At 39.8% G+C, this 72089-nt stretch overlaps 2 protein-coding genes and 1 long non-coding RNA gene across 3 annotated transcripts; all 3 read right to left on the bottom strand.

Annotated features, from left to right (window-relative positions):
• Positions 1-39217: 39217 nt before the first annotated feature.
• LOC126381309 (uncharacterized) lies at positions 39218-51998 on the bottom strand. Its single transcript, XM_050030808.1, has 7 exons — positions 51616-51998; positions 51278-51338; positions 50625-50749; positions 42037-42115; positions 41369-41498; positions 40817-40873; positions 39218-39223 (listed from the first exon to the last, which is right to left on the bottom strand). Exons 2-7 carry the CDS (start codon positions 51322-51324, stop codon positions 39218-39220), a joined length of 444 nt encoding a protein of 147 aa, XP_049886765.1. The 5' UTR covers positions 51325-51338; positions 51616-51998.
• A 69-nt stretch (positions 51999-52067) lies between these two features.
• Positions 52068-55033, bottom strand: LOC126381316 (uncharacterized). Its single transcript, XR_007568767.1, has 3 exons — positions 54980-55033; positions 54812-54900; positions 52068-52247 (listed from the first exon to the last, which is right to left on the bottom strand). It is a non-coding gene; the product is annotated as an uncharacterized LOC126381316 (long non-coding RNA).
• A 7258-nt stretch (positions 55034-62291) lies between these two features.
• On the bottom strand, positions 62292-66549 carry LOC126381312 (uncharacterized). Its single transcript, XM_050030811.1, has 2 exons — positions 64250-66549; positions 62292-63084 (listed from the first exon to the last, which is right to left on the bottom strand). The coding sequence occupies exons 1-2, from the start codon at positions 65332-65334 to the stop codon at positions 62874-62876; spliced, it is 1296 nt and encodes a 431-aa protein (XP_049886768.1). The 5' UTR covers positions 65335-66549; the 3' UTR covers positions 62292-62873.
• Between the last annotated feature and the right edge of the window lie 5540 nt (positions 66550-72089).

Below are 72089 nucleotides of genomic sequence, written 5' to 3'. Positions count from 1 at the left end.
CTTTGATTTTCACATTTGCAAGTAGTCCTAATAGCCACCAATAACAAAAATACTTCTGTGACATGGATCCCTAATGTTCTCTCAGGTATGTAAGTACATTAAATATGAATGCAAATCTGTCTACCTATGAGTTATATATATAACAGCCTCTTTGGTCTAATGGTTAATTATGGTTGGTGGTTGATTATGATTATGATTATGGTTCTCTAACCATAGCTCACAATCTGGAGATCCGGGTCTGATACCCAATGGGGACATCGTCAAAATCACTTAGAGGCTGTCAAGGTCCTTTGTATGTATAGGAAACTGCAGACTTGATTCATCCAATTGTCTGAAGAAGTTAGATGATTCTGTGCTTCAGAAGGCACGTCAAGCAGTTATTCCCGGGCTATTTAGCCCAAACACGGTCACTAATCTGCAGTCGAGCAGAATATAGTATGCTTCATACCCCCTCCGGTTGATTGAAGGGATGCCTAAGCCCAGCAGTGGGACATAATAAATAGGCTATTTATGTTTGTTTCTTATTAGAATAATTATCTAAGCCTTATACTTGTTTTAGATGGTGATGAATAAAGAAAAAAGAACCCAGGAGTATAAAAAAATACTTACATAACATACCTACCATTGTGGTGCTGTACATACATACATAGTCACACCACCATACCAGGATGGACTGAGCCGTGCACTACCAAAAAGACCAACTGCAGCCTCTTGTGATGGACATAATGACCAGAGTGGTGACAGATAAGCAACCCATCACAAATATAAATATTTCTTTTTTCTGTGCAAGTTTTGATGTTATAAATAAAATACAATCAAAAAGTATTTGTAACAAGTATGTTTTATTACTAGTTTAGTAGGGAACAGAAATAAAATAAACTAATTTATTTTGTCTTTCTTCTACATCTGTGAGGTTTATTTGGGAACATTCCCAGTTTTTTCAGTTAAGGCCCTTGTTATCCTCCCATTGTTATGTAATCTGCTCGTTGTCACTCACAACTCCCAAATCTGAAGAGAAAACAAATATTATAAATGCTGTATATTCAATATTCAATATTCTTTATTTGCATACTATGATGGTGTACAAGTTTGTAAGTTACATGTATGAGTTTCACATCATAGACCCTTTCGGGCACAACAAAATAGAAGTTTAAAAGAGAGGAGGAAGCTTTTCAAGTAGTAACATCAGTATCATTAAGGTATTCACTAGTACTATAGTAACATTTATTAATGAGAAGTTCTTTTATTTTTTTAATAAAGATTTTGTCACTTTTTTCTTCTTTTAATATGTTAGGCAGTTTATTATAAATTTTGATGGACATCACATATGGGCTACAAGAATGCAGGACGAGTCTAGATATAGGTAAATTTAATCTTTTTCCATGGCGCAATGTGTACTTTACAGGGAGATCTTCGCGACGTTTAAAAAAATCTTGGTATTTACGAACAAATTTACAAATTTCTAAAATATATAAAGAAGGAAGCGTAAGTATTTTATGATTTCGGAAGTGTGGTCGACAGCTATCTGTTTGTTTTAAATTATTTAAGATCCTGATTATTTTTTTCTGTAGAATAAATAAAGTAGGTGCCTCGGTACTATTACCCCACAATATAATGCCATAAGTAAACCATGAAAATGCATACGCATAGTATAGGGTGAGAGCAGTAGAAAAGTCTGTAGTTTTTTTAATTTCTTTAAGGGCGTAATTGAATCGGGGTATTTTATTTGAAATTTTTTGTATGTGTTTTTTCCAATTTACATGTTTATCTATATCTAGTCCTAAGAGCGTTGATTCATTTACTAGTTCAATTTGGATCCCGTTGTAATTAAAATTAATGTCTAAAGATCGTTTTTGGGGAGGGTGAAGAATCATAAGTTTCGTTTTTAAATAATTGATTTGTAAATTGTGAGATTGCATCCATGTTGTAACTGTTTTTAGGATAGAGTTCAATTTTTCAATAAGATTTGTACTGTTTTCACTTTGAGTTAAAATTGATATGTCATCTGCAAATAAGACACAGTGTTCATTTAATATTTTAGGCAAATCATTGATATATATCAAAAATAAGAGACATCCGAGAACGCTACCTTGAGGAATTGACGAATTTATTATTTTTTTCTCTGATCTTACCATTAAAATTGAATTTTCACTTTCATTGTAATGTTCTAATTCTACATATTGCACTCTATTTTTTAAATATGATGCAAACCATTTAAATGTTATACCCCGGATCCCAATACCATAAAGTTTACTGAGCAATATATCGTATTGGACAGTGTCATAAGCTTTTGTCATGTCCAATAGTAACCCCACAGCGTATTTTTTATTATTCAAAGTATTTAAAACTTCTTGTACATATTTATATACAGCTAATGTAGTAGATTTATTTTTTCGGAAACCATTTTGGCTTTCATCAAAAATTTTATATTTTTCGCAAAAGTAATAGACTCTATCATACATGATCTTTTCAAATATTTTTGAAAACGTTGACAGTAGAGAAATGGGGCGATAGTTAGTGGGATCTGTTTTGTCGTCTTTTTTGTAAATCGGTTTTATAATAGACTAGCTTTTGCCCGCGACTTCGTCCGCGTGGCGTGTTATATAAGAGAGAGATCTTTGTGTGTGTGGGAGTGCATACTTATGCAGTTTAGATTTTTTCATACAATTTTTTTCCTAATAACTCCCATTTTTCAAAATATTACAGCCAAAAATAAACTTTATATTTACTAAGGTATGCATGCATGCTAGATTGAATTAATTGATTGAATTGTTTTTTTTTTTAATTGATTGTTCATTGAGTTTTAATTATAATACACACTTCCTCTCTTCCCTTCAACTATGCTGTGCCCTACAGGGTCCATGTTTTAGTTCCTATGCCTATGTAACACCCCATTGTACTACATGGAATGCAATAAATAATTTAATTGAATTGAAAACATCTATCTTACGCGGTTTCGATTTTTTCATACAAATGTTTTTTTCCCGTTAACTCCCGTTTCCGTGGGAATTTTGCAATAACCTGTTGCAACTAAGCTTTAAGTTAACTAAGGTACCTGCATGCCAAATTTCAAGCGTCTAACTTAAGCGGTTTAGATTTTTCATACAAAAGGATTTTCCCGCTAATTTCCGTTCCCGTGGGAATTCCGGGAATTCCTTTCTTAGTGTACCTCTACGGTACCTAAGCTATGTCCCTTCCAAATTTCAAATGCCTACGTTTAGCCGTTCAGGCTGTGCGTTGATATGTCAGTCACTGAGTCAGTCAGTTTCTCCTTTTATTTAGATTTGATTTTTTTCATACAAATGTTTTTTCCCGCTAACTACCGTTCCCGTGGGAATTTTGTAATATCCTGTTGCAACTAAGCTTTAAGTTTACTAAAGTACCTGCATGCCAAATTTCAAACGTCTAACTTGAGTGGTTTAGATTTTTCATACAAAAGGATTTTCCCGCTAATTCCCGTTCCCATGAGAATTTCGGGAATTCCTTTCTTAGTGCACCTCTACGGTATCTAAGGTACCTGCGAGCCAAATTTCAAACATGTAACTTGAATGGTTTAGATTTTTCATACAAAAGGATTTTCCCGTTAATTCCCGTTCCCGTGGGAATTTCGGGAATGCCTTTCTTAGTGCACCTCCACGGTACCTAAGGTACCTGCATGACAAATTTCAAACGTCTAACTTGAGTGGCTTAGATTTTTCATACAAAAGGATTTTCCCGCTAATTCCCGTTCTCGTGGGAATTTCGGGAATTCCTGTCTTAATGCACCTCCTCGGTACCTAAGGTACCTGCATGACAAATTTCAAACGTCTAACTTGAGTGGTTTACATTTTTCATACAAAAGTATTTTCCCGCTAATTCCCGTTCCCGTGGGAATTTCGGGAATTCCTTTCTTAGTGTACCTCTACGGTATCTAAGGTACCTGCATGCCAAATTTCAAACGTCTAACTTGAGTGGTTTAGATTTTTCATACAAAAGGATTTCCCTTCACTACTCTGCTCCTATTGATTGTAGCGTGATGAAAAGTATACTATAACCTGTCCAAGAGTGTGAAGAATAATTGTACCAAGTTTCATTAAAATCCGTCCAGTAGTTTTTGTTTCTATAAGGAACATACAGACAGACAGACAGACAGACAGACAGACAGACAGACAAAAATTTTACTGATTGCATTTTTGGCATCAGTATCGACCACTTATCATCCCCTGATAGTTATTTTGAAAAAATATTTAATGTACAGAATTGACCTCTCTACAGATTTATTATAAGTATAGATTATATAAAAGGAACGGTATAGCATGTGATTAAAAGAGAGTAAGTAGGTATATTTAAAAAAAATAAAAAATATCTGTTTACAGTCGTTATAAAGTACCTATGTATTCCATTGAGTGGCAGAAATTACCTAGGAATATTTATCGGTCCCTTATGTCCAAGACACTTACAGGGGTCAGCGTCACGTTGTGTGCAAAAATATTTTAAAATGACCTAATTTAAAACTTTTTTGTACACAACGTTTGCTATTTTGTTATTATTTGTTAAAATGTAGAAATTGTTTGGACTCGACACTCGCGAGCAGGCCACGTATACACCACGTGCGCTCCCCCACCACAAGACAGCGCCGTTGACTGCCGCCACACTTCGGCGAATGTGCGCGACGACGAACGACGACCGACGGCAGTGGTGGCGATGCAGAGTATTCGTTAAAAGGAACTTTATCTACAAAAGCCAAATTTTTTTAACTTGATACACCCAAAACTACTAAATATCATGTTCCTAGGTTCAGTGGTTAATATTTTGTATACAAAAAGTTTGGCTTCGTAGTTCCCGTTCCGAATCCGTTCCGTTCCGTTCGAATTTCGGAAAATCCGTTTGTTGAAAAACTCTGCACATCCTAAGAGACCTACGTACCAAGTTTCATGGTTTTATCTTCAAAAATGACGAATACCCATACAAACATTCAACCCGTATTTCACCCCCATACTGGTAAAAATTTCAAAATGCTTGAACAAACGATTTTTTGTTTGTTATTTAGTGCCTAAACACAAAATTTAATATTTTTATCTTGAAAAATGACGAACCTCATAAAAAATTTCAACACCTATTTCATCCCCTCAAAGATCGAATTTTCAAAAACGCTTTAACAAATTGTTTTTTTATTTCTTATCAAGTACCTAAATATAAAGTTTCGTGGTTTTATCCCCAAAAATGACGAACTCCCATACAAACTTTCAACCCTCATTTCACCCCCTCACTGGTCGAAATTTCAGCAACGCTAGAACAAATGTTTAATTATTTTTTATCAAGTGCTTAAATATAAAGTTTCATGGATTTATATTTTAAAATTAAAATATCCCATACAAACTTTCAACCCCTATTTCAATCTCTTCGTCCCTTCTTTTCGCAATAAAAGGTATCCTATGTCCTTTCTCAGGGTCTAAAGATTGTCTGTGCCAAATTTAATCAAAATCGGTTGAGAGGTTTAAGCGGGAAAGCGTAACAGACAGACAGACAGACAGAGTTACTTTCGCATTTATAATATTAGTAAGGATTATTTTCCCTCGTTAAATAGTAAACAAACTAAGTGTAGGTGTTATAATTTCGTTGACGAACTGATTACCTATCCGTTTCTTTGTCTAAAATGAGTATTACCTTATTACTATGATTGATTACTGGGCTTAAGGTTCGTATAAATGTCTATCGAATTACCTCCTCAAGTTTAAAGCGTAGCTAGTCATGTAGTACTATATTAATTATGTGGTGTAAGTAATTAGATTTTATCTGTATGTAATGTAACAGTCAGTTGAATAAAAAAACTTATACAAATCAGATCAATTAATTGGCGTAATGTGATTCTAGAAAGAGTTTTAATGTTAATAGATAGCTAGCTATAGCTATGTGTAGGTTCCTGTAGGAATGAGATATAACTGTTTAATAAAGACAGTTGCATCAAAATTTTATCATAAATTCCCAAAATTATGGCGCCTACCTACCCTCTAAGTTAGAAAAGTGATCAAATACTAACTTGAGGTCACTCAGTTTAAAAAAAAACATCGAAATCATTCCAGTAGCTATGGCGTCATGCGCTTCTTGACACGATCACGAAATCTAGATTTCCGCGGGAATGAGGTATTTTCCCGCCATAAAAAGTAGCCTGTGTCCGTGCCTAAGATCCTATCTTTAAATTAACCAAGTCTTATAAAATTCCGTTCAGACGTTAAGGCGTGAATGAGGCAAACTTTTAAAACAAACAATTAAAAATCACTAACCTAGTTTTCTGTCTACTGCCTACGCCTTAAGTACGATAGCATAAATATTAATAGGCCATATCCTTTTCTAGATTACTATCTATCAGCTAACTAAATTTCATCAAAATCCGTTGAGCCGTTTAGGCATGATAGACAAAACTCCCAGCAAAAACTATAAAAAAATCACTAACTCAATTCAGTTTTCTGCCTACTTCCTACCCCCTAAGTACGATGACGTGATCAATTTGCTCGTACAACCGTTTTTAGATAACCAACTATTACCTTACTAAATTTCATTAAAATCCGTTCAGCCGTTTAGACGTGAAAGAGCAAAAGTCCCAACAAAAACGACTACAAATCACTAAATCAATTTAGTTATCTGCCAACTGCCTACCCCCTAAGAACGATGGCGTGATTATTTATAGCCTATGACCATTTCTAGGTTATCATCTATCACCATACCAAATTTCATCAAAATCCGTTGAGCCGTTTAGGCGTGAAAGAGTAACAGACAGACAGACAGACAGACAGAGTTACTTTCGCATTTATAATATTAGTATGGATTTTTGATTTGAAAACCTAACTATACCTAATCTCAACACGTTTTTTTTTTTAAGTATGATCTTGACGCTGTGTTTTTTATGGTTTAGAATAATGCCAGATGTATGTTTTAAAATTCATAGAAAAATGTTTTATTGCATTTATTTATTGTATTTGCTGCTAAAACACACATAAATTATGATTTTGTATTCCTTCGTACGAAATTATAAGAAAAACATGTATTTTTTTTGATCAAATGACGATTTCATTCACTCACTTCCATTCATTCTTCTTTACCAATTCTTTACGAAAAAAACGACACCAGCTGGTTGACCATAGACCTCGTAGACGTTCTATTAAATTTAAGCGTGTCAAACATCCTGATAAAATATTTTAAATTTAGACGACCATAAAGCCAGAATTGCACTTTTTGCTAAACTAAATTAAAATTAGGTTTTCTAAGATAAATTTAGATTTAAGTTGGTGTTTGCAGGAATCGGCACCAATGTATGTCCGTAACTGGTGCTTTATTATCATTTTTGTATACATTTACTTTACCCTCTATGAATAGAGTACTCGCAGAAGGCAACACATACAAATCTTGTTGATTAATAGGGATACGGATTTCATCGTTCTTGTTGAAACTTGTTACATATGGTTTGTAGGAATGAAATTCGAAACTTTCGATGCTGTTATCAGACACTGGTGACTCTACCACATTTAAAATATTCATTTTAGTAAACCAATTAATTTAAGAAACTGTTTATTTTCTTTAGATATTTTTTTCAGTGGTTTTGTATGTGTTATTTTTCGTGAAGCGCTTTGTAAACTAACAGTGTTTTGAATTGTTGTCGTGGTTTTATTGTAAACTAACATTTTTTCCTGAGATGTAAATACAACTGTATTTCCTCACCGCGTAAATTAACTAAATTGTTTTTTGCGTCGAGCAGTCTTATATTTATTTGGCTAACGGAATTTTGATTAACAGGAAAATAAATTAAATTTTTAGGTATTTCTATAATCCGATAGCCTGGTGGTACATTAGGCACAAATTCATAAATTATATGACTGGGTACTCCGTTTACGAAGGAACCACTAACAATATCACACTCTATTCGTACAATGGTTGTAGCTATAACATTAACAGGAAAGTGTGACTCGTGTAAGATTTCCGCTTTTAATCTTTTTTTACTAAAACCAAGTAGATCACTAAACTAATTTTCTTTTTCAAAGTGAATATCTTTTGAACTATATAGTTTAGTTTTCAGTGTGTTATTATTAGATGATAATCTTAGTACACAATCATTTACGTTATTTTTTAAATAATCAGATATATCTTGGAGTTCATACGAACCCTCTGGTAGTTCAAGAATTTCATTTTCTCCGTAAAAAAATTTATTATTTTCTGAATCGATGTTAGGTATTGAATTAAATGTAGAAAAGTATAACAGTGCACACTCATATTCTCCTTTTAAATCCAAAGCCGGTGAATAAAATGTAGTCAACGTAGACTCGTATCCAGTTATAGACAGAGTGAAAGCCATTGTTGAAATGAATACTATCACGTGTTATGCATCATTTTATTTTATACTAGCTTTTGCCCGCGACTTCGTCCGCGTGGCGTGTTATATAAGAGAGAGATCTTTGTGTGTGTGGGAGTGCATACTTATGCAGTTTAGATTTTTTCATAAGTACAATTTTTTTCTCAATAACTCCCATTTTTAAAAATACAGCCAAAAATAAACTTTATATTTACTAAGGTATGCATGCATGCTAGAATGAATCAATTGATTGAATTGATTTTTTTTAATTGATTGTTCATTGAGTTTTCATTTTAATACACACTTCCTCTCTTCCCTTCAACGTTGCTGTGCCCTACAGGGTCCATGTTTTAGTTCCTATGCCTATGTAACACCCCATTGTACTACATGGAATGCAATAAATAATTTAATTGAATTGAATTGAAAACATCTATCTTACGCGGTTTCGATTTTTTCATACAAATGTTTTTTCCCGCTAACTACCGTTTCCGTGGGAATTTTGTAATATCCTGTTGCAACTAAGCTTTAAGTTTACTAAAGTACCTGCATGCCAAATTTCAAACGTCTAACTTGAGTGGTTTAGATTTTTCATACAAAAGGATTTTCCCGCTAATTCCCGTTCCCGTGAGAAATTTGGGAATTCCTTTCTTAGTGCACCTCTACGGTACCTATGGTACCTGCATGCCAAATTTCAAACGTCTAACTTGAGTGGTTTAGATTTTTCATACAAAAGGATTTTCCCGCTAATTCCCGTTCCCGTGAGAATTTTGGGAATTCCTTTCTTAGTGCACCTCTACGGTACCTATGGTACCTGCATGCCAAATTTCAAACGTCTAACTTGAGTGGTTTAGATTTTTCATACAAAAGGATTTTCCCGCTAATTCCCGTTCCCGTGAGAATTTCGGGAATTCCTTTCTTAGTACACCTCTACGGTATCTAAGGTACCTGCGTGCCAAATTTCAAACGTCTAGCTTGAGTGGTTTAGATTTTTCATACAAAAGGATTTTCCCGCTAATTCCCGTTCCCGTGGGAATTGAAATTCCTTTCTTAGTACACCTCTACGGAATCTAAGGTACCTGCATGACAAATTTCAAACATCTAACTTGAATGGTTTAGATTTTTCATACAAAAGGATTTTCCCGCTAATTCCCGTTCCCGTGAGAATTTTGGGAATTCCTTTCTTAGTGCACCTCTACGGTACCTATGGTACCTGCATGCCAAATTTCAAACGTCTAACTTGAGTGGTTTAGATTTTTCATACAAAAGGATTTTTCCGCTAATTCCCGTTCCCGTGAGAATTTCGGGAATTCCTTTCTTAGTACACCTCTACGGTATCTAAGGTACCTGCATGACAAATTTCAAACATCTAACTTGAATGGTTTAGATTTTTCATACAAAAGGATTTTCCCGCTAATTCCCGTTCCCGTGAGAATTTCGGGAATTCCTTTCTTAATGCACCTTTACGGTACCTAAGGTACCTGCATGACAAATTTCAAACGTCTAACTTGAGTGGTTTAGATTTTTCATACAAAAGGATTTTCCCGCTAATTCCCGTTCCCGTAGGAATTTCGGAAATTCCTTTCTTAGTGCACCTCTACGGTATCTAAGGTACCTGCATGCCAAATTTCAAAAGTCTAACTTGAGAGGTTTAGATTTTTCATACAAAAGAATTTCCCTTCACTACTCTGCTCCTATTGATTGTAGCGTGATGAAAGGTATACTATAACCTGTCCAGGAGTGTGAAGAATAATTGTACCAAGTTTCATTAAAATCCGTCTAGTAGTTTTTGTTTCTATAAGGAACATACAGACAGACAGACAGACAGACAGACAGACAGACAGACAGACAGACAGACAGACAGACAGACAGACAGACAGACAAAAATTTTACTGATTGCATTTTTGGCATCAGTATCGACCACTTATCACCCCCTGAAAGTTATTTTGAAAAAATATTTAATGTACAGAATTGAATGAATGAATGAATGAATGAAATATTTAATTATTTTATTTTATTGACCTCTCTACAGATTTATTATAAGTATATAGATGTGGTGTAAGTAATTAGATTTTATCTGTATGTAATGTAACAGTCAGTTGAATAAAAAAACTTATACAAATCAGATCAATTAATTGGCGTAATGTGATTCTAGAAAGAGTTTTAATGTTAATAGATAGCTAGCTATAGCTATGTGTAGGTTCCTGTAGGAATGAGATATAACTGTTTAATAAAGACAGTTGCGTCAAAATTTTATCATAAATTCCCTAAATTATGGCGCCTACCTACCCTCTAAGTTAGAAAAGTGATCAAATACTAACTTGAAGTCACTCAGTTTAAAAAAAAACATCGAAATCATTCCAGTAGCTATGGCGTCATGCGCTTCTTGACACGATCACGAAATCTAGATTTCCGCGGGAATGAGGTATTTTCCCGCCATAAAAAGTAGCCTGTGTCCGTGCCTAAGATCCTATCTTTAAATTAACCAAGTCTAATAAAATTCCGTTCAGACGTTAAGGCGTGAATGAGGCAAACTTTTAAAACAAACAATTAAAAATCACTAACCTAATTAGTTTTCTGTCTACTGCCTACGCCTTAAGTACGATAGCATAAATATTAATAGGCCATATCCTTTTCTAGATTACTATCTATCAGCTAACTAAATTTCATCAAAATCCGTTGAGCCGTTTAGGCATGATAGACAAAACTCCCAACAAAAACCATAAAAAAATCACTAACTCAATTCAGTTTTCTGCCTACTTCCTACCCCCTAAGTACGATGACGTGATCAATTTGATCGTACAACCGTTTTTAGATAACCAACTATTACCTTACTAAATTTCATTAAAATCCGTTCAGCCGTTTAGACGTGAAAGAGCAAAAGTCCCAACAAAAACGACTACAAATCACTAAATCAATTTAGTTATCTGCCAACTGCCTACCCCCTAAGAACGATGGCGTGATTATTTATAGCCTATGACCATTTCTAGGTTATCATCTATCACCATACCATATTTCATCAAAATCCGTTGAGCCGTTTAGGCGTGAAAGAGTAACAGACAGACAGACAGACAGACAGAGTTACTTTCGCATTTATAATATTAGTATGGATTCTTTCCAAAACTGTCTTAAAAATTTAATACATAAATGACCACAATTTGCGGTACCAAATGTCTGAAATTGACAGTAATTATAATTAATCAAAATGTTTTTCAAATACTGAATTAGCTCTAAAGGAGGTTTCAGATTACCGAAAGTATCAAAATATTCACAGTAATCATTTACTTTAGCGTAAGCTACCCAATGAGTTCCAGAATTTTTAAAACTATCTAGGTTCAAAACTGCGCATTCAATTTTTCTCGGCTTTCTCGGCAGATTATCTCTCATAAAAACACCACGAAAGTAAGGCAAGTTTTGAGTATTTTCTAATATGTCTATATTGGTTAGAGCTCGTCTGGGTAGCCGCTTTTTTAGTTTTTTGGATTGTTTAGATATAATCCGCTCCCGTTCTTGTAGGGTTTTACATAAAGCCCTTTTCCAATAGCAATAGATTCCATCATTTTATTGTGTCGTTCAGATTCTTTAAGATTTTGTTGTGCTGATTTGTAATCGTTTACTGCTTTAGCAATACCAGCCGCACCACCAGCTAGAGTCCCAAGTGCTGATAATCCGGCAAATATAGGTATCAGTGGCAATATTCCACTAGTCTTTTTTGGAATGGGAATTAAACGCGGTAAACGTATTCCTTTTTTCTTGTTGAATATCTTTTTTGCTGCTAAGTAAGCAATTTTGATTGCAGTTTTGTTGTCTTTACATTTTAGTTTCTTTAAGTGTGAACGTATTTTACTAACACCATGTTTAAATGCTCTAACGCCAGCACCGGCTTTTAATTTAGCCTTCATAGCATTTTTTACTAACCAAGAAGCCATTTTCTCGCCCTTTCCTGCATCTTTCGATCTCAATCTTCGACTCGCAATGTTCATTAAATCAAAATCTGCTTTATGTCTAGTATCTAAATTTTTGTTAGTGTAAGCTATGTCGTGGTGCATACAAGCTTCATCCAATTTATTTATTCCTCTATCGCCTCTCAATAATCTTTTCTTGAGTTTTGTTCCTGGACCGCAGAATTGATAACCAGGTAAATGTAACTCGACTGGAAAATTATTGATTACTAGCTTTTGCCCGCGACTCCGTCCGCGTGGCGTGTTATAAAAGAAAGATCTTTGTGTGTGTGGGAGAAAGGTTAAAAAATGCTTAATTTCATTCTTTTTAAATGAGGTTATAGTATAAGTAGCTCAGTTAAATAATGAATTGTTATTAATTTCTAGATTATTAGTTTATGATTTGGTTTGATATTTTAGGAAAATACGATCAGATTCGAAAATTTAAACAAAGTTCGTATAAATGTCTATCTAATTACCTCCTCAAGTTTAAAGCGTAGCTAGTCATGTAGTACTATATTAATTATGTGGTGTAAGTAATTAGATTTTGTCTGTATGTAATGTAACAGTCAGTTGAATAAAAAAACTTATACAAATCAGATCAATTAATTGGCGTAATGTGATTCTAGAAAGAGTTTTAATGTTAATAGATAGCTAGCTATAGCTATGTGTAGGTTCCTGTAGGAATGAGATATAACTGTTTAATAAAGACAGTTGCATCAAAATTTTATCATAAATTCCCTAAATTATGGCGCCTACCTACCCTCTAAGTTAGAAAAGTGATCAAATACTAACTTGAGGTCACTCAGTTTAAAAAAAAACATCGAAATCATTCCAGTAGCTATGGCGTCATGCGCTTTTTGACACGATCACGAAATCTAGATTTCCGCGGGAATGAGGTATTTTCCCGCCATAAAAAGTAGCCTGTGTCCGTGCCTAAGATCCTATCTTTAAATTAACCAAGTCTTATAAAATTCCGTTCAGACGTTAAGGCGTGAATGAGGCAAACTTTTAAAACAAACGATTAAAAATCACTAACTTAATTAGTTTTCTGTCTACAGCCTACGCCTTAAGTACGATAGCATGAATATTAATAGCTTACATCCTTTTCTAGGTTACTATCTATCACCTTACTAAATTTCATCAAAATCCGTTCAGCCGTTTAGGCATGATAGAGCAAAACTCCCAGCAAAAACCATAAAAAAATCACTTACTCAATTCAGTTTTCTGCCTACTTCCTACCCCCTAAGTACGATGACGTGATCATTTTGATCTTACAACCGTTTTTAGATAACCAACTATTACCTACTAAATTTCATTAAAATCCGTTCAGCCGTTTAGACATGAAAGAGCAAAAGTCCCAACAAAAACGACTACAAATCACTAAATCAATTTAGTTATCTGCCAACTGCCTACCCCCTAAGAACGATGGCGTGATTATTTATAGCCTATGACCATTTCTAGGTTATCATCTATCACCATACCAAATTTCATCAAAATCCGTTGAGCCGTTTAGGCGTGAAAGAGTAACAGACAGACAGACAGAGAGACAGACAGACAGACAGAGTTACTTTCGCATTTATAATATTAGTTTGGATGTTATTTAGAAGACCACTTCCTTTCATTGATAGAAATTTAATGAAACAAATTGACGGTTATTTTTGTTTTATACTTCCTATTTTAAGTCATTAATGCTAATCCAGCTATTTTCATTTTTATTTAATCCCAACCATTTTACAAAAAGTTCATTACCTTTTCTTTTAATGACCTTTTCAATCAGATACACATCTGGAAACTTTGTTTTTTGTAATTCATATTCGTAAAATGAACCTAGAATATTTTCTTTACTTTTGTCTTGTAAATGATAGGTTATAGGATTAGTATCGTTAACTTTTACAATTTTAAAAATTTCTGTAGACCAGTTCGGGGTGTACCCTTTATTAAACTCACTTTTGTACTTGCTAATACGAACTTGGTCTCCTATTAGGTATTTTGCTTTGGATTTTTTTCTTTTAACTTGTGAGCTGAGGATGTTTTCTTTTATAATGTGTTCATTTTCTTTATTTACATCTATTGGTTTAAATTTTGTAGTGCGATGCACACTATTGTTATATGATGTAACAGCTAAACCTAAATTTTTCCGCACCCATTCATATTTACCTTCTAAGCTAAAATATTTATACATTTTAATGTTCTGATTAATCGCTCCACTATTGAGGCCTTTTTTGTAGATATTCGGTTCGAGGGGGGGCAACTAGGAGCGACAGAGTCGACTAACAAACACGGCGGTGCGTTAACAACTGCTTTATTCATCAAACATGATAGGTATGTGGACGCAGCCACTGACACATATATATATATATATCGATATAAAACTACCCACATACCTAACATCCCTCCCACACAATTTAGAAAAAGGGTTTGTACGAGATAACTGCACGGTTTCGTCTAGACCTGGTGTTCTGTTGGACAGGAGCGGTCTGCTCAGGGCTCTGTCCACTGGTAGGTGTAGCGTAGCCGGGACTGCCGCCTGGCTCCTGTTCTTCGCCAGCCTGCCGCTGCTTTGACGCCTGTGCTGACCCACCTGCACACTCCTCATCTACTTCCTCCCCCACCATTGACGATGCTGCTTGGTTTGCTTCATGTAGGTGGCCATCTGAAGCCAACACTGGGGGACAATGTGGTGCAGTGGTCGGGCTACCGGGACTGGTCGACACGAGAGGCGCGAGAGCCTGATGATCGGGTACTATGTCCGGGTTCCACGAGTCCTGGCTGGACTGTGCGTGCTGTGGCCCCGTCTGCAAATCTCCCTTCACCATCCATATCTGGTCTATATGCCTGGTTACTTCACAGCCCCATTCTGGGACGTATATTCTATACATAACGAGACCCATTTTTCCGGTTATCACCCCTTCTATCCAACAGAACTTGTTATTATTAAAATGTTTTTTAACCCATACTTTTTCATTTACTTTTAATTCTGGTCTAGCGATTCCGCTATAGTTTTTAGCCTGTGAAAACTGTTTCCGTCTCACCATTTGAGCGAGGGTTGTGGATGTTGGAGTGACTTGAGCCGCAGACGGATTTATTAAATCTAATCTCGCGCGTAACGGACGTCCGAACAACAACTCAGCCGGCGATCGTTCTGTGGTGCTGTGTTTGGAGTTCCTATAATCGAATAGGAATTTCGCTATTTTATCCTGAGTCAATTTAGTATTTTTACAACTAGCGATTACATTTTTTAACCCTTTCTTTATGATTTTGACAAAACTTTCAGCTTGACCATTACTAGCCGGATGATAAGCCGGCGTTAATACATGATTAATTCCGTTCAAGGATCGCGAGAAGTGAAAGAGGTACCATTATGATGTATCATTTTCTAGGAATAAAAGATGTACAACTTTACGTTTATCGCTCTTTATGGTCGACTCTGATTTGTATAACGGACCTGTTATTTCTTTACCATTTTTTAATCCATAAACAAAAATACTCAAACTAGGGTTATTTTTTTCAAATATAGAAATATCTGAGAAAGTGATCGGAAAATTTAAGTCTTTAATGTTTAGTACTTGTTGAAAATGGGGATACGATGATACCCGCTCTGGGTGCTTTTTTGAAGGATACAGAGCAGCGGTTACACACCATAAGAAACAAAAGTCATCCTTGTTTTGTATATTGAGGCATGCTTTTTTGTTTCTTATATATTTAGGCAATGAGATAAAACTGGAACCGCTTAAAGGCTGATATTTATTTATATTTATTTCAAGGTGTGAATTGCTTAAAAATGTCCAACCACTGTCTCTTTCTTCAAATTCCCCTACTTTATTCAACAGAAAAGAAAAAACTTCGTTATAAAGATTATCAAAGTCAAAATTTAAATGAATTGTAAAGTTCTTTGTAGCAAACGACTTTACTTCTTGTATGTCAGTTTTAGGCAAAAGAAAAGATAAAAAAAATTCGAAGTTAATTTTAACAGAAGTGTGGACTTGTAAGGCGTGATTTACAAGAGATCTAATTTGTTTACGAATGTTGTTTAAAAATAAAGAAGGTAAGTTTTTTGCTTCTTCATTAGATGCAATAATTCGATAACTTACTGTAGCGGCGCGCTCCGCGCACGTCCGCACTCTTCGACGCCGCGACGAGCAAAACCGAGACGCAGTCAGGCCGGTCGTATTTATAGCTCGCGCAAAGTTTCCGGGGTGGAAAGCGACGCGCGGGCGCAGAGGAACGATTGCGCCGCGCATGCGCGTACTGCATATTTTACTTTAAATTGTCCTTTTTTAATTGATAGATAATAAGTTTATAATGTGCAAACCTACCACTAGTTGCGTAGACATTTTGTATATATGTCGTGGCCAGATCATACAATTGACCATTGCTTTTTGCAATTGATGATTGCCTTGTCCACCCGTAGCGCACGGATGCCTCTGCTTTCTACCCACACACTGCTGCCGAACTAAAAGAAAGAAGCTGGGGGGGGTATTTTTATTTAAAAATACCCTCCAGACTCCGCACGTTCGCTAGGTAACACCGCTATCACTCCTATCACCCCCGGCCTCCCACCAGCGGGTCTCACCGGGGAGGGTGTGATAGCGTGTGCCCTGCCTAGCGGACCGCTCGGCATCGCGCAGGAGGACAACACCACACTACGCTGCGTCCATACGGGGTGAGCATGGCTCCCCCAACGCCCGGAATAACGAAGCGCAGGTCGCGCGTATTCGTGCGCACCGGCGTTTCCCTAGACCACGCTACCGCTGCAATGAAAGCCATGACGCCGTCCACCATACCGCCATTCAGTGGCGTAACTTATCGGCCGCCCGCTTTCCCGCTGCCCCTGCCCCAACTTCCGGGAACAGAGGCCGCGGCAAAGAGGACCTCCACGCCGCCGGAGCGGCCCCTGCCGCAACTCCGCACGAGGACTAGCCCGCCCGTCGCACTCTCCATGCCCTCACTGGACATGGAGACAACGCCGCCGCGTACCTTCACCTTCGCGCCCACAAACCCCTATTCGCCGCCCTCCATGTCCAGGCCGGACACGGAGACAACACCGCCGCGATCATACGCGGCGGTGTTAAACACCAACCCGGCTTCGCCGCCGCACGCGCCGCCGCGTCCGTCCCTCCGGACGACGCCCACGCCATCGCCGCCGTCGATGAAGACCGCCCAGCAGCCGCCGCTCGCACCGGCGAGCAAGAAGATACCGCCTATCGTGGTCGACCGGCTGCCCGACTGGCCTCACCACTTCCGCAAGCTGCGGGAGTTGCTGGGCCACATCCCCAACGCGCGCCCGTACGGGAAGGGCGTCCGCTTCCTGGCGAGGACCGAGGAAGAGTTCCGGCTCTACCAGCGGTACCTCACCACCCTGGAGAGAGCCACGGGACTCTCCTGGTTCGCGTACGCCCCACCGGCGGAGCGCTCGGTGAAGCTGGCCATTCGTGGTCTACCCATGGATACCAACATCATGGAGTTGGAGGAGGAGCTGCGCACACGCGGCTTCGACCCGCAGTACATCCGCCCCATCCAGGCTCGCGAGGGAAGGACAGGCTGCCTCTTCTTCGCGGAGATCCGCAGGACGCTGGGTTTCCAGCGGATCTACGAGGTCTGCGAGCTCCTCTGCATGCCCGGCGTCAAGGTCGAGGCGTGGAGGGGACGAAGAGGAGCAGCGCAGTGCCACCGCTGCCAGCAGTTCCGGCATAGCAGCCACAACTGCCACCGCCCTGCTGCCTGCGTCCGCTGTGGTGAGAACCACACGGCCAAGGAGTGCCTGCGCCCCCGGGAAGTTCCGGCAACCTGCGTCAACTGCGGGGGAACACACCCGGCGAACAGCTCTTCCTGCCCGGTCAAGTTACGCGAGCTGCGTAACACCAAGGCGGGTGCGGCGCCCATGACCGGCGCAAGAAGAGCCACTCCACCAGCAGCCTCCATTGTGGACCCCAACACCGAGCCGACCGCGCGGAGCTCGCTTATGGCCGCGGCGAACGGTCCAGCCGGACCCAAGCCGCAACGGCCAAAGCGCATCCGCAAGAGGGCAAAACCGGCCCCCACTGCCACCACCATCGTCGAGCAGCAGCCAGCGCCAACTCCGACGCCGAACCAAGCGGTCGCCGCCCCTACCAAGGGGAAGAAGGCGAAGCCCCGCGCGGAGATACCACCGGCCCCCTCCAGCGAGAAGCTGGAAGTACTGGAGCAGACTATTCAGCTGCTCCACAACGTACTGGCCGCCATACGTTCCCGGACTGACCCTGTGCCCATCATCGTGGGAGGCCTGGCGTCACTGCTGGGCCAACTCACCGGTGGGCACTGACCATCTCCATCGGACTGGACCGGGGCTGCCCACATCCACTACTCCCCGTCGAGTAGTTAGGATCGTGGCCACCCCCCCGGGGGATGAGTTGACGCTTCCAGTGGCAGTGGAAGAAGTCCTCTCCCCCCCTCCAGCCGACTCGACACCAGCTGCCCCGGCGACGGAGCAGCTCACCGGACAAGACACCACCGCCAGCTGACGGGCGCTCACTGGGCCTCCCCCAACGGGGAACCACCCGGTGGGCTCGACCTCGCAGGCGGCACCACGGAAGGACAACATCGTGGCTCACGGAGGGGCGTTATCGCCCGCCGTGTCCCAAACCCCGTGACACGCCCGTTTTTGCGGGCGGCGAGCGCAGCCACATCAAGGGGGCTCAGCCCCGAGGATGTCTCCCCGCCGCGGGCTTCGCCCGCGACGAGAAGAAACCCGACGACAATTGACCATTTCATGAAATGATCGACCATTTCATGAAATGGTCGTATTTCATGAAATGGCCAACTTCAACTGACCATATCGTTTAAACGTCAGCGTTTAATGATATTTCCATCCACGTTTGGCCATATCATTAATGTAGGGTGTCCATGATAAGTGGTGTAATAAAAACGCGAAATAAGGTAGGAAATAATGTATTACTCTAGTACAAAGTACAAAAATGTTTAAAAGTCAATTAAAAATTAAAAAGTCATTTTCGATTAACGGAGTGTTGATGTAGTTGACATATACGTCGTAACTGCATCTCGCTTTGAAGTCGTCGTCATATTTTTTGACACTATTTCATGCCATTGGTCATCATTCAGTATACTTTTCGTGTGTAAGATAAACATACTGGCGGCGTAGGGGTGGCCCAAGGGCCACCCCCGCCGCACCCTAACCTACTGTTATGCCTTGTAAAAATTATAAAAAAAGGATTATGATAATTTAAAAAAAACTTACTTACTTTTTACTTTATTTGTAAAATTAGTTTGTTTTTTTTTGTTTTTTTGTTTTTTTTTATTATTATTATTATTTTTTTTTATTATTGTTATTATTATTTTTTTTTTTTTTTATTTTATAGGTTGTTTTAGTGATTAGGCTTCCACTGTAAGCGATGCGTGTGTATTTCTTTTTTCTTGGTTTTATATATATATTTTTTTTTTTGTCTCACCTATTACTTCTATGCTATCAACTATTTGTGGGGATCTATAATTGGCTTTGTGTTACTAATTTAAGGATTAGACTGTAAGTGAATGCTGTTGATCTCCCTAATAATAAATAAATAAATAAATAAATAAATAAATAAATTATGACAAAAACATTTATGCGTTTTAATACAATCCTGTTTCAAGTAGTTAATGCCATCTGCGGCATATCTACAATAAGTCACGTCAAAAAAAGAAACTTTACGGACAGTAGGATCGTCTATATTTTTCTTTTTTAAAATTAATATCTCTTCATTCGCAGTTTTAATTATATCATATTTTGAAATCCAATAATAGTCCATTGATTTACGTAGCGTGGTCACTCGACCTTCATTATTTGCCATATAACCTAAAAATAAAAATAAAGTTGCTGTCTACTGTTAATACGAGTTTTTCTTTTCACCTTAGTGTCAAAACATTGCTTCAATGCACTTTTATCTTGTATTTGCTCATTATTATTCGTATTATTCGCGTTCACACAAGAATAATTATTGTCCGCCGCCATTATGCAAAACATAAACAAAGCGACACCAGCGCCACTACCGGTGGATAATGTTACTATTTTACGATATGATCGCTAACGTTTGGCCATATCATGAAGTAATCATGCATTTAGTTGGTCATATCGTTAAACGTTTTGTGTTCATTGATCTGGCCAAACCACATCATGATGTGGCCAACGAATGTTGTTCTATTTCATGAAATGTGACCATTTCATGAAATGGTCGATCATTTCATGAAATGATCAATTCTATGATATGGCCACGATATATATAATTAGATATCCCGGAAATAACAAGGAAAATTAATTTCACTACGCGAATGGAGTCTTTTATTTGCTAGGTGTAAGACCCCATTACACCTACACTGGTGACCACCGAGTCTGAATCTGCGCACCTTCCTGCTACTGCAACCCTGCAAGTTTCATCACGATGGAATCTCCAATTACAAAAGAGACGAAACGAGCCGACGAAGCAGGACCGACGAAAGAAATCTCCGCTATTTCGCTGCAAATGAGAATTCCGAAGTTCTGGCGCGACCGAGTACGACTATGGTTCATAAGTTTCGAAGCTGTCACCCACGAGCTGAAGAAAGGCCAGAAGGAGCTTGCCCAGATGGTCGTCGCTCAACTTGAAAAACACGACATTGAGCAAGTCGCTGATCTCCTCTACCATATGCCTGACGAGAAGCCATACGACGCCCTGAAAGCCCGTCTTATCTCCGTCTACGAGGAATCCGAAGAGCGCCAACTGCAACAGCTGCTTTCCGAAATGGAATTAGGCGATCAGAAGCCTACTCACCTGCTAAGGAAAATGAAAGAGCTGGCGCACAACAAGATTTCCGACGACACACTGCGCATGATGTGGATGAACCTCCTACCATCCCATGTCCGTTCCGTACTAGTTGTCAGTGACAGTTTCAGCAGCAAGTCGAAACTAGACGAACTCGCACTCCTTGCCGACAAGATGATCGAACATACACATCAAGTTTCGTCAGTCGCATGTCGACCACAGCCGCAGAATCAAGATCTAATCGAAGAAATTCGCAAGTTAACACTTGAAGTAGCCGAATTAAAGCGAAATCAATCACGATATTCCCGTCCGCAAGCCCGCCGCAACCGCGACTCGTCGCATAGTCCACCTCGCTCACACTCACGTGGATCGTCTCGCTCGCACTCCGCAAGTTCGCCGCACTGCTACTATCACCGCCGATTCAAGGGAAATGCAAAACGCTGCCGATCGCCGTGCACTTTCAAGAAAGAAAATTCGGAAAATTAGATAGAACGCTAGCTGCGGCGGAATCTAGCGTTCCCGAGAAGCTTCACCGCCTACTTGTTACGGACAGAAGATCAAAACTTACCTTCTTGGTCGATACAGGCGCTAATATATCTGTACTACCAAGGAGAAAAGCTTCTACATTGCAACCGCTGTCGTATACCCTGTACGCAGCTAACAACACGCCGATACCTACCTACGGGGAACGCACTATGGAGCTAGATCTCAAACTACGACGCCCGTATACCTGGAAATTCGTCATCGCAGCAGTCAGCAAACCCATCATCGGAGCAGATTTCCTCGCACTTCATAACCTCATCGTGGACTTAAAACATCGACGTCTCATCGACGGTACTACGCAACTGTTTATCAAGACACCAATATGCACCACCGCATCACCGCCGACCGTGAGAAGTATCGACCCACAGCAGTCATACCACGACATACTAGCGGATTTCCCCGGCACCACTCGCCTAACATCGATGAAATTGAACCCTAAACACATCGTGGAACATTACATCGAAACCACAGGACCACCGCTACACTGTCGAGCTAGGCCGATACCACCGCACCGATACGAACGAGCGAAGAAGGAGTTCGAGATGATGGTTAATCAAGGGCTATGCAGACCAAGCAAAAGCCCGTGGTCTAACCCACTTCACATCGTCCCGAAGAAAAATGGTGATCTACGCGTGTGTGGCGATTACAGAAGGCTCAACTCCGTCACGAAAGCAGACCGATACCCGATACCGAGGATCAAAGATTTCACCTATCAACTCGCCGATAAGAAGATATTCACCACTCTCGATCTAAACAGAGCCTATCAGCAGATCCCCGTCACACAGCAAGACATAGAGAAGACTGCAATAATAACACCCTTCGGACTTTTCGAATTCCCACGAATGTGTCCCGGCCTTAAAAACGCCGGACAGACATTTCAACGATTCATACACGAAGTACTGCGTGGTTTGGACTTCGTATTTCCATTCATCGACGACCTACTCATCGCTTCAGTCAACGAGGAAGAACACCGCCATCACCTACGCACCGTACTGTCACGCTTAGACCAGTACGGTATCACAATCAACCCGGCTAAGTGTGTGCTAGGCAGGAGCGAAGTCACTTTCCTTGGTTACACCGTGAACAGCGAAGGCACTAAACCACCGCAAGAGAAAGTCGAAGCTATGATTCAATATCCCCAGCCGAAGACTGTCGAAGAACTCCGACGTTTCCTCGGAATGTTAAACTTCTATCGAGCCAACATTCCCAACGCAGCCGCAGTACAAGCCCCACTACACGCCTATCTACATAATTCGAAGAAACGCGACAAGACAGAGATACAATGGAATGAAGAATCATCAAATGCATTCGAAAATTGCAAGCTAAGCATCGCGAACGCAGCGCTACTTGCACACCCGCATCACTCATTCCCACTCGCACTCATGTGTGACGCGTCGAACACATGTGCCGGAGCTGTACTACAACAACGAGTTGAAAAATGTTGGCAACCACTGGGATATTTCTCGAAAAAGTTCTCCGAAGCTCAACAACGCTATTCTACATACGACAGAGAACTACTGGCTATCTACATGGCTACCAAACACTTCCGCAAAATGTTCGAAGGCCGAAACCTCATCGTGTTCACTGACCACAAGCCGCTAGTATTCGCATTTTCGAAGAACAGCACAGACAGCGAAACACCTAGACGCACGCGACAGCTACTCTATATCAGCGAATTCACTACTGATATACGACATATTAACGGACAAGAAAACACCGTAGCCGACGCCCTGTCACGTGTCGAAACAATCAACTCACCATCGCCTATCAACTACGAGGAACTAGCAGACGCGCAAGAAAGAGACAGCAACATCGCACCTCTCGCTCAGCAAGATAACATCAAACTGAAGAAAATACTACTACCTACTTCTACCAAGCCTATATACTGTGAAGTATCTACGAGCAACATTCGTCCATACCTACCGACGGAATTCCGTGTAGCCGCATTCAAAGCACTACACAACCTAAGTCACCCTGGTACCCGGACTACTCGAAAAATGCTTCAACAACGGTTCTTTTGGCCATCAATGAACAGCGACATCGGCAAATGGGCGAAAACATGTATTCCCTGTCAGCGTGCGAAGGTACATAGACACACGTCGAGCGCACTTTCTACAATTCCGCCATCGGAACGCTTCAACCATCTGCACATCGACATAGTCGGACCGCTACCTACCTCAGCCGACGGATACCGATATGTTATCACGATGATCGACCGTGCGACGCGCTGGCCTGAAGCCTATCCAGTCCGTGATATCACCGCAGAGGAAACCGCGAAGACACTGTACAACGGCTGGATATCACGATTTGGCTGTCCCGCGAAGATAACGACAGACCAAGGAAGACAGTTCGAGAGTCAGCTGATGGCCTGTCTCACTCGCACAATGGGAATAGAGAAAATTCGCACTACGCCCTATCACCCGCAATCGAACGGAATCGTCGAACGATGGCACCGATCCATGAAGGCAGCTATAGTAGCTCGATTAACTCCTAACTCTAACTGGATTATCGAGTTACCCACCGTGCTACTCGGACTACGCGCAGCCACACGAAGCGACACCGGTGTAAGCGCCGCCGAGCTAACATACGGCTGCACACTACGCTTACCCGGTGAATTTTTCACTCCGCCGTCAGCCACGCCTACCATTATGGATTACGCCTACGTAGAAGACCTACGCCGAGCAATCAACAGCCTACGACCAATACCTACAGAGCCACATAACAACAGCAGAGCAGTTTTCGTCCATCCGCACCTACAAACTTGCGAGAGCGTATTCATGAGAGTAGATGCCGTAAGGAAACCTCTAACAACGCCGTATGAAGGTCCTTATCCTGTACTATCGCGCACGGATAAGTTTTTCACACTCCAGTTGCCAAATCGACAAGCAACAGTGTCGATAGACCGCCTGAAACCGGCCTACATTCTCAATGAAGACGAACCGACCGAAGATACGACTACACCTGCATCGCCTGAGAAGAACGCTCATCATACCAGTCCTTCACCATCGAATCGACCTACATACGTTCTTTAAAAGCGGATGTTATGATTTCTACGTTATCATAAAGCGGAGCAGTACAATTATTTTTGTGCTTACTGCTACGGAAATGTCCAGTCCACTGTCTTCCATTAACATTAACATTACACACAGAGCAGTAACCCATCCATACTAATATTATAAATGCGAAAGTAACTCTGTCTGTCTGTCTGTCTGTCTGTCTGTCTGTCTGTCTGTCTGTCTGTCTGTTACTCTTTCACGCCTAAACGGCTCAACGGATTTTGATGAAATTTGGTATGGTGATAGATGATAACCTAGAAATGGTCATAGGCTATAAATAATCACGCCATCGTTCTCAGGGGGTAGGCAGTTGGCAGATAACTAAATTGATTTAGTGATTTGTAGTCGTTTTTGTTGGGACTTTTGCTCTTTCACGTCTAAACGGCTGAACGGATTTTAATGAAATTTAGTAAGGTAATAGTTGGTTATCTAAAAACGGTTGTACGAGCAAATTGATCACGTCATCGTACTTAGGGGGTAGGAAGTAGGCAGAAAACTGAATTGAGTTAGTGATTTTTTTATAGTTTTTGCTGGGAGTTTTGTCTATCATGCCTAAACGGCTCAACGGATTTTGATGAAATTTAGTTAGCTGATAGATAGTAATCTAGAAAAGGATATGGCCTATTAATATTTATGCTATCGTACTTAAGGCGTAGGCAGTAGACAGAAAACTAGGTTAGTGATTTTTAATTGTTTGTTTTAAAAGTTTGCCTCATTCACGCCTTAACGTCTGAACGGAATTTTATAAGACTTGATTAATTTAAAGATAGGATCTTAGGCACGGACACAGGTTGAAAGTTTGAAAGTTTGTATGGGAGTTCGTCATTTTTGGGGATAAAACCACGAAACTTTATATTTAGGAACTTGATAAGAAATAAAAAAACAATTTGTTAAAGCGTTTTTGAAAATTCGATCTTTGAGGGGATGAAATAGGTGTTGAAATTTTTTATGAGGTTCGTCATTTTTCAAGATAAAAATATTAAATTTTGTGTTTAGGCACTAAATAACAAACAAAAAATCGTTTGTTCAAGCATTTTGAAATTTTTACCAGTATGGGGGTGAAATACGGGTTGAATGTTTGTATGGGTATTCGTCATTTTTGAAGATAAAACCATGAAACTTGGTACGTAGGTCTCTTAGGATGTGCAGAGTTTTTCCGGATACAAACGGATTTTCCGAAATTCGAACGGAACGGAACGGATTCGGAACGGGAACTACGAAGCCAAACTTTTTGTATACAAAATATTAACCACTGAACCTAGGAACATGATATTTAGTAGTTTTGGGTGTATCAAGTTAAAAAAAATTGGCTTTTGTAGATAAAGTTCCTTTTAACGAATACTCTGCATCGCCGCCACTGCCGTCGGTCGTCGTTCGTCGTCGCGCACATTCGCCGAAGTGTGGCGGCAGTCAACGGCGCTGTCTTGTGGTGGGGGAGCGCACGTGGTGTATACGTGGCCTGCTCGCGAGTGTCGAGTCCAAACAATTTCTACATTTTAACAAATAATAACAAAATAGCAAACGTTGTGTACAAAAAAGTTTTAAATTAGGTCATTTTAAAATACTTTTGTACACAACGTGACGCTGACCCCTGTAAGTGTCTTGGACATAAGGGACCGATAAATATTCCTAGGTAATTTCTGCCACTCAATGGAATACATAGGTACTTTATAACGACTGTAAACAGATATTTTTTATTTTTTTTAAATATACCTACTTACTCTCTTTTAATCACATGCTATACCGTTCCTTTTATATAATCCTTAATATTCAAATTATAAGTACGCAGACGAAGTCGCGGGTACCAGCTAGTATGTTATAAGGGGAGATATTTATGTTACGTATGAGTATTTTTGATAACGTCTGCACTCGATGAGCAGTAATCAGAGCTAAAAGAGTAACCAATTTTTTAGACAACAATTCTAAACTTAACAAAATACAAATACAAAAATACAAAAATATTTATTTGTCTTCCAAAAACCTTTTTCACAAATTGTGGAGGCACACCATTTAAGCAATACATTGCTTGTGCTAGGTGGCCTTCAACGTTTCATTTGGATACAGTTGAGATAAATAATTTAAAACTATATTGGTATCCCAAGTATATTCATATTTGGGTTCCGGTGGCCGTAATCGAAATACTCCTTTCATGAATCTTTTGATTCTCTCATCACTCATAATATTATGACTAATTATTAATGACAAAGCTGATTTACAAGAATTGAGGCTGCCATATTTGAATCCATTTTCGAAAAGTTTTGTTAAAAAATATATTATTTTTGGTACTGATGCTTCTAGGTAATCAATGTTTTGATTAGTACAAAGTATAAACCATTGCTTTAAGTAACAATCATATTGCTTTTGGGTATTAGAAGATATAGAATTGATCATAATGTTAATAGACGAAGGCGGTACGCTTCTTTTTAACAAAGCCTCCCTGATAAGGTTGCTGCAGCCAGGGTAAGGTTTTTGTGGAGGCTGTGTTGCGACCTGGAATATGCGGAAATCAATAAATTAGGGTTAGGCTCAAAATAAACAATATCAGACACCAATAATTTCTTAAATATGGGGAACCATGGCTGAGTAGGCCAATATGGTACCACTATGATTCCGACCGCTTTATCGGTCATGATTTTGTTTAAAGTTTTCAAAATTATAGAAAAAGGGGGAAACGCATAAAAAAAGAAGTCGCTCCAATTCGTTGTAAATGCATCTACACAATAAGCGTAGGGATCGGGTCTCCACGAAATATATTTTGCACATTTAGTATTACATCGGGTAGCAAAAAGATCAATTTCAGGTATGCCGAATTTTTCTATAATTTCTGAAAATGCGTATGGGGCTAGTTCCCATTCTATGTCTGTTTGAGATCTACGTGATTCAAAATCCGCGATTACATTTTCAGAGGACTTAATGTATGATGCAAAAATATATAATATTCTATCCTGACAAAATTGCCATATATCGCGAGTAATTTTATTAAAATGGGGAAATTGTACACTGCCCATACGATTGATACACGATATGGCAGTTGTATTATCAATGCGTAATAATATTTGTATATTATATTTATCTTTGGCAAAGGTTTTTAATGCGAATAGTGCTGCCATAAGTTCTAAAATATTTATATGGAACTTCGATTCCTCTTCTGTCCAAAAACCATTGGTCCGTGTCCCGTTACACGCAGCTCCCCAGCCAGTAAGTGAGGCATCAGAGTATATCTCTAAGTCATACGAATCACTACGGATAACGGACACTGAAGTATCTATATTTTGAATCCACCAATCTAAATCGTCTTTAATTATATTTTGTTTTACATACATATATCTTTCATAATTTTGAGATGTTTTAAGATTGAGGAATTTTTGTCTTTCTATCAATTTAGTGTGTAACCATCCATATTCGACCGCAGGACAAACAGATACCAGTGACCCTATAAATTGAGCAAACTCTCGTATTTTACATTTAGTAATCTTTTGGAATTTTAGTACCATATTTTTAATTTTTTCTCTTTTTTGTTCAGGTAATTTAATACAAAATTGTTTTGAGTCTAGTAGAAAACCTAAAAATTTACATTCATAGTTAGGAATAACATTACTCTTTTCGTGGTTTATAATAAAACCTAGTGATGTAAGTAATCTCACTGTAGCTGTAATATTTTCGAGGCAGTCTAAGTATGTTTTTCCTATTATAAGGATATCGTCTAAATATATCGTTGACACAAAACCATGGAAACGTAGGTGTTCAACTACAGGTTTCATAATTTTTGTAAAAACCATGGGAGCTGTATTCAATCCAAAAGGTAAACAGTTGAATTTATAAAATCTTTGTTGAAATTCGAACTTGAGATATTTTTTATAATCTTTATGTATAGGTAGTAAAAAATAGGCATCCTTCAAATCAATTGTTGCCATGAAACAACCCGGAGACATAAGCTTCACTGCTGTTCTTATATCTTCCATTTTAAAGTGGGATGTTTTAATGAATTTATTTAAACTTTTCAAATTTAAAATAAATCTGTTATCTCCATTGGGCTTAGGGACAAGAAAAATACTAGACAAATAATCCCCATTTTCTCTTTGACATTGAGATAATAGCGCCCATACTTAGAAGTTTATCAATCTCTAATTTAAAGTCGAACAGGTTTTTCTCGTTACTAGGTGTATTTTTAGGATAATATGTTTGACATGGTTTTGATATAAATGGGATTTTATAACCATCAATCCATGATAAGACCATAGGATCGTCGGTTAATTTTTGCCAAGCCGAGTAAAAATATTTTAATCGGCCAGATGTGTTATTCACCTGCTCGTTGATTAGTGTTTCCCCTGAGGTCGCTGGTTCCAGTGGGCATTGCCCCGAGCACGAGTTGACGTCGATCCTCCGCGTGGCGGCGCAGTTGTCGTTGCTGTCTGCGAGCGCTGATGATGAGGCGCTGCCGAGTAACCCGCATCTCGACGCTGATGATTCTGAGCAGGCTTTCTCGCTTGAAAGTTCGAATGCGGGTGCTTCCAGTTTAAATTGTTCGAGGGATGTTTAGAAGTGGATGTTTCAGGCTTATTAACATGAGATTTCGGTCTTGTGTTTTTCAGGTCCTGTCCAGTTTTAGTTATGGCTTTAGAAGCTCTTAATCTTTCAGGCAGATCCTCGCCAAACAAGTGTTTATCTCTCTTCGTTTCCTTCAGTGTCTCCTTCATATTATTGTTTAAGGTTGAGATTAGAAAATTGCGTCGTAAACGCGTGTCTATAAAATGTGAATCACATAACAGGCGACAAGCATTACTTATGTGTTTAATAAGTATTTGATTGTTATTGTCATTGTTGCACTTTACAAGAATGTCCATTGCTTGCGTGAGAGCTGTCAGAACTGTACCGATTCGTTCTTGCCTTGTAGCTAAAGAGGTATCTTTTTTATACAGTAAATCGGAAATAGCGGCTTTAACTTCAGGATTCAATTTAGGTGCCTTAAAATATTGACAGTTTCCCGGTGTGGGGTATTCTTCCGAAATTTTTTGTTTTATTTCCTTAGATAAGCCGTTTAGTAGAACATTTTTTAATCTGTCTGCCATGTCATTATGGATATCTTTACCCACAGGTGATTCTTCCTTAGGTGGGTCACCCAAAAGAAGTAGTATGTCATCATCAAATTTTTCCTCGTTACTATCCTCAACTGTAATTTGAGTCTGGTTTTCTGGACAGACCTCATCTGATAATTCATCTAAAATGATTTGCTCATTTTCACGGTTTTCAAGATTGTCATCTGATTCGCACTCTGAAAATAGTGCTAAGAATATAATATGACTCAATAGTCATCAATATAGCAGTCATAGTAATAGTGAAGGAAATAATCCCATAAATTATTCACATCACTCTATAGATATGTACCTTTTCACTTCTGTATTGTCGAAGTATGTAAAGGTAACAGTCCCGACGTACTGTTCGCATTACAAGGTACGTTATGAAGGTATAATAATGATTATAATGTGAGTATGTCTATTGATGACAGTTATAATATTGGTGAAGGAAATAACACCATAATTTATTCGCATCATGCTATGGGTATGTAAGTACCTATTGACTTCTGTATTGTCGAAGTATGTAAAGGTAACAGTCCCAGTGTACTGTTCGCATTACCAGGTACGTTATGAAAGTAAGTATAATATTTGAATTTGTAAAGGTAACAGTCCCATTGTACTGTCCGTTGTACCGGGTGAGAGCCTTCAGCGCTCCCCATTTGTCCGGCCAAGTAGTTAATGCCATCTGCGGCAAATCTACAATAAGTCACGTCAAAAAAAAAAAAAAAAAAATACTGTTCGCATTACAGTTATTTTTCAAACAGTTTGTCAAACTGAATATCACCAAATAGGTTAAAAAACATTTCAAAGAAATAACACGTAAACAACATTGTTACGCAACCTAACCTGCATTATGAATCATCGCGGTCCCCGAGCGGGGCTCCTTTCTGCTATAAAGAATTCAAGTAATACTTAACGGTTAAATAAAATGATAAGTAAATTACTCACCTGACGAAGATGAACTCGATATAGATCGTCCGTGTTTTCGCAGATATTTGTTTAATTTTCGAATCTTTCTCCTAATTTTCTCATCCGTTCCGTCGTGTTTACGTTTTCTTCCCATTTTCAAAGCTAATTAGAAAGATAATCCTATGTTGTGAATAACGACCGGTTATATTTTCTTAAAAATGAAACAAAAATTAGATGGACGGTAATTTGTAAATAAAGAAACAAACAAAGAAATACAGTATAAGCAAAAATATCGGTTGAACACGCGACAGTGTTTCCTCGCCGAAATCTTCACCGGAACAGAGAACGCCGCTTGGTTGCCGCTCATATTTATAGACATGAGCAGTGCGGGGGTAGGCGCGCCCCTCTACTTGGAAGATATCTTCTACACGGCCTCTCCTGACTGGAGACCGTCCTCGGGCTCCTTCTTGACCTTAACTCTCCAAGTTTGTGTCCGGCAGTGGCATGGATTCCTCTGAAGGGACAACTGGCTCAGGGCAATGGACGACAAGTGGCTCGTCAGTCGCACTGGATGTACTCGGGAGTGGCTCCACGGGGGGCTGCACCACGGGTGGTCCAGTGACTGCAGATGTGGACTCCTCACCTTCATCGTCTGCATCTGTAGAAAACCCACGTCTTACACACACACACACACACACTCATAGACATATGAAGGAAGGAACAAATAGCCAAGTCGTAGGCTGCAACTTTAGCGTAACTTAGCAACACAGGTACATAAATATGTTACTAAACCATAGGCGCGACGTTGGCATAACTTAGCAACATAGGCATGTAAGTATATTACTAAGGCATAGGCGCGACGTTAGCGTAGCTTAGCAATATAGGAACCTTCGTACATGAAGGGTGGCCAGGTAGAAAATCATTAAAATGACTAAGTCATAGGCACGACGTTGGCGTAACTTAGTAAATAGGTAAGACATATGCACTACGTTAGCATATCTACCTCGACTGAAAGGACATAGGCACTACGTTGGCATAACCCAGCAGTTATCGGAAAGGAAGCGCGACGTTAGCTATTTCCGATATCGTTGGACGAGCTCACCAGCAAAATAAGCAGAGCACACTTCAGGAGTCCACTCCCCGCGCCACAGAACCATGTACTCGGCTGCAGCTTGAGTCGACTTCCCGTAGGAGCCTGCCAACAGCTGCAGCTCGTAGCGTCCGTGTGGCAGCACTCGCGTCACCCGGTAGGGGCCGCGCATGCCGGAGTCCAACTTCCCGGTTGACTGAGCCTGTTTTTTGACAAAAACCAAAGAGTTAATTTCAAAATCACGAGGTGTTTTTCTCCCACGATTGACATAGGCATCCTGCGTTTCTTGGTTGCGCCTTAGCCGTTCCGAAGCCCTTTGCCTGCTCATCTCTCTCAATGACTCCCTATTTGGGCTAGATCCTTCCAATGCTATATCACGTACCAAACTTCTTATAAGTGGAGTAGCTGCATCAATACCCACTAGAATATTAAGGGGGGAGTATTGAGTGGTCCTGTGTTTCGTGATGTTAATTACCAACTGTAGTTTCCAAATGACGTTAGGCCACCTCTGCTGACGATGGTTACACTCAATGCGTATCATGTTGAGGAGCGTGCGGCAATAGCGCTCTACCTGTCCGTTGGACTGGTGCATCTCCGGGGTGATCAAATGTACATCGCTACCCATACCTTTAATCCAATTGAGAAAGTCAGCACTTTGAAACATCCGACCTCTGTCGGCCACAATCAGTTTAGGAGTGCCAAACAAAGAGATTACATTAGTGACATGACGTTTCAATTCTTCGGTGTCCTGCCTGTACATTGGGTAGAGTAGACAAAACTTCGAAAATGCATCAACGACAATAAGAATATATCGGTAGCCATCAGCTTCCGGAAGGGGCCTCAATGCGTCCATATGAAGCGTATCAAAGGGTGAATTTGGCTTTTCCCATGAGTGAATAGGTTGAAGTGGGGCTCTGGCGACCTTTTTTTGAGAAATGCACACTACACAATGCGCAATATATTTTTGCACAAAACCGCGTAACCCCGGGAACCAAAAGTGTTTGGTAATTAATTCAACCGTCTTGTCAACCCCACCATGATCATGCTCGTCATGGAACACACGGAGCAGGCTCAACCTATGACCCTTCGGAATGAAACATAAAAGTTGTGATGGTTCCCCAGTTGGCGAGACTTTAACGTAAAGTAAATCATTTCTGACTACATAGCGTGTTGCGTCCAATTGTCCGTCTGTCAGTTTCTGAATGAGGGACCGAGTTTCCTCGTCGGAAGCCTGAGCAACCTGCGCCCAGTTCCGAGGGTTCTGGACCGTGCACAAATTAACGGGATTCCGACTTAGATAATCGGCATGGGACATTAGCACACCTTTGCGGTACTGTAACTCAAACTCAAAATCTTGTAAGTAGACCCACCAGCGGGCTACTCTGGGAAGCAGGTCTTTTTTTCGTTGAGTTAGCTTCAACGCGTTACAATCGGTCACCACGGTAAAACGAATCCCAACCAAATAGTGACGGAAATGTTTTAAAGCTTGAACCACCGCGAGGGTCTCCAATTCATACGAGTGGTACTTATTCTCTGCACCTCTCGTCAATTTGCTAAAATAAGCAACCACTCGTTTGTGCCCCCCCTCGTGAACCTGTATCAAGACAGCTCCATAACCAATAGAGCTAGCGTCTGTGTGAACTTCAGTTGGTAAAGATGGATCATAAATAGCAAGAACTGGCTCGCTCGTCAGACATTCAATAATCTCTTTACGGGCTTTTTCCTGATCCAACCCCCATCTGAAATTCACACCTTTTCTAGTAAGTGCCGCAATGCAAGCCGTTTTCTGGGCGAAGCCAGGTATATAGCGGCGAAAGTAGCTGGCTAAACCCATGAACTGGCGCACCTGCTTGACATCGGTTGGCTGTAAGGTCTCAGTTAAGGCTTTTACTTTATTGAGGTTCGGCTTAACCTGACCTTCACTAATTACACGCCCAAGATATTCAATTTCTAATGATAGGAACGAGCATTTCCGCAAATTAATTGAAAAGCCAGCTTTTGTCAAAGTCTCAAGCACGCGCCGTAACAAGGTAAGTCCATGATCAATCGTCTTACTTAAAATAAGCACGTCGTCGATGTACACCAGGACTTCACCAGCCTGTTTAAACTCATGTAAAGTTTTAGATATAATCCGTTGATATACAACTGGGGCGTTTGCTAAGCCATAAGGCATTTTCAAATACTGATAATGACCTTCTGGCGTCACAAACCCAGTGTATTGGATTGAATCTTCGTCCAAAGGGATCTGGTGAAACCCTGTCGCCATATCAAGACTCGTAAAATATTTGTTATGTCCTAAACGATCGATATGGTCGTCTATTCTCGGCAGTGGGAATCGATCTTTTATCGTTGCATCGTTTAATTTTCGAAAATCGACGCACATGCGATCAGACCCGTCTTTTTTCTTAACAAGGAGAATAGGGCTCGCGTAATCCGATTCTGATTCTTCAATAATTTTCTTACTTAAGAGATCTTTAATTATCTCACGAACACGAAGCATCTCATCATGTGAGAGACGGTACGGTCTATAGTAGATTGGCGTACTATCCTTAAGTCTAATTGTCATTTCACCCGTACTGACTGTGGATGTAGCGGTGCCTGCGATAAAATGCTGAGAAAAGTCATTAATAATTACCATTAACTGTTCTAACTGTTCCCCAGTCAGTGACGTTTTAATTGGTGTTGGTTCAGACTGTACCACCAATACGCTGCTATGTAAGCAATTTACATCTCTAGTAAGCAATTGAGCATCACGCGTACGAACATACTTAACGCCATCTCGGTTAAGAACGTCTGTACCTACTATTATAGGCGTATTCATATAATCAGAGGCAACTATATACAAATCTACCTCAAGTGTGATCCCGTCAAATTCAATCGGTAGAGTAACGTACGACGTACTTTCAATCTCCTGACTACCGAGTCCACGCAACACACGAAACGTTGGTTTACGCGCACAATTGAAATGTTTCAACAGAGATGAAGAAATAAGCGATATTGTTGACCCACTGTCGATTAAAATATCCGTGGGTATTCCTTGAACAACGGCGACAATAACGTCACTATTACAGGTAGTTATCAACTCACGACAAAAATTCACCTCGTTGTTATTGCGTGACTCAGCCTTTTGTTTGGCGAAACAAGTGTCTATTCTGTGGCCGGGTTTTTTACAAAATGCACACGTGTCCGATTTCGTTGGGTTAAAAACCGGTTTCGTAGTATTAGTTGCACTTGAAGAGGCGGTAGGCTCCTTATTATCTAACTTAGACTTCTTACTACAAAATGCTTGCCTATGTCCCGTCTGGCCACAAATAAAACACCTACCTTCATCAAACTTACGTTTTCTAGTGAATTGAATGTTTTTATCTTTAGTCAAAGTAGTGTTTAGTTGTGGATTACGAGCCGTATTACTTTTAGATGTGCTAGGTTTTGTATAAATAGACAAATATTCAACCAAATCGTTCGGTTGAAGTTTAGCGTTTGTAGCAGAGGCCCTAATTTGCGGGTCGGTAATACCGCGTATTATAATAGCCACAATCAATTCATCACTGAGTCCCCGAACAATACGTAATCGAAGCAACGAGCGACGAGCATAGTCCGCATAAGTACTATAACGGTCCGAGTTTGTACTCATCACGTCATAAAGGATATTCGCAATATCTGGAGTTTTAGGACACAGCGGCATAAATTCTTTCTTAAAATTACTCCAGCTGCGATCGCCTGTCACCCACTCATTCAACCACGTACGTGCGTCACCCTTTAAACAGTTCCCTATACGAGATAGACACTCTAAATCACTCCAATTATTCAAAGCCTTAGCACGGTCTACCTCTTCACACCACTGTCCTATATTATGAATGTTTGGATCAAAATTTGAGATGTAAAAATTTTGGTTGGATCTCACCGTAGTGTTGATTGACCGAATCGCCTCCACGATTCGATCCGTGGCCGTCGACTGCATCGTAACCGCTGAAGGCGCGTTGACCTCGCTGGCGTGTCGCTCGGAGTTGTTCCCGATGGTGTGCGCAGCTTGACTGGTACTAGGGGAGCGCGGCCGTGTCGGGGAGCGGACCTGCCTGTCCGGGGGCAGCGAAACGGGGCGGCGCGGCGGCGGCGTGCGTGGCGATGGCATGCGGGGCGAGCGAGCCCGGCTGCGCTCGCGGCCTTCCAAGGCGCCCAACCGCGCCAGCACGGCGTCCAACTGTCGCCGCAAGCTGCCGTCCGGGGTCCGGCTTCTGTAGCGGCTGCGTCGTCGTTCTCGACTTCCGTGACGATGTCGATTACGTTCGCGACCCGACATTTTTGCTTTTTACACTCACAAAAGCTAAACAAGTGGAATTTATAAAATCAAAACAAAGCTGGTAGGTACAACGGATTGAATCACGCAGATCCAATCCCACTTCTGATGTTGTGAATAACGACCGGTTATATTTTTTTAAAAATGAAACAAAAATTAGATGGACGGTAATTTGTAAATAAAGAAACAAACAAAGAAATACAGTATAAGCAAAAATATCGGTTGAACACGCGACAGTGTTTCCTCGCCGAAATCTTCACCGGAACAGAGAACGCCGCTTGGTTGCCGCTCATATTTATAGACATGAGCAGTGCGGGGGTAGGCGCGCCCCTCTACTTGGAAGATATCTTCTACACCTATATATTTTTATACAATACGTGTCACAGCCGCTGTACGAACACAGAATGAGTTGTAGATGGCGCGCTGTTCGGTGCTGCGCCTGGATATGAGTGGGGGTAATGCAGTGACATAAAAACAAATCCTTACTTTTAAAATAACTTTATTTCTACTTTCTTTCAGTAAATTAAAGCTTTAAAATGTGTTAACGGCCGTTGGGTGAAGACAGTACTACTACTACAAAGTCATATTAATCGCGAGAATTGAGCAGTGAAGCATAATTAAACATTTGTTCTAGCGTTGCTGAAATTTCGACCAGTGAGGGGGTGAAATGAGGGTTGAAAGTTTGTATGGGAGTTCGTCATTTTTGGGGATAAAACCACGAAACTTTATATTTAGGAACTTGATAAGAAATAAAAAAACAATTTGTTAAAGCGTTTTTGAAAATTCGATCTTTGAGGGGATGAAATAGGTGTTGAAATTTTTTATGAGGTTCGTCATTTTTCAAGATAAAAATATTAAATTTTGTGTTTAGGCACTAAATAACAAACAAAAAATCGTTTGTTCAAGCATTTTGAAATTTTTACCAGTATGGGGGTGAAATACGGGTTGAATGTTTGTATGGGTATTCGTCATTTTTGAAGATAAAACCATGAAACTTGGTACGTAGGTCTCTTAGGATGTGCAGAGTTTTTCAACAAACGGATTTTCCGAAATTCGAACGGAACGGAACGGATTCGGAACGGGAACTACGAAGCCAAACTTTTTGTATACAAAATATTAACCACTGAACCTAGGAACATGATTTTTAGTAGTTTTTAGTAGTTCAAGTTAAAAAAATTTGGCTTTTGTAGATAAAGTTCCTTTTAACGAATACTCTGCATCGCCGCCACTGCCGTCGGTCGTCGTTCGTCGTCGCGCACATTCGCCGAAGTGTGGCGGCAGTCAACGGCGCTGTCTTGTGGTGGGGGAGCGCACGTGGTGTATACGTGGCCTGCTCGCGAGTGTCGAGTCCAAACAATTTCTACATTTTAACAAATAATAACAAAATAGCAAACGTTGTGTACAAAAAAGTTTTAAATTAGGTCATTTTAAAATATTTTTGTACACAACGTGACGCTGACCCCTGTAAGTGTCTTGGACATAAGGGACCGATAAATATTCCTAGGTAATTTCTGCCACTCAATGGAATACATAGGTACTTTATAACGACTGTAAACAGATATTTTTTATTTTTTTTAAATATACCTACTTACTCTTTTTTAATCACATGCTATACCGTTCCTTTTATATAATCCTTAATATTCAAATTAAAAGTACGCAGACGAAGTCGCGGGTACCAGCTAGTTTAGGAATAAATGTTAAATGTCGTTTAATAGTGAGTAATATGAGCTTATAAAAAGTAGCCTGTGTCCGTGCCTAAGATCCTATCTTTAAATTAACCAAGTCTTATAAAATTCCGTTCAGACGTTAAGGCGTGAATGAGGCAAACTTTTAAAACAAACAATTAAAAATCACTAACCTAATTAGTTTTCTGTCTACTGCCTACGCCTTAAGTACGATAGCATAAATATTAATAGGCCATATCCTTTTCTAGATTACTATCTATCAGCTAACTAAATTTCATCAAAATCCGTTGAGCCGTTTAGGCATGATAGACAAAACTCCCAGCAAAAACCATAAAAAAATCACTAACTCAATTCAGTTTTCTGCCTACTTCCTACCCCCTAAGTACGATGACGTGATCAATTTGATCGTACAACCGTTTTTAGATAACCAACTATTACCTTACTAAATTTCATTAAAATCCGTTCAGCCGTTTAGACGTGAAAGAGCAAAAGTCCCAACAAAAACGACTACAAATCACTAAATCAATTTAGTTATCTGCCAACTGCCTACCCCCTAAGAACGATGGCGTGATTATTTATAGCCTATGACCATTTCTAGGTTATCATCTATCACCATACCAAATTTCATCAAAATCCGTTGAGCCGTTTAGGCGTGAAAGAGTAACAGACAGACAGACAGACAGACAGACAGAGTTACTTTCGCATTTATAATATTAGTAAAGTATGGATGGATTTAAATTGAAAATAATATTTATATTAAGTGATTTATTGCACAATAGCCTTATTGTTAATCCAACTATTATAACTATCACTAAGTCCTAACCATCCATACTAATATTATAAATGCGTCAATCCATAACAAAAATGGTAATCCAATATTCATGGTAAAATATGTCAATCCATGTCAGCAAAAACCTCGAGATGTTTTCTCTAGATGTGTGGGTTAACTCCATTAATATTGCACAGTTTGTGAGAGTGTCCATTAATACTGTTAACAAACCCAAACGACAATGTATTGCTAGTGAAATTACGGCTGCATTTACTAATTTATGCAATAGTGAATACGCGGGTTCCTATCAAATTTTTACTGATGGCTCTAAAGAGAAAGATCATGCTGGAGCAGCGATATACGATCCTCAATTGGGCGTCCAGGCGCTTTTCACTGTTCCATCAAACCTATCCATAATGCACATTGAACTGATAGCCATAGCAGAGGCTTTATCATACATTAAATCTATTTCCGGTGACAGCTTTACCATATTCTCAGACTCGAAAGGTGCTTTGTATCATTTGGCTCGGTGCACCTCGAATTTTCGAGGGTTACCGATAGCCTATTCAATTTTACATTTGATAAGAGAATTACAAAATCAATCAAAAGTAATATATCTGCAGTGGGTACCTTCACATTGTGGCATCACCGGAAATGAAATAGTTGATGGTTTAGCAAAACAAGCGTCTTCACATGGTATGCTTATTTCATGTCGACCTTTCTTTACTGAATGCTTAGGTGAGATTAAGAGACAATGTCTAGACCTATGGAAAGAGTATTTTGATAAGAGATCTAAAGAGGTAGGTATTTGGTATAGGACAATACAACCTGAGCCGCTGGCCGTTCCTTGGATCAACAACTGCCTGAGTAGAAACGAATTAGTTATGGCTATGAGGCTAAGATCTGGGCATTTACCATTAAATAAATTTGCCTACTTGATGAGAAAAACAGAATCTCCAAACTGTACAGAATGTGGGGTAGTGGAGGATGTACTGCACATAATGTTAGAGTGTATTCGGAATGACAATCATAGGAATAATTTTACTCAAATTGTATGTTCTAGTATTAAGGAGGTTGGAGTATGTAACAGTGTTTTGGCTTTTCCTTTGTCCAGGGAAGCTAAAGCACTATATCGATTAGTTAGGGTGGGTTTAAAACTGCGATAATTTATCGGCGTTCTAGGCTCAACCTGCTATCTTTTTCTGTATGTAGTTGTTACAGAGCGACATAGTCAGTAGTGACTAAGCTCTTTAAATAAAGATTTAAAAAAAAAAACGGGTGTTATACGTAGTCGATCCCAAAGTCTGTCATAAATTAAAATAATTATTATAACCAAAGTATTCATTAGTTTTTAATTATTTATATCAATTTAAAGTACTGTGAGGGATTAACAATATCACATCGCATAAACAAATTCTGCAACCAGAGACTTCTGGAATGTCACCGTAAATCCTGTTAGCGGCAGTCTTTTCTGACGCGTAGCAGTTTCCTTGTTTTTCTTTACTAGAAGGTTTCACCCGAGATTATTCGAGTACTATTCTGGGACCATTCGAGTACAACAAAAACATTTTTTTTTTAATTGTGCCGGTGATAGAACTTTGGGACCAACTACGTATTAGCCGCGAAATGGCGAAGGTAAAAAACGGACCTGATGACGCCCATTCGCTGCAGATAAGGTATATAATTTACAACTGCTAATATAGATTCTAACCTACTCAATGTAATAAAAAAATCTTACTTTCAATAGTAATTCAATTACGAAAGTTGCTTAATTTTATTTCGTTTTAAAACTTTCATACACGCTCCTTGTAATTTCACTTTTGATTGCATGCATAAGTTATCATAAGGATAGTCTGATACTGACATCTTAAGTTTGAAAGACGCATGCATGGTGGGCAAAGATTTGTGCACATCGTCGGGGTGTAGTTTGCGTTTTAACACTTTCGGTGTTAATTTCGCCCAGGAAAGGAAAGGCTTTTGAGGAAAATTACATAAACTGCCTATATACGTCCCACTGCTGGGCACAGGCCTCCCCTCAATCAACCGGAGGGGGTATGGAGCGTACTCCACCACGCTGCTCCACTGCGTGTTGGTGGAGGTGTTTTTACGGCTAATAGCCGGGACCAACGGCTTAACGTGCCCTCCGAAGCACGGAATCATCTTACTTTTTCGGACAATCAGGTGATTCAAGCCTGAAAAGTCCTTACCAATCAAAGGACAGTCTCACAAAGTGATTTCGACAATTTCCCCATCGGGAATCGAACCCGGACCTCCAGATCGTGAGCCTAACGCTCTAACCACTAGACCACGGAGGCTGTTGAGAAAAATTATTATTATAATATGAAAATATAAATTACCTTCTCTTTATCTGCACTAATCATCCCGTTGTTAACAGTTGCAGTCTTGTTCCAACTCTAGAAAAGTAAATAACAATTAATACACACATAGTCCTGTCAATAAAGGGGTTGCAGAGTGGGTGAGAGGGGCCCAACCAATTCCTTCAGAAATGTGTTCAGTGTCACTTCCCTACTACTATAAGATAACATAAACAGCCTTGAGGTCTCAAAACTGCCCGCGGACCTCCTTTCATCCTTCCTTTCGCGGACTTGCTCCAGTATAGGATGACACAGATTCTCCAGGCAAGAAGTTCTCCGGAAAATAAATCATGTAAATAAAAAAAAGTTGACACCGATGTCTGGGCTAGTAACCAACCCCGTTGCCAAATTGTTCAATAGTTACGAAAACTAGCGATTTTGCCTGACGACTACAATGTATTACTATAGTAAAATAATATTATACATCAAAGACTACAATATACCGACACTAACACGTGTGACGGCTTAACGTGCTCTCCAAAACCCTAATCTAACGAGAATAAATATATTGTATGATTCCAGAAACATACTTACCATTTGTTTGACAACTGTATACAAGACATTCAACAATTTCGTGCTTTTCTTAGAAATTTGTGCAATTTTCTTGATAATTTCCTCTGACGATTGGGAAATATTCTCCATCATCTCTTTATTATATTTTAAACTGCAATAGATAATATTCTTTTGAGTTTCTTTAGCTGAGTTTAATATAGGTATATACAAAAAAATAAAATAAAAAAATAATATTTTAATAGTAATTTGCTAGTGCAGGTTACAAATAAAATTGGTCTCTATTTATATGTCGCCATTGCTGTTTGACAATTCGATATGCAATAACAACAGTATGAATGTAAAATTCACTTTATAGCAATGTTTACGGTTTGTGAAAACAACTGGTTATAGTGTTTGTTTCGCACTCACTATAGCTCGCAAAGTTTCGTTGATTGATTATGATTGTAATCACTCTTCTGCATTTGATATGTTTTGTCACACAGAATGACTAATAATTAATAACTTATTTTCCAAAGGCGTAAAAAAGCATACTTAACAGATGTTTACGCGGAACAAGTCGCGGGCGGAATACTAGTTAATAATAATACACTAAGCAGTGACCTTCATCGTTATAATGAACATATATGAAAACACTACATCGCCTTTACTTGTGCTCGTGGCAACATTAAAATTAGTCATATGCATTATACCTGAACTCTCCAATGTCGCAGTTTTTACACTTTTTCGCCAAATGTTCACTGACTTCAAGTTCACGTGGCGAGCCGGTGACTGCAGACAAAATCATCAAGCTATATTATGACAGTCGCAAAGCGCGCAAGTTATACCTAGTTTTTATCAGTAAAAATGGAAGAATATTATAGACAGGCGCAATGCACTAAAACTAAAAAATAAAATTCTGGTATGGCGATAAACCAATCGCGATGGCGAATGTAACAGCGTACAATTATAAGGGCCTTATTATATTACTCATCTGGCTCGAAGCGTGAGGTGTAGGTAGTAACATATTATACATCAATGGGTGTAGGTATAAAATTGTAACACGTTTTTTTTTACACTTCCCACTTGGCTGTATGGCATACAAGTGTGTGCCTACGCGCCGGGAAAAAGTTATGTCCGTTTGACATTTCGTTTACGCGATGACGATGGCAATTTAGTCCCGTCGCGATTATTTCTTTAAAGTGGTGTATAAGCCACATATATTATGATGAAAGGATGGTGAAGTCTTCTGGTGAGTGTTTAGATGGTTATTATCGTGGAACGTTGGCAATTATGAGCTACATCATCATTGGCCTTATACATCTGTTTCAGACGATTTATGACGTCATTGCCTCGAAGAAATGCACTTTCTTTCATGGCTGTGCAAGCCGATCCTAGAGCGGCAAACTCTACCGCACACTCTACAGGAGAAGTCTCCAACTGGTGGATTGTTGTCGGTTTGATGGCGTTTCATTCTCCTGCTCGCCAGTGTGTCAAACCAGGTGTGATCATGAGTGTCGCGTCCATCGAGCACACGCTTCCTCCACAGGTCTCGATCGTCGGCGAGCTCCTCCCATGCCTCGTGGTAAATTCCAAATGAGCTCATGTCTCTTTTGACGCAATCTTTAAATCGAAGCACCGGTCTTCCGACATCTCTCTTACCGTGTGCTATTACGCCAAGTAAAACACGACGTGGTAGACGGGAAGGTTCCATTCGGAACACGTGCCCCAGCCACTTCAAGCGCCTCTGTTTTAACAGAGCCGTGAGGCTGGGTAGCTGCGCGATTTCAAGAACCCTCTCGTTAGTGACCCTGTCTTTCCATGAGATCTCCAAGATGTTCCGGAGACAACGCATGTGGAATGTGTTTAGACGGCGTTCCTGTTTCGCATACGTGGTCCACGTTTCGGCACCGTACAACAGTATGGACAAGATGCAAGCCTGGTAAACGACCATTTTAGTCTTGGCAGTCAGATGTTTATTTCGCCATACTCTTGTACTTAATCTTCCGAACATGGTGGCCGCCTTGCCTATACGGATGTCGATCTCCGCATCAAGCGAGAGATTGTTCGACAAAGTCGACCCCAAATAGCAAAACTTGTCCACCACTTCCAAAGGGGCACCATCCAACAAAATGATTGGTGTTTCCGTGCAACCTTGAGCCAGTACAACCGTCTTTTTTGCGTTTATGCTCATGGAGAACAAGGTACATGCTCGTGAGAACCTATCCACGATAGCTTGGAGCTCGTGAGGGGAGGCCGCCACAAACGCTGCGTCATCGGCAAAAAGGAAACTGTCTGCATACAGGTCCTCACGACGTCGTTTAGACTTGAGCTGCGATATGATGTTAAACAGCTTCCCATCAGCCCTGGTGTGAAGGTGGATACCTTGTTGGTCGTTGCCAAAGGCGACTTTCAAAAGCAACGCAAAAAATATCCCAAACAAGGTAGGAGCCAACACGCAGCCCTGTCGTACACCTCTGCGCACATCAAACGGATCCGAAGTATTGCCGTTGAACACAACGCTGCCTTTCATATCTTCATGGAAAGCCTTTACTAGGCTTAACAGAAGCGGTGGGCATCCGATACACTCGAGTGCTGTATAAAGTCCCTCCCTGCTGACAGTGTCGAAGGCCTTGTTGAGATCAACAAAGGCAATAAACAGGGGGGTCTTCTGCTCTCTACACTTCTCCTGCAATTGGCGAAGTGTAAAAACCATATCTATTGTGGAACGCTGGGCGCGAAAACCACATTGGGATTCGGGATACACGCGATCGGCAAGTTTTTGGATTCTGGCTAGAACCACACGTCCAAACAACTTGCCAACAATGCTTAGGAGGGATATACCGCGGTAGTTGTTACACTCGCCGCGGTCACCCTTACCCTTGTATAGGGTAACAATGTTGGCGTCGCGCATATCTTGTGGAATATACCCCGCTTCCCAGCATTTCCACAACAGATTGTACAGAATGGGTGTAATGCACTCAAGTTTCATGATCTCTGCATTAGTTCCGTCACCTCCCGGACTCTTGCCGCATTTAAGCTGCTTAATAGCCTTGATAAGCTCCTCCACGGTAGGTGGGTCGTCCAACTCACTCCACGTTGCCGATTTGGGTATGCATTCTATTGCTATTGGCGAGATATTCACTGGAGTTGAGTAGAGCCCAGTGTAATGTTCTACCCATCGTGTGAGTTGCCGATTGTTATCTGTTATGATAGAACCATCGGCTTCCCTTAAAGGAGCTGTCTTTTTGGGAATCGGCCCGAGCGCTTGTTTAATCCCAGAGTAGACACCGCGAAAATTTCCCATGTCAGCGCACGACTGTATGCCACGGCAAAGTTCGGTCCAATATGCATTGGCGTAGTGTCGTGTGACCCTTTGGAGTGCCGCTTTGGATGATTTCCACTCCTGTTCGGTGTTTTGGCAGGGATTTTCCCGATGTCTCAGGGCAGCCTTGCGTTTTGCGTCAAGCAGAGGGCGGATATGCTCCACGTTATCTGCAAACCAGTCTGGAGATTTGACTTTCTGATGACCGAAAGCCGTGGCAGCTGTTGTTGTTAGGAGGTTTTTTACTCTCTCGCACTCTTCCAAAATGGGCGCATCCACATCCCAGAAAGCAGTTTCTTCGCGTACGAGTGTTTCAAAAGTTTTTAGCATCTCGTCATTCCTAATATTTTGCGTATCAATTTTCTTTTTGCCTGGTGGTCTGGACGAATGGATTTTGTGTACGGATAACGCGATTCTACTGGCAACCAGGGAGTGGTCGGTGTCGCAGTCAGCACTTTGGTAAGAGCGTGTGTGCTATGTTCATGACAATGACCTAACCTCACGTTCTTTCTTTCAGTATAAAAACAATGGTTTAGTCCATCGACTAGGGGGAATGCTGTTATAATATCGTCCCACGTGATGTGGTGAGTGTTTAAACCTAAAATTCCGCGTCGTAACGGGGTTGACAGAGCTGTAACATGTCATTTTGTTACAGGGGTCAAAGTCCACCGGCAGAGTCCAGTGTCAAAGTTCAACTAGAATGATCAACTTCAAGGCTTTCCTTCAGGGTCTAGCTCCCCAGCCATGACTACCATTTGTGTTCATTATTTGCTTTTGCCGTCAGGGACAGTTCCTGTTGCGGTCATTAATATAAGTCCAGTTTGGGTGTTTGAATCTCTGGATACCACCTGGATATCTCTTTCTCATGGTTAATTTAACCTATTATGGATAGTGCCATTCTCACGAGGTGTTATTCTACTAATACATGGAGTATTTATCCTCAATACATACTCCATGCCTTTTGGTCAGGACCTGCCGTCCTGACACTTTACTTATCCTCATAGGGATAAAACCTAGTTGTTTAGGAATAATACTAAGTTAAGACACCATGTTATAGTAATAGATTTATTTCTTAATTTACATTAGGATGTTTTGTAACAGACTGACTTCATATTGTTTTATTGTGAAATTGTTGAATCAATTACACCATTGTTAAAAGTGAAATCTTTATTATTTCCAACACCTTGGCTTTGTTTGCAATAGGAGGGGATCTTCTATACGGCGCCCAACATTTTAATCTTATTCTCCCCCTATTCTCTGAGTTCGGTGCCTATTTCCACGCCCTGGGAAACTAATATCTCATCATAAGACAACATCTATAGGGGTAACTCACCCCACACCTTTAAAGTATTACAGTAAGCGCCCAACGTTTGGCTCAGAAAAGCAAGGTTGGAAATTAGTAGGTATTTCACTTTCTTTGTTCTTTGTAACATAACCTAGTTATAAGCACATGGTGTAACTTTATAGCAAATAGGGTGTGTTTTCTTTTAATAGGTACACATTTATGACTTTACTTTTCTACTTATAAGTAGGTATGTAAACTTAAAATTTTGCATATCTCCAGTTGTTGTTGCACAGGGACATAGTGATAATTTTGGTTTGCCAAAATTCATTCATCATCGGCATCCACTCCACGGCTATCATCCTGTGCCGCAAAGGCTGAAAAGCCGCAAAAGCTTCGCCAAGTGTGTGTCGCCTCTACGTGACAGGGACCGCTCTAAAGAAAGATGCAGGATCTGGCAGGAACGGGTACACCTCCCAAAACCTTTTGTTTCGCCGTCCGAGAGACCTCCGCCAGGTCTTGATTTGCCTTGGCTTACCTGGAAGTCTCTAAATAGACTTCGGACTCAGGTGGGCCGAAGTAAGGACAATTTGTTCAGGTGGGGTTTCTCGGATGGCTCGGACTTAAAGTGCAAGTGCGGCACTGTTCCCCAAACGATGGAACATCTTACATCGTGTCCTGCGTGCCCGAACACCTGTACGCAGGAGGATCTGATGAGCGCTGCAGATAGCGCCATACTTGTTGCCAAGTTTTGGGCCGATACAATTTAGTTTGCCATCGACACGATAAGAAGATAGTGATAATTTTATTGACAGGACCATAGTATCTCTCAGATTTCTTTTTCTTATTTTAAGCTGAGTTAGTTTACATAGGGCCATAGTCATATACTTTTAATATCACATAGGACTATAGTGACACAATTCCTTTTTCTAGTAATTTATACAATTATAAACATAGTGACTCAGAGCACATAGAAGTTCTTACATAGACATAGTAATAGACTGTGGGTTTTTATATTATTTTATTTGTTAGTGGTTATATAGGAACGTAGTATTCATAAATTTGATACATAGGACCATAGTAGCGTGTAGATAAGTACCCAATAGGGGTGTTACTTATAATTTTTTTTTTCCTTACATTTTGTTAGTACTTAGAGTACTATAACTGTATTCACATACATTTGTGTCATAACCATAGTTCTTCTTCACTTATCTGGTATACTGTTCTTACTTTGTTTACTCAGAATGGCGGAATTCAATGCTAATATTAACTTCTTGTTGAAAGATGAACTTATTCATGAACTTTCTATTCGGAACGTAAAGGTTGACCAGGATAATACTGTTGAGCAATTACGAAAATTATTTCGACAAACTTGTAAACAAGCCCGTCGCGGCAGTATAGTTGTACCATCTCAGGGTTTTGAGTGTGATCTTGATGATGAACATAAAACTTTAACATTAAAAATAAACGAAATCATCTCTTGTTTATCGAGCCCGGACAAATCTCCTTCGGCCCATCAGCGTATTCTAGGCCGTGCTCAGTATTTGCTTTTGCGGTTGTCTCGCATAGAACGTCCGGCCGATGACCTTGAAAAACTGAAAACTTCTTTATTGTTATCATTGGCCAATAATGATATCACTTCCGATTCATCTTCAGATTCCGAGCATGAATTAAACCGTCCGTCGTGTATTAACAAATATAAAACTATTATTTCTCATGATCTATACTTATAATAAATCTGTAGAGAGGTCAATTCTGTACATTAAATATTTTTTCAAAATAACTATCAGGGGGTGATAAGTGATCGATACTGATGCCAAAAATGCAATCAGTAAAATTTTTGTCTGTCTGTCTGTCTGTCTATCTGTCTGTCTGTCTGTCTGTCTGTATGTTCCTTATAGAAACAAAAACTACTGGACGGATTTTAATGAAACTTGGTACAATTATTCTTCACACTCCTGGACAGGTCATAGTATACTTTTCATCACGCTACAATCAATAGGAGCAGAGTAGTGAAGGGAAATCCTTTTGTATGAAAAACCTAAACCACTCAAGTTAGACGTTTGAAATTTGGCATGAAGGTACCTTAGATACCGTAGAGGTGCACTAAGAAAGGAATTCCCGAAATTCCTACGGGAACGGGAATTAGCGGGAAAATCCTTTTGTATGAAAAATCTAAACCACTCAAGTTAGACTTTTGAAATTTGGCATGCAGGTACCTTAGATAACGTAAAGGTGCACTAAGAAAGGAATTCCCGAAATTCCCACGGGAACGGGAATTAGCGGAAAAATATTTTTGTATGAAAAATCTAAACCATTCAAGTTAGATGTTTGAAATTTGTCATGCAGGTACCTTAGATACCGTAGAGGTGTACTAAGAAAGGAATTCCCGAAATTCCCACGGGAACGGGAATTAGCGGGAAAATCCTTTTGTATGAAAAATCTAAACCACTCAAGTTAGACGTTTGAAATTTGGCATGCAGGTACCATAGGTACCGTAGAGGTGCACTAAGAAAGGAATTCCCAAAATTCTCACGGGAACGGGAATTAGCGGGAAATACCTTTTGTATGAAAAATCTAAACCACTCAAGTTAGACATTTGAAATTTAGCATGCAGATACCTTAGGTACCGTGGAGGTGCACTAAGAAAGGAATTCCCGAAATTCTCACGAGAACGGGAATTAGCGGGAAAATCCTTTTGTATGAAAAATCTAAACCATTCAAGTTAGACGTTTGAAATTTGTCATGCAGGTACCTTAGGTACCGTGGAGGTGCACTAAGAAAGGAATTCCCGAAATTCCCACGGAAACGGGAATTAACGGGAAAATCCTTTTGTATGAAAAATCTAAACCACTCAAGTTAGACGTTTGAAATTTGGCATGCAGGTACTTTAGTAAACTTAAAGCTTAGTTGCAACAGGATATTACAAAATTCCCACGGGAACGGTAGTTAGCGGGAAAAAACATTTGTATGAAAAAATCAAATCTAAATAAAAGGAGAAACTGACTGACTCAGTGACTGACATATCAACGCATAGCCTGAACGGCTAAATGTAGGCATTTGAAATTTGGAAGGGACATAGCTTATGTACCGTAGAGGTGCACTAAGAAAGGAATTCCCGGAATTCCCACGGGAACGGAAATTAGCGGGAAAATCCTTTTGTATGAAAAATCTAAACCGCTTAAGTTAGACGCTTGAAATTTGGCATGCAGGTACCTTAGTTAACTTAAACCTTAGTTGCAACAGGATATTGCAAAATTCCCACGGAAACGGGAGTTAGCGGGAAAAAAACATTTGTATGAAAAAATCGAAACCGCGTAAGATAGATGTTTTCAATTCAATTCAATTAAATTATTTATTGCATTCCATGTAGTACAATGGGGTGTTACATAGGCATAGGAACTAAAACATGGACCCTGTAGGGCACAGCAACGTTGAAGGGAAGAGAGGAAGTGTGTATTAAAATTAAAACTCAATGAACAATCAATTAAAAAAAAATCAATTCAATCAATTGATTCAATCTAGCATGCATGCATACCTTAGTAAATATAAAGTTTATTTTTGGCTGTATTTTGAAAAATGGGAGTTATTGGGAAAAAAATTGTATGAAAAAATCTAAACTGCATAAGTTAGATGCTTGAAATTTGATATGCACTCCCACACACACAAAGATCTCTCTCTTATATAACACGCCACGCGGACGAAGTCGCGGGCAAAAGCTAGTTTATCATAAAATATGTTAACACTTTCAAGGACAGAACGTCTAATGACGTTCCGATCCCAAGGTGTCATATATAAGTCAATTTCGCCCAAATTGTCGCTTAAACCCATTTGACTTTTGAGTCAAAAGTTAAATGTACCTACCGACTATTTTTTTTTATTTATTTAATTTTTTTTTATGGTTTTTTTTCTTCGGTACCTTGACGTTGGTAGAATCATCGTTTCTAAACGATGCAGCCATAAACTTTAAAAAGTGAAGTGAAAGTGAAGTGAGTCAAAAGTTTTGATCCTCGATATTACCTATTATGAACCATCAATGATCCATGCTATCTGTCCGTGAAAGGGTTAAAATGCACTGCAAACGAAAAAGCGATGACAGCCGCCGGTGGGGCACAAAACAAAGTTTAATAATATGGTGAATTGTTATTTCAGGAGAATTTATTAAATTCAACAGAGCCATTGTATTATGCAAGGGACTACATAGATAATTATCCAGATAATTAACATAATTATATTATCTATCATCATAGACCTACAAAGATAAGAATGCAAGACTACATCTTCTACAAGACAATAATTAAAGCATTAGAAATAGACTTCTAAGGCCAATGATGAGACCTGTATATAGAATTTACCTTTTAGTCATATGGCTATTATCAACATTTACCACAGAAAATACTTCTAAGAGTTAGATACATATACACACAGCAGCATGCAGCATGTATACAGCAGTTATTAAATTATGTATATGTATAATGAAATGACTACTACCAAAATCAAAAGTACAGATTAGATATTGCCTTACTCTTGTATATGTTATTTTCCAGAAGACATATTTTTAAAACGGTATTTTTATGGTGATGCAAAACTAATAATATTACATATACATATAAACACGATGTAAATATAAGTGTTGCAAACCAATGGCAAAATTGAATAAATTACTAAATATTAAAAAAATAAACTATACATACATTCCTCAATGCCCCGTTTAAAAGGAGAAACATTGCGTGACAACAAGTTTCTCATTTCATCTTCAGGTCTTTGTTCAATGGTGCTTGTAGGTACACAGCTAAGGATGGGCAGAGATTTATCCACACTGCAAGGCAATAAAAATAATCGTAAATATTGAGGGTACTTCTCAAATAAATTTTATACTACACCTGTCCGAAATGCCTTCTTCCTTTTTTAAAGAGGGGAGATGTTACTGTCATACTAAATAAGTAGAGAAGTTTTCGAAAAATTGTATTGTTACTTTCTAAAATTAAAGTTTGTGACATGTCAAAAGACAAACAGCTTTGTAGCCGTAAATGTTACTAGTGCAGTGGTAGAGGAGCTTGGCGCGGCTGTACGTATTTCAATAAAAACAAAAGAAACATTATTATAATAATGCCATATTGTAGCATTATAAATTTCCATACAAAGCAGTTAGCTATTTTCCTTGTAGATGTAGCATAAAGCATTATGTATTTCTCAGGAGAGAGTATGATTCCCAATTCAGGTGTATTATGGCTCTTGGCCAATACCCTCATTGGCCATTGGTCACTTTCTTTCCTTGGTGATCAACGTAGGTACTAGTAATATTATTAAAATAATACAAAAATATTTTTAATTAAGTAATGCTTACGTTGGATGAACTGGTGGAGGAAGGTTTGTAAAGTTAGATGGTCTCATCTCTTGCTGGGTCTCTGAAAATAAAAATATATATTAAGTAGGTACCTCCCTATGCAATATATCATCGCTGACGTCGCTAACTGACGTATCTGAAACGTTTAGCGAATCTGATTTGCACCTTTTGTTATTGTCAATAAGACAAATTATTTTAGCAAAAAATTGCAGATATGTCAGCCACAATAGGTGAAAATGAAAACATAATAGTTATAAAATCTACACTAGGTCTTAAATAATTGTATTGCATGTTATAATTGTTTAGTAATAAATATATGTAACTGCATAACTTAATACCTTCTGATGTAGGTGATGGTTTTTTGAGATGACTTCTAGCATGTGGTGGCAGGACTCCAGTTCGATAAAATTCAGCTTCTTCAAATACTGATGCACGTACAAACCGGCAATTTGGAAATGTACACACAGCATTCTGGTAATTCCAGCAGAATGTATATACTCCAGCCAACTGAGATACGTCGACTTCATGTGCATATCTGCATACAGGCCTCTTGCAGTTGCCTCTAATAAATTCTTTGCAGATTTCTTTCTTGGGACGTTCTTCTGTCTGTTCTACAGCACGCTCTTCTGATGTTGTTAGCTCTTGGCTATGATCCCCCTCTCCACCTGAGCTGCTTTGTGACTCATCATCATCCTCTTTTTCTTGTTTAATAACAATATTTAGATTCAAACAATAACAACAACAACAAAAAACAATATTATTATTATTATTTTAACAATATTTAGTAGTGGCGGTTGCACTACCACCGGTTTTATTTCTTTTCGATCCAACTTTTCGCATTGGGGTTCAGGAGTTACCGAGTGATGATTACTCCTGTTTTTTAAAAACTTTTTCATGTTTTTAAAATTGGGTGACGGTCGGAATTTTATATATTCTTCCTGCACACCGACTCTTCTGACGTTAGGCTCTTCTGAAAAATAAAATATGGATAAGTAAGGCAAGGCCACCAGTAGTACTGATTTTGAAAGTCACAAATTATTTGAAACTCACACACATAGCAATCAGATGTTGAAAGGATTAAATAAATATCCATGACATTATGCATATTCTCATACATAATTTTTAATAACAGCTATATGTGTATGAACCTTTTGGAAGACTTTTCAGTGGTAGAGGATCATGTAAAAAACATTTAAACAGACATGCAAGCAAGAGATGCAATATAGTTTGTGATGAAAAATTTCACATCATACAAAATTAAATTGTACAATGAAGCTATGTATCAAGTACACAGCATAGAAAGTATTTAAATAATTCTATTTTTTACTTTCTACTTTGGTAAGGAAACAACATTTCAAAGGTGGATTGTATTATAACATGCGCAAAGCTCTAGTTCAAATGATAAAATTACCATTGATGTTGGTTGGAGTATACTTAAGGGGGGGGGGGGGGGGGGGGGGGTTTACTTTGAGTTGGAATATTGCCGAATTTTTGAGTGAAATTACTACGACTTAATGTTAACATAGGGTGTTGAAAAATACGCTATTTTTACTCTGCGATGCACCGCTTTCGAGATATTAATATCAAAACTTTAAAGTGTTGGTTAGGTTTGCCGTGGTCAGCCACGATTCCGACACGTATACTGAGTATTTATGGTTATTTATTTATGCTTGATACTTTATCGCTTACGGCAACACCGATGATATTTCGGGGACGTGCGATGTTGACTGGACTGTGAATGTTGAACAGGTAAAAAGAGATAACAGGCGCATGGTGGGAAATAAAAAAGGTTGGATACGAGTGGAGTGAAAAGTGGTTATTACCCGAGTGCTGGAATAATGTCACTCACCATTATTCCAGCGCTTCCGAATGAACAAGTATAGACCTATATTATACATATATTAACTAGACGTTCAGGATGTCGTGATTCGACCTGTACTTGGACGTTTGTAATAGATAGCCCTCAGAGTCCGGATCGTTTTTTTAGTTTGTAACAGCGACCGTAGAGAATCCCTGAGAATTATGGCCTAAGGGGATGGCCGACGTGCCTCCCAACGTGCAGGTGATCCAGTGGTGATCGCTTTGACTAATGGGCGATATCCCAACATATACATATGTTTTACTACTAGTAAGGGCTACTGTGGCAAAGGCGACTATATGGGAAATGGAAGATGATCGAACCGGGAGCACTTAGGGGCGACCAATCTATGATCAATTGTAGTCTCATCACAGGTGATTCGACTCTGCGGTCCCTAGCAGGTGGAGCCATGGTAGCCTAGTTGGTAGAACGCTTGCCTCTCACTTTGAAGTCGCAGGTTCGAATCCAGCACAGGCCTAAACCAGTGATTGTCGAATTTGTTTTCGAATTCATGTTTGGATCATAAATGATTATCACATGCTCAGCGGTGAAGGAAAACATTGTGAGGAATCCCACATGCCTTTTCTTCATATAAAAAAAAGAGTTTATTTAGGTAAAATCTACGACACACATATACATTTACAACATTAAAATATACACACATTACATTAATATTTAGTATTTTTTATTTCAATATCTTTAGCAATAAAATGACAAATTACGACAAGTGATACATATTTCTGTTTTTCTATCAAAGCCACCTATTCACGAAATTGAATGAACTATCGCTGAACAACGAACTCGCTTCTATGCTGTTCTGGGAGCAAATAAAAAACATAGAACACGTTCAGCTGCTTGTCTTCCCGGGCATGTCGTAAAAACCGACAGAGGGATTGCGTTCTCTAACATGATGGACTAATGTTATGGGCGATAGGCTGATCCCTTATCACCATAACGTTCATCATATCCATCTTAGGACTTCGTATCAACAGTGGCTGCAAGTTGTCTTTGATTACTTGTGGCTCTGCCCACCCCATTTGGGATTACGGGCGTGAGTTTATGTATGTATGTATGTTGAATGAACTAGTTCATAGTCAAAATACTTTTTTCTCAATCGGCGCAAAAGGGTTGCATTAAATTAACCGGCAAAGTTTTGTTACTTTTAAAAGTACCTTCGTTGATTATTCCAACGAACTATTTCAAAACCTTCGGCCCTTAAGACTACAATTATTTGGTCCTTCTCAGAGGACCCCAGGGCTTACGAGGTTAAAACAGAACTGTTTCTTTTTTTGAGAAAAGTCCCACGCCCATACTGATTTCACACGAAAATTCGGCTAAGTCAACGGTACCTATAAAATCGATCAAAATTTTACCAAGTCCTGGTTTTATAGTAGCTTTGATGAGGTTGGTAATTCACCTCACATCCTACACGATAGAAGAAGAAGTAGCTTTGACGATATCAAATTCGTTAAAATAATTAAATGTGTTAATTAAAAGACCAAATATTGTTTAAGTATAGCAAATACGCCACTGATATGACAGGTAAATAGCTTCGCATTTTGTGTATACGTCCTATTTTCGACAGAAAAGTTAACTTTGAATTTACGAACAAATGACAACATACTAAGGGATATTGGTCGTGGTACCTACTAAAATTAAAGAAAGTTAAAACTTACCTGCCTGCGTAACCTGCATCTATATAAAAATTCAGCTTTTGTACTGTGGGCTCATAATCGTAGAAACTACCAGATTGAATAATCTGAAACTGTAAAAATGTAAAACACATTCAACCGTATTAAATGCGCCTAATACTAACTTTGATATTGATAGAACGTTTGACCCACCACAACAAGATGGCGTCGACTCCACGCCGTGCACAGACCAAGTAGAGATGCTACGTATCAAACGGAAATGTTCCATAGTAAAAAAATTGCTCTGTGGAAACTGCTCTTATAGAACATGACAGCTCTTTTTTTTAAATTGAATTATTTGCCTTGGAAGTTAATAGGTTTGGGTGGTAGAAATTTTAGCCTTTTTAAGCCTAAATCGCCTCCCTTTTTCACCCTCGTGATTAGATCTAATTATTTTCATTTGGAATGAGAATTTGAAATGAAATAGGTAGTGCTATTTATTAATTATTTTATTTTTTAATGGATTGTTTTCTGGATCTCATGTAATCAGAGTAAATTCTTGCACAAATTGATGTCAGAGATTTTTTCGTAACAATCACAGGCCTTCTTCGTCTAGGGCGTCGAGGGGTGGAGTAAATGGGTGCATCTGTAATAAGAAACACAAAATAAAAAAATAATAATAACCTCACAACAGCTCTAAATTAACAGAAACAAATAAACCTCCTACTACGCCACACCCATACCTAGTCCATTCTGTCGAGGGCATTTTTTTTTGTGTTCTATCTGTAGATAAATATGAAAAGTAAAACAATATCAAAATAATTGCCCGTAACTGGATATTTGTGTATATCATACATATTAATCATTGATTCAAGATGTGTAAAACTTACCACTCTTGTACGTTTCTCTGGAACTTCAACTTTGCTGTAGGAGTGGTCTTCCCGCAGCCTCCTCTTGCAAAAATTGTGCTCATGAGAGACATTTTCTGAAAAGTAATAAATTTTTCAGTGAGTTGCATTCTCAGACTTCTGCCACTGTTCTTTTCACTACCAACTATCCCAAACAGACCAACTTATCTAAGCAGAACAACAAACAGAGCATCAATTGTCAATAGAATAGCCACTTAATAATAAATAATGTGATACATTATTTTAAATAACTCTGAGGATACTTACTGGTTCCATCGGCATCGTGGTGTAAGCCTTGGGGCATACCAGTAGTGATCTCATCAGCACTAAATAATGTTGGATAGGCATCGACGCAGAGGCAAGATCTCACGCGTGGCGATGAGAAAAACCTTTTCTGCTTTCTTAAGTTCAGGACACTTCGCAATCTTTCAGAACCAATCTACCCATTTTTGGAGTTGTATCTCAGATTTCGGAAATCTACAAAAAATTACGTCCTTTCGTCTACTATCACAACTCACAACACTACACTTATGGTACATGGTGAAAGTTAGATAATACAGCTACAAAAATTGAGAGGATAAGTTACGGAATGAAACGAATTAAATGTTGTGGAGTAACTTTGAAAATGTCATGTCGAACAAGATGGCGACTGGTCTTTACACTCTGGTATGGCAGGCGAAATAGGAAAGAAGTATGAAGGAGGGGCGGGGTGGAACTGTCATGTTCAATATGAGCGCACCATAGACTTAATGCGAGAGTGATATGTATGAAGATAACCGCCCATGACGCCGTGTAATCTAATCTGCATAGAACGAATCACGAACGAATGTTGAATGTGTCTGGGACAAAGACCTTGTATAGAATAGACGGATAATATTTTAGAGTGACGATCAAACTATCACAGCTCTCTTTCTTCCCTATGGCAACAATCTCTGTGGAAAAAAGAAACAAACATAGACAAACACCGCTGTCTAGAACGTCAGTGTTTACCGTTTTGAGATGTTGTGGAAGTCAGCTGGATACCAAACCTGCCGTTAGTTTTTTGGTGTTTTGGGACATTATTTTAACTTTTTATATAAACAATCTGTGAAATAGTTATTCATTATGAACCATGGCTTGCGTAGCTATTGGTTGTGAGAGTAGAATGGGTGTTATAATGGAGAACGATCAAACAATGTCTCACCATGGGTAAGTTATCGACCACATAATACATGTTTGTGTGCAAGAAATACATTACCTGGTCTGGTTTTTGTAAAGTTTATTGAGCCCTAAACACGATGCAGACGCATATTTTCAGCAAAGCCGTCACATTTGTACAAATAATTGATTTCACATTTTACGTTAATCAGCTTTGACAGATCATGTACCCAAAGTATTATAAGTAGTGTTGTCCTTTGATATCGATAACATAATATTATGTTTGAATGTAACATCTACATGTTGCGTTATTCTATTCACGTTTAATTTATTTTTCGACCTGTTTCCGATTTGGATGAAGATTACATAAAGATATTGTATTTTCCAGATTTCGTAAATATCCTAATTTACGAAACAAGAAATTAAGAAACAATTAGATTCAGACCATGAAACGAGATAATTCTCTCTTCTGAAGGACGCCTTCTCCTTATTTAAGCCTGTGCCTGTGATTTATAGCAACCAAAGGGTGGCCGCAATGTCGTATTAAAATGATACTATAGTATATGTGGACTAGATGGACCGTCCTCGACCTCCTCGGCCATAACACTTTGCGAAATGACATAGATTCAAAAATGATAAATTGACCTTTAACAAGTTTGTCCATGATAATTACGTTGAATAAGTGGTTCTGAATCTGTCACCGCAACGTACGGTTCTTCTTAGGTATCTTTCTATCAGGGTACAAATAGGTATCGTTTTAACTAATTTACTTGTGGTTCTACCCACCCAGGTATGGATACTAGGTCGTTATTTCTGTATTTAATTAATCATTCAATTTGTAATGTATATTTTTTTAGATCTTGGACTAACATGAAATATTTAGCCAATAATAATGTCGATAAAGACATGGAACGGCACTAGTGGTTCTGATACAAAAACATATACTATAGGTACGTTTCTATAACAAACCCGCTACACGAGTACAAAAGACGTTACGACGATAGTATATTTATCTCTTTTTAACTTATGACGGCTCACATGAGTGCGAAAGACAAAACCTATGTTTTTTCTTTCGTCTTAAATATGCTCCGTCTATTCTATACAAGGTCTTTGGTCTGGGACCTCCATGAGAGAGGAATGTTGCCAGACATTATAATAGAATTTATAATATTTAAAAAGTAATTTAAAGTGTTATCACCAAAGACCTTGTATATCACTGCTGTTACGGAAAAAAGAATAGGGTATACCATCCTGACCGGGTGACGAGTCAATTAGTGTTGCCGAAAAATCGATAGTTTTACTATCGATAGTAAACAGCCAAAATCATCTACCCAACCGATAGGCCTATCGATAGTATCGATACTATCGATAGCTCTTTTTTGGCGATACTATTGATAAGCAACGATAGTATCGATAATTAAAAGATGAAAAACTATCGATAGTATCGATAGTTGAAAAACAAAAAACTATCAATACTATCGATGGTATCGCTCTTCGATATTGCGTAAGCTATCGATACTATCGATAGTTTTGTACGATCGATAGTGACCTTAATTTCGATAGTATTGAATGTAGCATTGTGTGGAACAATTCACACCAATTAATGCTCGTATTTAATATATTTTATATTACGTGGGTGTTTTACAGTGGATATTTGGTTTTGAAGTAGGCAATTTTCTAAACTTAAAAAAAAAAAACACTTAAGTGGAGTGGATAGGATTTTTTTTACAATACTATCAAAATTAAGGTCACTATCGATCATACAAAACTATCGATAGTATCGATAGCTTGCGCAATATCGAAGGGCGATACTATCATAGTATTGATAGTTTTTTGTTTTTCCACTATCGATACTATCGATAGTTTTTCATCTTTTAACTATCGATACTATCGTTGCTTATCAATAGTATCGCCAAAAAAGAGGTATCGATACTATCGATAGTATCTATACTATCAATTAACTATCGATACTTTCGTTTTTTGGTAAACTATCGATAGTTCGATCGAAAACTATCGATAGGGCACTATCGAGCAGCAACACTAGTGTCAATTAAACTTGTTAAAATGCCTTTAATTTCAGACATGGAAAAAGGTGAATTTAATCCTGATAAATTATAAGAAACTAGCTGGTACCCGCGACTTCGTCTGCGTACTTTTAATTTGAATATTATGGATTATATAAAAGGAACGGTATAGCATGTGATTAAAAGAGAGTAAGTAGGTATATTTAAAAAAAATAAAAAATATCTGTTTACAGTCGTTATAAAGTACCTATGTATTATATTGAGTGGCAGAAATTACCTAGGAATATTTATCGGTCCCTTATATCCAAGACACTTACAGGGGTCAGCGTCACGTTGTGTACAAAAATATTTTAAAATGACCTAATTTAAAACTTTTTTGTACACAACGTTTGCTATTTTGTTATTATTTGTTAAAATGTAGAAATTGTTTGGACTCGACACTCGCGAGCAGGCCACGTATACACCACGTGCGCTCCCCCACCACAAGACAGCGCCGTTGACTGCCGCCACACTTCGGCGAATGTGCGCGACGACGAAAGGAACTTTATCTACAAAAGCCAAATTTTTTTAACTTGATACACCCAAAACTACTAAATATCATGTTCCTAGGTTCAGTGGTTAATATTTTGTATACAAAAAGTTTGGCTTCGTAGTTCCCGTTCCGAATCCGTTCCGTTCCGTTCGAATTTCGGAAAATCCGTTTGTATCCGGAAAAACTCTGCACATCCTAAGAGACCTACGTACCAAGTTTCATGGTTTTATCTTCAAAAATGACGAATACCCATACAAACATTCAACCCGTATTTCACCCCCATACTGGTAAAAATTTCAAAATGCTTGAACAAACGATTTTTTGTTTGTTATTTAGTGCCTAAACACAAAGTTTAATATTTTTATCTTGAAAAATGACGAACCTCATAAAAAATTTCAACACCTATTTCATCCCCTCAAAGATCGAATTTTCAAAAACGCTTTAACAAATTGTTTTTTTATTTCTTATCAAGTTCCTAAATATAAAGTTTCGTGGTTTTATCCCCAAAAATGACGAACTCCCATACAAACTTTCAACCCTCATTTCACCTCCTCACTGGTCGAAATTTCAGCAACGCTAGAACAAATGTTTAATTATTTTTTATCAAGTGCTTAAATATAAAGTTTCATGGATTTATATTTTAAAATTAAAATATCCCATACAAACTTTCAACCCCTATTTCAATCTCTTCGTCCCTTCTTTTCGCAATAAAAGGTATCCTATTTTCTTTCTCAGGGTCTAAAGATTGTCTGTGCCAAATTTAATCAAAATCGGTTGAGAGGTTTAAGCGGGAAAGCGTAACAGACAGACAGACAGACAGAGTTACTTTCGCATTTATAATATTAGTAAGGATTATTTTCCCTCATTAAATAGTAAACAAACTAAGTGTAGGTGTTATAATTTCGTTGACGAACTGATTACCTATCCGTTTCTTTGTCTAAAATGAGTATTACCTTATTACTATGATTGATTACTGGGCTTAAAGTTCGTATAAATGTCTAATCGAATTACCTCCTCAAGTTTAAAGCGTAGCTAGTCATGTAGTACTATATTAATTATGTGGTGTAAGTAATTAGATTTTATCTGTATGTAATGTAACAGTCAGTTGAATAAAGAAACTTATACAAATCAGATCAATTAATTGGCGTAATGTGATTCTAGAAAGAGTTTTAATGTTAATAGATAGCTAGCTATAGCTATGTGTAAGTTCCTGTAGGAATGAGATATAACTGTTTAATAAAGACAGTTGCATCAAAATTTTATCATAAATTCCCTAAATTATGGCGCCTACCTACCCTCTAAGTTAGAAAAGTGATCAAATACTAACTTGAGGTCACTCAGTTTAAAAAAAAAACATCGAAATCATTCCAGTAGCTATGGCGTCATGCGCTTCTTGACACGATCACGCTAGATTTCCGCGGGAATGAGGCATTTTCCCGCCGTAAAAAGTAGCCTGTGTTCGTGCCTAAGATCCTATCTTTAAATTAACCAAGTCTTATAAAATTCCGTTCAGACGTTAAGGCGTGAATGAGGCAAACTTTTAAAACAAACAATTAAAAATCACTAACCTAATTAGTTTTCTGTCTACTGCCTACGCCTTAAGTACGATAGCATAAATATTAATAGGCCATATCCTTTTCTAGATTACTATCTATCAGCTAACTAAATTTCATCAAAATCCGTTGAGCCGTTTAGGCATGATAGACAAAACTCCCAGCAAAAACCATAAAAAAATCACTAACTCAATTCAGTTTTCTGCCTACTTCCTACCCCCTAAGTACGATGACGCGATCAATTTGATCGTACAACCGTTTTTAGATAACCAACTATTACCCACAAAGGTGACCTTTGGACTGCACGTCAGCTGTTTTTAGGTCCATATATGTGTTTGTCTCCTACTGGCCGCAAATTTCGCAACTTCAGACGATTGCATCGATGGCCTGGGGGTGTACGTGACGTTATTATTGACTGCTCAAGCCGCCAGCTCCGAGTTCAAATCCCGGCGTCGACAAATCGTTTTTAGCTTCTTTTTTTTTGGTATTTTTGTGAGACGTCTATCTTTTAATGTGGTTTACATCCTTTTTAATTATTATTAATTGTCTTCCCACTTTAAATTATTTATATACAAGTGAAATTGATTAAGTTTTTGACATTTTCTTGTTTTAGTTTTGTTTTAATTTAATATTTTGACATAATAATTTTATATTCAATTATTCACTATTTTAATTTTTGTGAGACGTCTATCTTTTATTGTGTTTTACATCCTTTTTAATTATTATTAATTGTCTTTACACTTTGAATTATACAGGTGAAATTATTTAAGTTTTTGACATTTTCTTGTTGTATGTAGTTTTGTTTTAATTAAATATTTTGACATAATAATTTTATATTTAATGATTCACTTTTTTAATAATTAATATTTATTCGTTGTCATGTTTCGGTTAATTTGGTAAAATCGCACTGTATTTTCCTTTTTTTTTTGTATACTTGTTGACTACGTTTTACTAACTAGAGGGTACTATTTTTTTTTAGTACAAAATATTAGTATCTTTATGGATTGTGTATTTTATTACCATGAGTTCTCTCAATGTGACCTGTCCACACTGCCCCGGTTCTACAAGACTGTTTTCACGGCGGGGCCTTAGTATTCACATCGGTCGCAAACACAAGAACGATGCCGATGCGATCACACAACCGTTCACTGATATTCCGGCTGCACCGGTACCGGTGTCTACACGCCAAAATTCACTGTCTCTGTCCCCACCAACAAATTGCTGCCTAGATATCCTTCCCAATATGAAAAGGACCACACCAGTCCTTCGTCACATTCCAAAAGGAGCAAGGTGTTTGGCGGCGGCCAAACTTGCTGTTGTAATAAGGGATTGTGTGGAGAAAAACGGTGTAGATGAGTGGTACCTGTTAAGTAGACTGTGTGTTGAAGTTAAATTAAACGACGCTAAATACAAGTATAAAAATGTATTTAATTACTTTAGATTACAGCGAAATAATTATATGACGAATCAATAAACAAGCGCGCGTGCGGCGGCGGCGGAGTCGGTCGAGAAGTGGGCGGTCCCGCGCGCGCGGCGCTCCTGTCTTCTGGTCCTTTGTATCGCGCATGCGCGCGCGTGTTGGTGTTGCCAACATTCTGCCGGGGCCAAGAGTGAAGGCCTCGTGATGTGCATTGTGTGAAGGCCATCTGTATTCTGAAATGGCTATCAGTATTCTGAAGTAGCTCTCTGCTTTCTGATGTAGCTGTCTGCATTCTGAAGTAGCTCTCTGCTTTCTGATTTAGCTGTCTGCATTCTGAAGTAGCTCTCTGCTTTCTGATTTAGCTGTCTGCGAGTCATCTGTGTTATGAGCCGGGTCATTTGTGCCGGGGGCCAAGTGTGAGAGCCTCGGTCATGTAAGAGGGCATATTCGATTGAAGGCCCTTCTTATGGTGCCTGCTTGGGTTTTGATATCTGCAACTCTCGCGACGTCGTCTGCTCCAGGGTGAAGGTGTATTATTCTGCCCAGGGTCCAGCGGGCTGGCGGGGCGTCCTCCTCCTTGACGACGACCAGCATGCCCTCCTCCAGTTGTCCACGAGATTGCTGCCATTTGGACCGCGTTTGGAGCTGTGAAATGTATTCTTTGTAGTAGCGGTTCCAAAAGTGTTGACGTAGCTGTTCAACTCGCTGGTATCTCGGCAGACGCAGCGGGTTGCAGCCAGTGATCTGCGGGTGAGGAATCACAGTTAGAGATCGTCCAATTAAGAAATGAAAAGGTGTGAGGGCTGTAAGATCTGACGGATCGGAAGAGAGAGGCGTCATGGGCCTAGAGTTGAGAATGCCTTCAATCTGAACTAGTACTGTGTACATCTCTTCATACGTAAGATGGGCTAAGCCTAGGACACGTTTTAAATGATGCTTTGTGGACTTCACAGTACTCTCCCACAGTCCACCGAAGTGGGGAGTGTATGGAGGGATGAAATGAAAAGTAATGCCTTGCTCTGCTGCACTGCTGTGTATTGCATTCTGATTATCTGTAAAGAACTTTGCAACGACATTTGAAGCACCTACAAAGTTGGTACCATTATCTGAATAAATGTGAGAAGGCCTGCCACGACGACTAATGAACCTATTCAATGCAGCTAAATAGGCTTCCTTAGTCAAGTCGGTAACCAACTCCAAATGTACGGCTTTCACTGCAAAACATACAAATACACATATGTATGATTTTATTAATTGACTACCGCGACCCCTACGGTTACTGATCATGATTGGCCCGGCGTAGTCTACCCCGACGTGTGTGAATGCGAAGTCTGAATGCATGCGTGGTTCTGGTAAGTTACCCATGATAGGTGTAACTGGTTTTGCTTGATATCTTTTACATGTGACACATGAATGTACTGTTTTTCTAGCTAAATTGCGGCCACCGAGAGGCCAGTATGTCTCGCGTATGGTGGCGAGTAGAAGCTGAGGGCCTGCATGAAGAAGTGCTCTGTGATAAGAATTAAAAATTAGTTTGCAAATGTAATGATTAGATTGTAATAACATTGGAAACTTTTTGTCGTATGAAAATCGCGAGTTCGCGAGCCTGCCGCCCACGCGAATGACACCGCGACCATCCATGAAAGGATGCAATGAGTGAAACTTATGTTTAACTGGAAGTTTATTATGCAGAAGAGACTGATATTCATCTGGAAAAGAATGCAATTGTGAAACTTTCACTAATTGAAATTTTGCCTGATTAAGTTCTGATGTTGTTAATGTTGTATAGTTGCGTTTGTTGTGAAGTTTTTGTTTACAATTGTTAATGAATCTTAATATGTACGCTGTAATGCGTGTTAATTTTGAGAAGTCTGAATAGTTGTAAATAAACGAATTTTTATCTACTTGCATGCAACAATGTTCTGTGTTTGTGTGGTTTTTTGTTTCTGGTAGGTCAGACTCGCTGAGGTGCCCGGGTGATGTGGGCCAGCTGTTTTCATCATACCTAAGAAACTCGGGACCTGAAAACCACATGTCTGAATGTATGAGTTGAGTCGCTGTGAGACCACGAGATATGAGATCTGCGGGGTTCTGTTTCGTGGGTACATATCGCCATGTGTGATGGCCTGTTGTGGTTTGAATTTCATTGACTCTATGACTTACAAATGCATTTAACTTGTGAGGTGATGACTTTATCCATGATAGGGTGATCATTGAATCACTCCAAAAATAGCAATTTGAAATAATCTGTGGATTACGAATAGAGTCAATGACCTTCTTGTATAATCTAACAGCTGTGAGTGCTGCACAGAGCTCCAGGCGTGGGATAGTTAAGCTCTTTAAGGGAGCTACTCTGCACTTGGCTATGAATAGTCGTGCACACGCAGCGCCGTTAGGGTCCTGCGTGCGCACATACACGCATGCTCCGTAAGCGCTCTGTGAAGCATCACAGAATATGTGTAGTTCTGCATTGTTCTGTGAACTAAAAACATATCTGGGTATTATAAGCTGTTTTAAAGCTGCTAAGGAGTCTACGAACGCCTTCCACTGTTTCTGAATGTCATGTGGGATGTATGAATCCCACTGAATATTCTGTAACCACATATTTTGCATTAATAGTTTAGCTTCTAAAACTGAAGGACTTATGAGACCTAATGGGTCGAATATCTGTCCTATGGTGGAGAGAATTTTACGTTTGGTGATTTTATCATGGTCTGTGTTTTTTATTTGCGTAGTGTACGTTATAGTGTCATGTTTAAGATTCCAATAAATACCTAATGTTTTAGATGCCTCCTTGTTACCTAAATTGACTGTGTGATGTGGTGAGTCTGATGATAACTGTGCCTTTTGTAGTATATCAGGGTGGTTGGACTGCCATTTTTGAAGAGGAAATTGTGCTGACTTTAATGCATTATTTACTTCTTGAATTATGTGTGTAAGGCGTGTCTCATTATCAGACCCAGTGAGTAGGTCATCACAGTAGAAATCACGCATTATCACCTCTGAGATTTCCTTGTCCTGTTGACAGTCCAGCCCCACCTGTTTCAAGCAACGTGTGGCGAGAAAAGGTGCTAATGCTGTACCATAAGTGACCGTGTTTAGTGTATACGTGTCAAGTGGATGGGATGGGTCAAAACGAAAAACAATTTGTTGTAAAGGCCGTTGTATCTGTCTGACAGATACAAATCTGTCGATACATTTTTTCGATGTCAGCTGATACTATATATTTATGTTGTCTAAACCTGATTAGTATTGATGTGAGATCATCTTGCACTACGGGACCTATCATTTGAATATCATTAAGTGATATTTTGTTTGATGTTCGTGCGGAACCATCAAACACTACTCTGAATTTTGTAGTTGTGCTTTCCTCACGTATTACACCATGATGTGGTAAGTAATAGGAGGGTTTTTGTCTGTCTGTCTGTATGTTTTTAGTCATGTGCCCTGTATCAATGTACTCCTGCATGAAGTCTACATATTCCTGTCTGTATAGTGGGTCTGAGCTGAATCGTTTTTCTATGTTAAGAAAACGCTGCTTGGCCTGATAATATGAATTCCCTAGGCAATCTGGTGACTGCTTAAAAGGAATGTTCACTGTGAACCTGCCTGTCTCATCACGTGTTGTGGTTGTGGAGAATATGTCTTCACATGTCTGAATATCTGGTGATGAGGTTTCTGAAGTGTCTGTAATGTTTTCTAACTCCCAGAAGCGAGTTAACTGATCTGAAATCTGACTAACAAAAAAACATGTGTTGTTTTTGTTAGGTTGACTGATACCATCTATAGGTAAACAGCCTGAGATTAGCCATCCCAGTTCTGTTTCCTGTAAGACTGGTTGGTGTTTACCTAGTGACAACCTTCCTGTCCGTATTACTTGCCAGAATATTTCTGAGCCAAGTAATATGTCAATCGGAGCAGGAATATTGAAGTCTGGGTCTGCTAAGTGTATGTGTTGTGGGATGTTAATCATCTGCCTGTCAATGTATGCACTAGGAAGTGAATTTGATATCTGATTGACTACTAGACATGTTGTTTCTGTTTCGTAACAGTTGTGTGCTGACTTTATTTGTATAGTGGTGCTTTTGTTTATGTTTATGCTCTGATTAGTGATACCTGTCACTGTAGTCTCAATGCTATGAAGAGGTAAATTTAATTTTGAACACAGATGTCTTGTGATATAGCAAGAGGTGCTACCAGTGTCCAGTAAGGCTCATGCAAGGTGAGGCACACCATCTCTATCATAGACATTAATTTGTACAGTTGACAGTAACACTGATTTGTTTTGTGTGCTTGTAAGTGTGACTGGTGTGTTTTTTGTTCGTTCTAAATGTAAGAGTGTGTTGTGTTTCTGATTACAATACTTGCATGCTCCTCCTTTGCAATGTTTACTATCATGTCCTGGATGTAAACAATTGTAACAAACTTTCTGCCTTTCTGCTTCTTTTAATCTGCCTTCAATTGTCATGTCTCTAAATGTTTGACAAGAAAATAAGAAATGTTTTTGTCTGCATAAGGAGCATGTAGGTAATTGTACTGTGTAAGTATTTTTACTACTACCCTGCTTGGCAAATGTATCATTTTTATTTAATTGAGGAGTGTTTTTATTATTTATATTGGAGTCCCGTAAAGTTTCCAATAAGTCAGCGCGGTTTTTTAAGAATTTATAAAAAAAATCAAGTTTGGGCATATCTGTTAGTGTATTTTTGTGTTCCTCCCAGTGTCTGAGTGTTGTTGAATCTAATTTACTTGCTGCTAAATAAATGATTAGTGTATCCCAATGCTCTGTATGTTCACCAAGCGTGGCTAAAGCTCTGAGGTTTTTCTGTATAGTGTCCAATAACATTCTCAATAATTCTGCTGATTCTTGGCGAATGTTAGCTATACTAAAAAGTGCCTGAATGTGATTGCCTATAAGCTGACGTTTGTTGTCATAGCGCTCACATAAAAGTTCCCATGCCACTTCAAAATTTTCACCAGTCATTTCCAATGACTTGATGACTAATGAGGCACTGCCTGATAATGATGCACGAAGGTAATGATATTTCTGAATGTTATCTAGTGTGCTGTGTTTGTTAATAAGAGATTGAAAAGTGTCCCTATACTCAAGCCAATCATGAAAGTCTCCGGAGAAGTGTGGTAAGTCAATTGTGGGCAATTTAATAAATGATTTGGTCCCACCTGATTTGTCAGTGTCCGACATAGATTTGGTTACCGCTTTGTCATGTCTGGAAACTAATTCAGTCGCTTGGGCTACTAGAGGGTGGTAGACATTCTCGAACCTCTCACGTTCCGGGTCTAGCAGGTCTTCGTTCCATTCTGAAATATCCACAAGGGATTCTATTAAAGTTTGTGTTTCGTTAAAGGTGTTGTATATTGGTTTGAATACTGACAGTCTATTTTTTAATTCAAAAAGCTGTACATCTGTTAATGACTGACAGGAGGCAATGAGATCAATATAATTTTTGAAAATGGTCACTTTTCCTTTAAGTATACTACGTTTTCTTATTAAATCACTAGCACTTTGTTTCGACATGTTGACTTTTTTACTGTAAAATTATTGAAAATACCTGTATTACTCACTTGTCTATAATAAAATTTTAAAAAAAAGGTTAAGGTTTTGTGCATGAAAATGTTGTTGCAAAATGTTCTGAGCAGAATAACCAAAAAAAGAAATGCAATACTTAAATTAGCAAATGAAGGTGAGAGCGGCGAATGCAGTGCAGTGCAACAAGATGGCGGGCTGTTGGCGCGCGGCGTGGGCGCGGACGCGTGGCGCAGGGGCGCAGGCGCGTGGCGTGGGCGCGTGGCGTGGGTGCGCGGGTGTCTGCGCGGGACAGGCTGGTGACGTGGCAGGGCCGTGCAGTAGCACCACAGCAAAAGCGAACACAGTGCTGTGGAATGTTGGGTGCGGGTTAATTTCAATAAAAATTAGAGCCAAGCTGAGTAGGTGTTAATGGGGTTGCACATAGGTTATATGTATGAAGTATGAAATTTATTTAGCAATCTGAGGTCTGAATAAGTCTGAAAAAAGGTCTGCAAAATGTCTGAAATGGGTCTGAAAAATATCTGAAATGGGTCTGAAAAATGTCTGAATGGGTCTGAAAAATGTCTGAATAGGTCTGAAAAATATTGTGTAGGTATTGAGATACCTAAACAAGAACACACACACTGAGTTTCTGAAAATGAGTTTGTGTCAGGGAGTAATTAATTGGAACGACTCACGACTGCTGCACCAAACCCTTAGAACAATCTGACTGGTTGTTCTTCTGATGTCGCCGGTGATGCTTCACTTTGACGACGGCACTGGATGTTTCAACGCTGCTTGCTGGTCACGATGTTTCGCGATGTCGCGGGCGTTGAAACTGAATTCCAGTGGACTTCTCGACTGCCGCTTGCTTGATCTTCGCTGCGCTGTGTAGATGGTCTCGTCTTGATTTTCGTCTGGATTAGCGCCGTAATCCCGCGTCTCTTCAAAATGGCGGTTACGAAGGGCGTCGTCGCCGTTGCCGGGTGAATTTAACGCGAAACTCGAAGGACCAAAATGTTAAGTAGACTGTGTGTTGAAGTTAAATTAAACGACGCTAAATACAAGTATAAAAATGTATTTAATTACTTTAGATTACAGCGAAATAATTATATGACGAATCAATAAACAAGCGCGCGTGCGGCGGCGGCGGAGTCGGTCGAGAAGTGGGCGGTCCCGCGCGCGCGGCGCTCCTGTCTTCTGGTCCTTTGTATCGCGCATGCGCGCGCGTGTTGGTGTTGCCAACAGTACCGCCTTCTTTCGTTTGCCTACACGGCATTGAGGAGACCAGAATGCTCTGGAGCAGGGTCTCTAACAACCAAGGTCAAACGAAATATCGATGGTTTTTGTTTTGTTGCCAGTGATAATAATGTAAATGGCAAAACACCCTCATTGATTAAAACTATCGAGTCAAAGGTATATGAGGGAGACCTTAGAGCTGCAGTGCGGTTACTTGTGTCGGACGATAATTTTGTAAGATCTGATCCCCAAACGTTAGCCTCTTTACAAGCGAAACATCCTTCCCCGTCCCGGCCACTTTCATTTCCACCGGAACTAGACAGCGATACACCGTCCTTGAAAGTTAAGGTTGAGGGCGTAGCCCAGGCGCTCAGCTCGTTTTATAGCAGTTCAGCGGCTGGGTTGGATGGCATTCGTCCGGCTCATCTCAAGGAATTGACATCATCTTCAGCAGGGGATGAGGGCCTCAAGCTATTAGAACAACTTACCAACCTCTGCAATTTTCTTTTAGATGGTCAGCTAAACCCTGCTGTATGCCCTTACCTTTATGGAGCTTCTCTGTGTGCTTTGAGCAAAAAGGATGGAGGAATACGACCGATTGCTATCGGTAGTATCTTCAGACGTTTGGTGGCAAAACTGGGGTGTCAGGCAGTGAGAGCTGAAGTTGCTACTTATCTTCAGCCGCACCAACTCGGATTCGGAACACCTTTAGGGTGTGAAGCGGCGATCCACGCCACACGCGCTTGTGTTGTCGATCCGATTAACGCTGACTGCGTAATATTGAAGCTGGACATACGCAATGCTTTTAATTCTCTAGAAAGAGACGTTTTGTTAGCGGAAGCAAAAGATAAGATTCCCTGCCTGTACCGATTTCTCCTTCAGATGTACCGCTCACCCTCGAGTCTCTTTTACGGAGAATCTCTTATCCAATCTCAGGTTGGGGCCCAACAGGGGGACCCACTTGGCCCCCTTATCTTTAGCCTGGCCATTCATAAAATAATATCTCAGCTCGAATCCCCACTTAATGTTTGGTACCTCGATGACGGAACTATCGGGGGGAAGCCTGAGGTTGTGGAAAGAGATATGTTTTTCCTTACACCACGGCTGAGGGAGCTGGGGCTGGAGGTGGGTTCCGCAAAATGTGAATTTTTCGCTTGCGGTCCGGCAGCGGAGAATAGGTTTCAACGGTTTGGCTCTCTGATCCCGGGCTTGAGGGAACTGAATTCAGCAAATTTTTGCCTACTTGGGGCTCCCATTTTTCCTACAGGAGTCCCAGGGGCCATACACCAGAAAAAGGAATTACTAGAGAGGGCCCAGGAGCGCCTCAGTTCTCTCCCTGCACACGTGGCCTTGTTGTTATTGCGGGTTTGCTTTGCGGTTCCGAGGGTAACCTATTTGGTGCGGACGTCTCCGACTTGGCTGTTCCCAACGGAAGTGGCATCCTTCGACGCGGTTACCAAGCTTTCTGTGGAGGGCATTCTTAATGTCTCGCTCGACAGTACCCAGTGGACTCAGACGTCCCTGCCTATACGGCTGGGCGGCCTGGGAATAAGGTGTATGGGGGATATAGGAGTGCCTGCATTCTTGGCATCAGCACATGGAGTCTCAGACCTGGTGTCATCTATATTGTCACCCGCTACTGGTAGAGTGAGTATACCCTTCGCTGACGGCGCGTTGACTGTATGGCGGGGTCTCAATCCTGCTTCCACGGTACCCGAGGCTGTGTGTTCTCAGCGGGGGTGGGACGACACTCAGGCGACGGCTGTTCTTCAGCGTTTGGTGGAAAATGCCTCAGGGGTGGATTTGGCCAGGCTACGTGCGGTGTCACAGCCGGAAGCAGGTGCGTGGCTGCATGCAATACCTTCTCCGCACATGGGGACTCTCCTGGATAATGACTCCGTGCGGGTGGCGGTTGCTCTTCGCCTGGGCTGCAACGTTTGCGAACGTCATTTATGCGTTTGTGGCTCTATGGTGGAGGCCGATGGACATCACGCCTTAAGTTGTTGTCGCTGCTCGGGGAGGTTCCCGCGTCACCACGCCCTGAACGATTTGCTCCGGCGTGCCCTGGTGTCCGCCCAAATACCGTGTGTTCTCGAGCCTCCTGGGCTTAGTCGCTCAGATGGAAAGAGGCCAGACGGACTGACTTTGGTGCCTTGGAAGAACGGTAGGTGCTTGATCTGGGACGCTACTTGCGTCAGCACCTTTGCCGCTAGTCACCTGAGTCGGACGGTTAGAAAACCCGGGGCTGCAGCGGAATGCGCAGCGGTGAAAAAGCGGGAAAAATACTCAGCCCTCGCCCAGCAATATATTTTCGTGCCGTTCGCGGTGGAAGCTGCGGGCTCCTGGTGTGTGGAGGCGAAGGCATTTGTGGCTGAGGTGGGCCGGCGATTGAGAGAACGTGGTTATGACGCCCGCTCCGGTTCGTACCTTGTGCAACGGTTGTCCATCGCTATCCAGCGTGGAAACGCGGCGAGTTTGATGGGCACCTTTGCGCCGGGAATGACACGAGGTGGATTATTTGAACATGACGCACGTGCACATAGACGTTAATTCACTGATGTTGGATTAATTTAAAATTCGTTTAATTATCATTTTTTATCTATGTGTAATTAGACTAAGTTTTTATAGTTATTTATGAATTTAAATTATAATTATTAAATTATTATTTTTATTTAATTAAAAAAAACTATTACCTTACTAAATTTCATTAAAATCCGTTCAGCCGTTTAGACGTGAAAGAGCAAAAGTCCCAACAAAAACGACTACAAATCACTAAATCAATTTAGTTATCTGCCAACTGCCTACCCCCTAAGAACGATGGCGTGATTATTTATAGCCTATGACCATTTCTAGGTTATCATCTATCACCATACCAAATTTCATCAAAATCCGTTGAGCCGTTTAGGCGTGAAAGAGTAACAGACAGACAGACAGACAGACAGAGTTACTTTCGCATTTATAATATTAGTATGGATTGAAATCG

Source organism: Pectinophora gossypiella, unplaced genomic scaffold (genome assembly GCF_024362695.1).
Source record: "Pectinophora gossypiella unplaced genomic scaffold, ilPecGoss1.1 Pgos_44, whole genome shotgun sequence".
Lineage (NCBI taxonomy): Eukaryota > Metazoa > Arthropoda > Insecta > Lepidoptera > Gelechiidae > Pectinophora > Pectinophora gossypiella.
Note: the sequence above shows the minus strand (reverse complement) of the source record. Positions and strands in the feature narration are given on the sequence as shown.

Bases quoted from the DNA above. Each gene is read 5' to 3' on its own strand.
- LOC126381309 (XM_050030808.1), bottom strand. From the start codon at position 51,324: ATGAGACCATCTAACTTTACAAACCTTCCTCCACCAGTTCATCCAAC. The intron at 50,750-51,277 runs GTAAGCATTACT...ATTGCCTTGCAG, and splicing joins CCTCCACCAGTTCATCCAAC to TGTGGATAAATCTCTGCCCA. The intron at 41,499-42,036 runs GTATAATGCATA...TATCTATTGCAG, and splicing joins TGCGACATTGGAGAGTTCAG to TTTAAAATATAATAAAGAGA.
- LOC126381312 (XM_050030811.1), bottom strand. From the start codon at position 65,334: ATGCGTGATTTCTACTGTGATGACCTACTCACTGGGTCTGATAATGAG. The intron at 63,085-64,249 runs GCAAGTAGATAA...CCTCACCCGCAG, and splicing joins AACACAGAACATTGTTGCAT to ATCACTGGCTGCAACCCGCT.